Source organism: Scomber japonicus, chromosome 11 (genome assembly GCF_027409825.1).
Source record: "Scomber japonicus isolate fScoJap1 chromosome 11, fScoJap1.pri, whole genome shotgun sequence".
Lineage (NCBI taxonomy): Eukaryota > Metazoa > Chordata > Actinopteri > Scombriformes > Scombridae > Scomber > Scomber japonicus.
In genome coordinates this window covers 12,223,135-12,295,223 of record NC_070588.1, presented here as the reverse complement: position 1 = coordinate 12,295,223, position 72,089 = coordinate 12,223,135, and the positions used below count along the sequence as shown (strand labels likewise).

The window sequence follows — 72,089 nt, the reverse complement described above, 5'->3', positions numbered from 1 at the left end:
ACCAGTTAAACATAATAATGGTAAAATGGTTTAGTGGATATTAATCATAACAGAATAATATCCTTAAAACAAGAGTCAGGTGATGAAGTAAATGAACATAGAGTACAGGTGGTGATGAACGGAAGTCTAATGGTGCATTAAGATGGAACGATAGCACGAGAGAGTTTGCACGAATACATACAAACTCACAGTTTACTGTAACAACACATCATGTTGTTACAGTAAACTGCAGCATCCGTTCTGTCATGTTTTTCAGTGGAACCACCTGCTGGTCCTGCAGACTTTAAGCTTGCTGCAGATACAGTAGTTGATCTAAATTAAGGCCATTTATTTATTTTGTTTTGTTTAATACAAGATCATCATGTGTTACTGCAGCTGTGAGTCTCTGCTGGTGTCTTTGTCACTGAGTAGCGTGATGCTATTACTTCATGATGAACTCCATTTCTAAAGCTAAAATATTGAGTCTAAATTGTGGTGAAACCTGCTGCCAAAGAATCAACATTCACAGGTTTTAGTTCCTAATTTCCATTTCTAATTTGTATCACCAACTGCTTTGCTTTAAAAACTACAAAAAGGTTTTGTCTCCAGATAAGCACTGTATTTCTTGATATACTGTATATGGCTACATCTACAAGTTGTTCAAATTCTTGACACACAGAAACTCATATTTGAATGCCTTTTGGCCAACAAAATGAGAGATAAATGTGGCCACTTGCCAAATTGTCTGTCTAAAATTTTAACTGAAAGAAGTCTGTTGCGTGTCATATTTTTTTATTTCATGTTTGTAAAGTAAAGACTTAAAGTCTAAAATTGACTTCAACAGCACATTAAATGATTAGGCTGCCACTATTTACAATATCTAGGTCTCATCAACAAATCCCATGAAAAGACCAAAACCAACTATGTGCCTCTCAATACTATCTGACCTTGTTGATGCACTTAGCCCCAAGCTCCTACTAAACATGTCAAACTTTAAAAATATGTGTCAAATGTAGGAGAAAAAAAGGCTTGTAAACTGTGCATTTTTAGGGACTACTATCATCTACTGCAGTAATGATCTTCCAGCAGCAGGATGATGTGTGTGGGATTAAAATTAACTACTGTACAGTGTCCTTGTTGAAAATGTCACCCAGAACAACACTGTGCCCCAATAAAATGTTTGTTTAAATAGTTTTGGGACAACAATGGAGCTCTATGGAGAGGGAGAAATAAGCTGTATCAGCCCTTATCTACACAGACAATACTTGTTCATTGTTAGTTTTTATCTTTTTTGGGGGGATCAGATGGTAACAAAGATAAAGAAAGTTAAAAGAACTGATGAAAACTTGTAATATGCTTCAATGGGGCTAAAACATGTAAAACAGTGTCCTTCCGTAGCGATCACCAAGACACAGACAGACACAGACAGACAGACAGAGCTCTGCAGGACCAGCACAGTCTAAGTTTATCTTACATGAGTTGCTTTTGGGTGCTTTGGTTTCACTTGCACAGACAAAGAGCCATTGTGGCTGCAGACTGTCACGTAGATGACACCGCTCACGAACCTGGCTCTTATCCAACAGCTCATATGGCTGTGGGCTGTGTGTGTGTGTGTGCGCGTGCGTGTGTGTTTGCATGTGTGTGTCCTTTAGGGAGTGATACACGACACCTCTAGTGATCTATGAAAGTAGCGGTAATGAGTACATGGCGTGGGAACGGCTAATTAATGCACATTGGCCAGATGACAAAAGTCATGTCTTTGTATCTCTTTCCTTCTTCCTTTTAGTTACCATCGCCTGACTGCTGATGAGAACTACAATAGAGCAAATATTTGGATTTTAATTGACTCCTTACATGCTGTTCATATTCTGGCCTTTCACAGTATCCTTTCATTAGTCTCTCTACCACATTTCTGAACTACAAATCTTATTTTTCATTCATAAAGACATCACCAGTCATTGATAATTAGGTGATTAAGCCTTAATTAAGCTTTAAGAGAGCAGAAGTATATTTATCCATTTTTGTATATTCTAGGTCACTTAAGAAAGAGTGATACAATTATAAGGTTAAAAGAAAACCATGTTCAGAGTGTTTTTACTGCTTTCAAATATAAAAATGACTCAAATTTGACCTTAACTGTATGTAAGGGTTAAATTATTAGCAACAAACAGCTTCAAGCCAAAATGATCAATATCAATCTTCTCCTCTCTCTCCCCTCTGTCTCTTTCACACATTTAATACAATACCTGTGTAATGGTGCGTATTTAAACGGGATTTTAATGTTCTTTTCTGATCTTTTCATTGTGTTGAACCAAACACGGAGATACATTGCATGGCTTGTAGTTTCAAACTCTGCACCAAATACAGTAAAATCTTCATTTTCAGATGAATTAGTCTCTCTCGCTGTATTCAGACTGCGGGTGTAATTTTATCTCCCTAATCCAAACATGATTTGTATTCACTGGAAACATTTTGTTCTAATACAGGAAGTAGAATCACATCCTCGTACTGCAGGGAAAGTCACAGTTTGACGTACAAACCACAGGACTCGTGTGTGCCATTTGTTTCAAATCAGCAGCATCTGTTACTTTTTTTAAATATATACGACCATGATGTTGCACAAACAACTGCGTCCCATGACGAACACACAGCTGCTCTTATGTAACTGATCATTTCACCTTTAATCTGGACTTCCCCTGCAAGGTGACCCAATATTAATATTTATGTTATTCTTGAGTTTTAACCTTCGAGCTATCTTACATAACCTGCTTATATACTGTGTATACTATACTGAGTCCCTTTCATTGCAAAGATTACTGATGGTTCCTATTCAGATGACAATAAAGCTTGAACTTTAAAGCCTCCCTCCAGTCACAAATGTTTCCCCTTCTTGTTCTTTCAGCTGAACGTTTGAGCTTCTCTGTGCTGAATGATGCATGTGTAGAGTTTGGCACTAGAAGGCTGTTTTCACATTTATCTGTTGGAAGTGGAAAGTTTCTCTGAGCCTACGAGCAGGATTGGTGATATCACAGAGAGTTTGGAGCCAGTCGTGGTTCAGTACTCAACTTACACAAGTGTGATGTGGAAACTTGACGCCTCCAGTTAACAAATAATGAGAAATGACTTTTCAGTGATGTAGGAAACATCTTATGTTCAACATTTAAACTTCGGAAAAGACAAATATTTGCATTTTTATACATTGTAGATTTTTCCAATGAGGAGTAAATCATTTTATGTGGAAAAAAAGAACAGCCCCTATGGCCCCCCTAAGGTATGTTTGGTAACTATATATAAACCAGCTTTTTACATTTTCCTTTTAATTTAGGTGCATAAACGTACATGTACATACATTTTATATCATTTAATATAACATAACAGCTCAAACTAAGGCTCCAACTAACAATTATATTTTCCATTAATTGAGTAATTGTTTTGAATGTAAAATGCCAGAAAATAGTAAAAAAAAATTCCTCCTATAATTTCGTGACATCTTTAAATGTCTTGTTTTGTCCGATCAACCGTCCAAAATACAAAGATATTCAGTTTATTATCATGTATAATTAAGAAAAATATTTAAATCCTCGCATTTGAGAAGCTGCAAACAGCAAAGGTTTCTCATTTTTTCTTTAAAAAGTACAATTATTCAATTTTCTGTTGATGGACTCATTGTTGCAGTTCAAACAGGTTCATATGAGTCCACGCTCCTCTTAAACCCTCATTCCTTCAGACCACTTATATGACACAGAGGATGTGTGTACACAGAAACACAAGATGCACCAGTAGATTAAAGCTCAGGTTTACACTCAGGAGATGACTCAGGAATGTAGTCATTATTAAAAAAAAATAAAAACATCGATTCCCAACAGGATTCAGGTGTGAATTTTTCTGTTGACTGAAAATCTTGGTGAAGGTCGAGAGCTCAGCTGTGCTCTGAAGAAATGTCAGTTTGCAGTTCAATGCAGTCCAGACTAAAGACTGTTTCTACCCAGATGGAAAATGTTTCAAGAAGTGTCATTACAGCAGAAATTCTCCCATCTTTGTGACCAAAACAAACTGGATGTATTTGTGTATATATTTCACTGTACATGTGATAAATAAGCTCAAAACTGAGTTTTTATTAAGTTTAATTTTGGGAAGGAAGGAGAAGGAAACTCGTCCACTTCTGATGACTGATGCATTTTTTATGACTTAGACAAACTCAGATTGTTTATGGACTATAAGTTAAATTAAAAATATTGAATAGCTGCACAAAACAGTGGCATGATGCAAAAAAGGGAAATTTTGTACAGTACTAAAAGAAACTTATACTGCTGAAGCCTCATGCAGTAAATACTTTTTGTGAATATTTGGCTGTTGCCTTATGCACATCCGCGTCATCTCTTATCAACAAATCATGATCATAACCACCACCCATGAGGATAATTGCGCAAACTTTAAGACAGTCACTCCTTAAAAGCATTTTATGGTGTCGTGAGCTAAAAGTGACAAAATAGTTGAGTGAAAACTGAAAAAGAAATCTCTGCACACCCGGTTCGGTCTGTCTGTTTTAAAAAGTTACATAAATTGTCAGATGAAGAAAACAACTTAAAGGAAATAATATACAACACATCTAAATTTACTTTATATTAAAATATGTAAGATTTGCTCCATCAGTATTTGTGATGTTTTTGTGCTAAATTCACTCACACTATTTGTAATCCAGATAATCTATAATCTATGAATTTGGTGACATCAAATATTAAACAGACAGTTAAAAATGGACTCCTAGACTTTATAGCTAACAATTGTTCTCAACAAACATAAATGAGGCTTTTATAGTTTGTTCTAACAGCCACCTCTTATTCATGTTCCCTTTACAGACGATACAAAATAATCCAATTAAGATATGATTACGTTACCAGCATTAGGTTTGCTAGTAATGAGGAACACATGGCTGTCTCAGGGGATATCAGTTACTATTTCAGATCATTTAGCAGTAGCTGCAAAGTTGTGGAATAATGAGAAACTTCACTGAAGAGTGTAGTGTTTTATTATCTTTTTATCCAAATATTTATCCAGTTTGAATGTGGCTGCATGCTCTCTTCATCTGCCTAAGATAAAGGAAACACAAAAAGGCATTAAAGCCTGAACGATGTGTTTCTACTATCTCCTCATTTCATGGGGGAAAGTTGGATTTTTGATTGTTTGTGCACATTTTGCCATAATTAACCTAATTTGCAGCTTCAATCCAAAATATATTCTGTTCTTCTTCATAAACACACACTGATTTGCCTCAGAGTAAATCCACATGAGCTCAGTGGAAAGAAAATGACTTTTCTTTGGCAGTTTTTTCTTCTTCTTTCACCTTGTAATTTATGTCCCCGGCACACCATTAATCTCTACTTATTTCTGCAAGTTGGAAAATGTTTATAGGTGAATGAATGGTGAGTTACTGTATGTAGTGAAAGTCGGCCAGCTCGGCCAAGCCAGCGCAGGTAACTGGGTCAATAACTCATAAACCTGTGTGTCCTCCTTCAACACCTTCCTTCATTTATTCTGTGTTACTGGATGTGTATAAGAGGATGAGAGAAAGGGGGAAAAACTAATAAAGATAGACAAAGAGGACAAATTACTACTTTTTGTGTTTGAGGCAACTCTTTGTTGTTGTCTTTCTTGTTTATGGACTTTCCTTCCTTTCAAACCGGTTTCCTTCCTGAGTACCGTAACACTTTTTTCTCTTTCATAGAAAACAGTTTTTAAAGTTTTCCAACATATTAACCTCTGCTGATGTGTGAAGTTGTTTATGTTCGACTTTTTCTTTTTAAAACAGGTGTTAAAGTTTATTTGGGGTTTGAGTTTGAATCAGGGATTATCTATTGCTGGATTACAGTTACACCTGGTCTGTAATCTTTCAATCATATGGATCCACACACACACATCACATATTCTGTTCCCCTCTTAGTGCCTGCAGCATTTTGCTAATAGGAGGATTTTAAGCAAGAGAAATAAGAAGATGAATGTGATGAGAATTGATATATCATTCTTCTTTTCTATACCTTCCCCTTCTTGCTTTGTATTCTCTCCTCTTCTCTCCCTGTCTGTCTTCATCCGCCTCACTTTCCTTCATCCTCTCTGCAGACAAACGCAGCTAAGATATGGGCATACGACCAAAATGTGAATGTGTTTTATGAATTGTGCCAACCTGAACCTGCTGACCTGCAGCTTGGACAGGCTCTGTCTCTGCAGATGAGTTAAAAGTCGTTGCACAAAACAGCCAGAAATGCAAACACCTCTGCTTGTATCATTAGCATTTCCTTATTTGATCTACTCTATGTAAACATGCAGGTTTTAATTTACTGATCAAACCTGACCTGTTTTGGCACAAGATCCATATGTCCCTAGTAAAGGATGTCTTCCTGTTTGTCAAATGCAGACAGAATGTTTCAAAAATATTTCAAAATTAGAGTCAAATGTTTTGCATTTCCTTAAAACTAAAAAACAACTTTTATTCCTCCCATTAAAAAAAAAGAAAAATTGCTCAGTGCCCCTTTCCAGGCTCTCTAAAGGTTGCTATTAGCACCAGTATAATAATAATTTGTATCAGTTGATCATTGATGTAGATTTAATGAAAAACAGAGAGAAAGTAACTGGGTTCATGTTTGTCTTGAATCTTAAAGGTCATCCTGCCTGTTTCCACTTCTACTTAAAACAGCTTCCAATGTCTCTTTTCTTTCAGCCTTTCCAAAACAGAAGCCAGCAGGTTTTATATTTTTTAAACACTCTGCAGTGCCCGTGTTTCCCCTTAACAACCTCTGCTTCTGACAACAAGTCACTGAGTCTGCAAAAAAAATAAAAGGATGTGTATGAACAAATAATATAGCACTGTTTGTTATAGCACTATGAGATTCATTAGTTCATTTCCTGTCTGTCAAATAAACGGAAATTACTGTTGCACGTTCAATTTCAGCAGTCCTCAGTCATTATGTCCTCTTGACTAAATGAGGACTTAAAAGGAAACGTCACTGCTGTGAATGTGTTGGTGTCTTAAAAACTGGGTGGATGGAGCAGGAATTTGCAGTTGTTTTTGAAATTGGTGCCTTATGACTAAAAATTAAGCTGAGAAAAAGACTGTAAATTACCCATTATCACTTTTGAGGGGGAATCCTACAACAACCAAAACAGCAGGCGGCGAGTATGTTTACTTGCATTATATCTTATTATTATCTATATTATCATTATTATTATCTCTTTATTGAGACTTATTTTCATTAACAAAGCATTTTTTCCTCCTTATGTCTGGATACATCGTACCAGTGTGCAAGGATCATAACACAAGCTGGAGTCAGTTATGTGGATCAACACAAACTTATAGACACACAAGCCAAAAGTCCTGCCAGAGCTGCCAGTGGACAGTCTAAAAACTTTCCAGTCTACTGTGCCCATTTCAGCTCAGTTTGGAAAACAATTGTGGATAAAGGGGTGAAAAACTGCAACTGCTCTGTTTCCTTCATCGTTTTGGAAAATGAGGAGCCCAGACCAGATCAGTATTTTAAACAGGATCCAGACGCAAAAGTAACAAAGTCGCTGTTGTGCTATTTTGTATTCAGAGTTAAAATCCAATATAAAACAAAGTCAGGTTGACCAAAGCACCACAAAGTTTGTTGAAGTGCAGTCAGATCACCAGTTAATGCTCCAGTGCCTCTATTTCAGCTGACACTGTGATGTAGCTCTGGTGGTCTGGCTGTTATCTATTAAACTCCACATCACTGAATTCAGCCTCATAAGTTTGTAATAGCAGCACTATATTTCTGCTTACATAATATTGCTGTCTTTTTGTGTTAAATTAAGCTTCTCTGTCCATCTGAGGCTCAAAATGCTCTGGTTCGTTGTCGGTCACAAAGAAACTCAGCAGCTGAAGTTTGTGTGTCAGGCCTCAGTTGTAATGTCACTCTGGTGGTCGTTTCCTTCTTCAAACTCTGTTGTCTCTCATTCTACAGCCACATGTCATGAAACTAGTTTTCTGCAAAATATTTTAAAAGTATTTAGTCATATAATATTTTAGTGGTTGCTTTTTCCTTTCACTAGCATAACATGGAAGATGGATTATTTTGGGAGACCTGCCTTTGATCGTCCTTGAAGGCCTGTAGTTCTTCCAACTATATCACTGTACACATTAAATGACGGCACAGGTGCCCAAAGAACAACAGATTTTGCAGCTGTGCCCCAGAAACACAGAAAACATCAGCAACAACATCCCACTGTATCCCTAATTCAGATAGCTTGAAGTAAGGTTGGTGAAATGGTCCTTTAAGTTTATTAGCAAGGTATACAAATGTATGAAAGTTTGCATTAAGTCACATCTCACATGCAAATTATTCCGTATGTGTTTTACCAAATAAGGATTTGTGATCAAGGGCAGGTCTCAGACATTCTTAGGAAAGGACTTTGTAGGCTTTATGGCGCCATAGATATTGGGTGTGTACATATAAGTGTGTGTGTGTGTGGGTGTGTGTGTGTAGGTTTGTATGAGTAATATCACAAGATATTAATCATAAAATACTTTCTTCTCAAGTCTGTCAGCGCCAGCTGCCCAAATTAAATCCTCATCCTTGTATAATCGATATTAGGACATTTTCTCGATGCAGAAAGTGATGAGTTAAAATTTCAGAGGAAAATACAGCGTCAGCATCTAACTCAATGTTCCTTCATTGGCCATTTTAATCAAATCAAACCACCGGGAAAGACCCAGAAACTCCTGACCTCATATTGAAATGTACAGTCCATCACATATACTGCTCAGACAGGCACTAAATTGATGTGAATATGCTTTTAGGGAGCTGGATGTAATGAAACAAGGACACACACACACACACACACACACACACACACACACACACACACACACACACACACACACACACACATATACATAATCACACACGCACAAGCACTGTCTTTGCCACACACATTGGAGTTATGTCATTAAGTGAGTAACTACAGTGTAAATGAATAATGAAAAAAGAGGCATGCTCTTGTTACAGCACAGGTGTGACAAACAGGTGTGACATCAGCTTGTTTCGGTAACACACTGCAGGTTAACTTTTACATCTACTGTACAATCATCCATGAACCTTTAGAGAGCTTTGCTTCGGTATTTTTATAGCAGTTTGTGTCATATTAAGTTTTAATGTGAAACAGTCATACAAGGTGATGTAATGTTTCATTATGTGTGTTCATGCATGTTACTGTGCAACCTGTAGGTAAGGGGTTAGCATTTAGGTTGAACTATGGGTCAGTCTTTTTTATTGTTGTGGGGGGGGGGGGCTGTTAACCAGCACAGTAGAAATGCAGACCTACATGCTTTATTTATTTAAATTAATTTAAGGGGGAAAAGTGGTTAGGTTTGTATTTGAGGGCAGATGTTATTTTGAGTTACTGCTCATTTTAATTCTAACTTTCTTGGTTAAAAATTACTAATACTTGAATACATGTGTATCTGTGTTGTACTTTGATACTGGAGTCTACTTTATTGGTGACATCCACACATGATAAACAGTGAGGTGCTTCATTTATGGTTGATGTACTGTTGTCTTTGCATAAACACACGATTCTGTTAGACTGCCACCTGTCTGTGGTTGTGAAGAACACATCTGTTATAGGTCACATAGACTTAAATTGTGGGATTAAAAACAATAATTCACCCATTAAAATGTAATGTCTGTGGGGACACAAGCTGGTCTGGCATGAACTTGATACATTGGAAGAGAGGAAGGTGGCACGAACTGGAATACTTGCTGAGGGGATGGTGCGAATGTGATCCTTTGACCTATTTACTGTTTTTTTTTGTTGGTTTGTTTGTTTGTTTGTTTTTGGGTTTTTTTTAAGGTGTGTCTGTGCTTTTCCCATATGTGTATTATATTTTAAACATTCAATAAAAATTAAGTATTAAAAAAAATAAAATAATGTAATGTCTGTTAGTTTCAGCACTACGGGGCAACCACGACTTTACTGCCTCTCCTGGTGTGAAGGCAGTATTAGATGTAACAGGGTTACTGAGTTGTGACAGATTATGGAAAAGTTTTGAGTAAACAGTGAAAGTAAAAATTCAAGCTTTCATCAGGGGGCCAAATATGTTTTGCTGGAGGCCAGATTTGGCCTTCGGGCTGATATTTGCCGACCCTTGCTGTTGGTTGTCAGCATTTAGGTTAAGACTACTCCTATTTTCTCAGTCAGGGCCAAGCAGGATGACAAATGTTCCTGAACTGTACATAAATATCTCAGGAAGCCATCAAAGAAATTCACTTACTGCACCATTTCACACTTTCAGGAACATGTTTGTGGTAGAGAGCTTTTACTCAGGACCTGTAGTTAAATCTAGACTAGCAAATACTTTCAATTCCTTTTAAGTTTATTTATTATAGACAGATATAATATACAGAGAACTGCATGGTAATTTTCCAATGCCATCCATCTAAGCATTTCTCACTATTGCTAATTTCCAACGACCGTCCCCAGAAGAGCCTTTAAAATGACATGAAACGTGTTAGCAGACATCAGAATTAAACTATGTAGTATATTTTGTTGACCTCATAGTAACAGCAGTACGAGTTTGCCAGCATACACATGCAGACACATACACACACATATATGTATGTATGTATATAAGGACATACATACATACCCCCACACCGCTAGATGATAGTTTAGCTTTCAAAGAATTCTTCAATTTAGTTTCAATGTTGGCAATTTTGGTTTGTTCTGAGTTCAGTAGGCAGAACATTTGATGTGTTGGTTCCCTTTTATATTAAAAAAAGGATGTTCATAGGAAGTATTTCGGTACGTTACCTTAGAGTTCCCTGTAGTAGTATTTTTAGTGGACTGAGGAGACCGGCCATGTAAACACTTGCAGATAAATGAGCATTTGCATATCAATGTAGATAACTTAGCAGGTTCAGGTCTCCCGGGATGTGACAGTGGTTTGATCTTATTGGCCTTTGGTTCAATATTTTTACTGCACAGTTGTATAACATCACTAGGGGTTTAGTCAGTGATGAACTTGCCTGTAACTACGAGGTAACACAGTAACTCATTGAGCCCGTAAATATTTTGGCTTCATCAAATGTTTTTAGTCTGTTGAGTCTAAATGTGTACTGACCTACTTTTACAGTTCTACTAATTCTTTTTAACATGTTTGTCAAACATTAGATCTTCTGTAGATATTTGACCTGAGGAACTTGATTGATTTACTGACTGTTGATCTTAACATCAGTGTGGCGTGTGCCGTTGTCGAGAAGAAAAAACGTACAGATGCTGTTTTCACAAGTTTTCAACAGGCTAATTTTTCCAGGTGCTTTAACAAAAACTCCAAAAAGTAACATTTTAAATTCAGGACATGTAATTGAGTATTTTGTGATGACAGCATTTCTGCTTTTCCTTAAGTAAAGGCTCTTCGTCCACCACTGATTGGGCTGTTACCTATTAGTGTATTGATTTAGTTTTGGGGCCAAAACATTTATTGTACAGGTGAGGTTAGGTTTTAGGGTTAGGCATATTCTCATTTATCTTGTTTCCAGCACACAGACAAAGTTACTGAGTAGATGGCCTGGTGAATACCGTACTTTCCTCAACTTTATATGGTGATAATATTTCGGGGCCTCATGTGTTTCTGCTTGTTTTGGGATCGTCTGCCCTGCTGGAAAGAATGAATGTATAAACAGTCTACCGAAGAGCTCAGCAGGGGGAAGTTGGCTGCTGTTAACCTGATTTCTTCATCCACATGTTATTGTTGTCCCAACCATCTTTGAGGATACTGTTCCATCATAAACCAGTTAGTACCATGTTCAACCCCAATACAGGTAAATGGTTCCCCCTTGTGTCCATTTTGTGCCACTGCCGAACCTCCAGCATCTACACTGAGCTGCGTTCCAGTTGTGTCACTCGGTGTTTATCTTACCTGTTTGCCACCCACTCTCTTGACAAGATAATTGGCTCTTCTACTTTTTTCCCAGCTGAAGGATGAACCTGAAAGGCCTCAGATGGAGGATCAGTTCCCTGTTAACAGAGCATAAAAAAGGGAGAGGTAGAAATGGAGGAGGAATAATGAATAGAGGAAGACAGAAGCTATGCAAAGGAAAAGGAAATGCAGAACAGAAAATTGGGTTCAGTGGTAGAATTTAAAACAATGTTTTTCTATTTTTGTCAGCATAAAATATTTCCAAATAACAAAAATCTTAATAAAATATATAATAGTAATGTTTTGAACTGCTTTACTGGGGAGACCAAAGGGGACCACAGGGTAAATTAACATCATGTGGTAAGACATAAGGCTATTTACTGTGTGAGGGACATGAAATGACTCACTTTGGCAGGATAAGTACGAACATCCCTGAGCATGACAATAACAATGATACTCCAGCTGGGTCTCCTGAAAGAAGAAAACAGCAAAAACAACATTGATTTCATGTTTTTAATAGATGTTAACAAGTTTGTAGAACATCAAATCAGAGCCTTCTGGCATCAGATCCAGGGTAAAGTTAATTAGGTCCTCCTTTCTAATATCTGCACACATCTAACACAGTAAAGACATGGTTCAAAAGATTCAAAATAGAGCTTGTGATAAGATATCCTGCTTAAGAGGCTCTGTAGCATAACTGAACATTATCACAAAAACTGAAAAAAGTTTTTTAATACAAAAACCTTTTTTTGGCGACAAAATGTTACAATTAACTTTCATGAACTAAAAACACAGTGAAATAGCAGCTACTCCTGTATACTCTGTGAATCTATACCACGTTCATGTTTCCTAACCAACGCTGTCACTGTGGTGCCGACTTGTCAATCACAATATAGTCACACCCTAAAGCATACCCTGCTTTAAAGTCACATTTAAATTAAATGGAACCATAATTTACACAATGAAAATCATGTTGAATTGAAGAAGTCTTGAAACTAGCGATTAAGACCATAAACTCAAAAGTAAAATGTTTATTGAGGTAATAAATTAAGTGAGAATTGGAGTCATTTTCTCAAAGACTTCCATTCAATCAGACTTCTTTTTGGAGTCGGTGGAGTCGCCCCCTGCTGGATGATTGGTTTCACAAACTACCCGCTTGATCACCATGTATCATAATTATAATCATAACATCCAATCAAGAAATAACATCAGGAGACATTTTCAGAATTTCATCACATTTATTGCCCCATTTTTTATATATAGTAAACACACTTTTATTAATTTTCTGCATCAATCCATTCATCAATCAAAACTATTTTACATTCTATACAATCAGTTCCCTTGATCATCATTCTCTATAAAAAAGTAAGAAGTTACAAAAATATAGACTTGGTTAGAAAAATAATCAACTTAAGTGATAAATTCAGTGGGGTTAAAAGCCTTCTACAGTGTGAAACCTCCACTTTATAATGTAAAGTGAGAGGCACTCAATATCACTACTGACCATTTTAGAAATCATGAGAGCTGTTCAGTGGCTTTTGTTTCTCCAAGGCAGCCATTGATTTTAGTTCATTTCAGCTCATTTCAGCTCATTTCAGCACCCTAATACACCAGCAGGGATTAACTACAATTTCATGTGATGATAATGTAACTAATAATCTTTTTTTTAAAATGGTAACAATATTCAGTATGAAGGGAAACAACCTTAGGCAGTTAAAGGCTGATTTATCTGCTGTGCTGAATGATCTCAAACCAATTGCTGCCAAACAAGTGGGAAATAAATCTAACAGTGAGCTGTAAGATGTGATAAAAATGGTTGTTTGTGTTGATATTACAGATGCCCCGTGGATAAGATGTGCATTGTTCTCTAAACTGGTGTTAATGGAGGCAGAGACACAGCTGTACTAAACAACACTGCAGTGGTTTTACTAGTAAAACTAAATCAAAAACCTTTGTTTGACAGCACAGACACATACAGATTCTGAAGAGTGACAATAAATACAGTACAAATATTTCAGGTAACTTAAAATGGCAGAAATTCAAAAGAGAGAAAAGAGTCAGAAACCAACAGCTGTTTTTCAGTCATTTTGGCAAATAGTATGTTTCTCTTTTGATGTTTGACCTGAGTGATTGACAGACTGTTTTTATCCCTGACATCAACACAACAAGTTCATCAAGTCAGTAACATAACCACAGTGCTGCAAAGAAAGTAAAAGTGTCTTCTTCTTCTTTTTAAATTGTGTCTTTATATTAAAACACATTGTGGCAATGACCGTGTCAGTCATAGTGGATTATATGAAAAGAGTCACTGCTGGAAGGATTTTAGAGGGACTCTGAAAATGTGAGGTTTTGTTCCTCTTTTTTACAGGTTCTTTGATACAGGTTAAAAATCTGATTTATATCTTTATATAAATTTATATCTCTAATAAATTATCTTAAATTACATTCGAATAATAAATTAAGTAATACAATTCCTTTATAAATGATTTGAGGTACTAAGACATTGCACTAAAACATACATGAGAACTGCAGGAGTCGTTTCAGGGGCCTAAAGACCAGAAAACAATCATTAAGTCTTACTTTTGCCAGAACATGTGTGTTGTTAATTTGTGTGTCCCTAAATGATCTAAATCCAAAAATGTGGAATGGTTTTAAGTAATCAAAGGAAATTTATAAAATAAAAGGTAAATAAAGTAGACTACTGTGGCTATTTGCATCACACTGACGAGTTTCATTTTGTTAGAAATGAAGAAACTCACGTTCAGTCTGCTCTCCTGCTGCTGCTGCACATTGATTACTGATGACATCTACTCAGGAGACTCAGTGTGACACTAAACTTCCTCTCTGTCTCTTGTGGTTTCTCTGGCACTACTGAAATGTATTAAAAACAACAAAAAATCTCACTCTGTAAAATGCTATTAGTGCTAAAAACATGTCCAAGTGCAAGATTAAAAAGCCTTCACCAACCAAAACAAAGCATGTTTCTGTCAGTTTGTCTCAACTGTTCTTGTTTTTTTTCAACCAAACTTAAGCTATACACTCAACTACTGTGTTCAGTTTCAACTTACCCGTATGTGACTGTATGTTAGTAACAGTAAAACATTGAGGTTGGAGTTGATCTCCCATAACCTTCTGTTAAAATGAATACCTGGTTTCACTGTTAAAATTCAGTGACACGTGGAAACTTTGGATCTGTTACTTTAAAATCATGAAGTTCCCTTTAAGAGTGCTTGGTTATTATAAAATATTTAAATAATCAAAATATCTTATCTATCTTTAAACCCTTTTCATTTGCACAACTTCCCTTTGAAATGTGTATTTCAGATTTTATCAAAGACGTGGTTAGTCTCTTCTCTCTAGAGTGTTCTTGATAGAAAGCAGAAGAAAAAGGGAAAATATACAGTGCAGCTCCTCACTAGGAACTTATCTTCTAGTGAATTAACTTGTTGGAAAACACTGTAAAATAAATATTGTAAGTACTTCATGTTATTACAATTTTGCAGCCAAACTGTCTGAGACTTCTACACTTTTTTGATAAATATTTCTGAACTCAGAGATGAAAATCAAGTTAACGTATTTCTGAAAATGTTACACAGGGACCAAACCCTTGTAGGTAAAGTGTAATAAAGTGTATTTCTAAACTAATCTTTTTTTAGATTCAGTGGTTTTCAGAGTGACTCAGTAGTTAAACAGACTGCATCAGCAATGGTGTCACTGACCAAAACTCTGAAACCCAACCCGGCGCTCTGGAAGAGAGCAAGAAGTCTAATATACACTGTGACGATTAGTATTTCTGAACTGCACCATCACCCTTATCAGATGTTTTTCTGATTGTAGATGTTCATGTTTGAGCTACATATAATCTTTATATACTGTCAGATAATCTGGATAAAAAATCTAGTGAGATGAATGAAGTTCAGATGGAGATGATAATGCAGTTTTGTAATATTTCCAGAACATACCGACGGGATCAAAAGTCAAGGAAGTATGAGACATTTCTCCCTCCTCTGCCGTCTGTCTGCTCAGCCTCTGTGCAGTTTTCCAACGGCCACCAGTGGAAAACTGGTGGTTTGACTGGTTTTGTTCTGGCAGCTCGTGTGTGTAAAGTGCCGCGCTACTGTTTCCACTTCCTTCTTCAGCCTCCTGCTATGTGGTCGACTCCTGTTGGATCTGAATGTAGCAGGCCTGCAGCACAAACACAGACATGTTTAAAAAAAACCTGCACAGAGCTGAAAGCATGTATGAAGGAAAGAAGGTCCTTCACTTGTTTAGGAATTAAAGCATGAATGAAAAGAAACAGAAACTGAATGAAGAACCCAGTAAATGAATGAATGAATCAAACAACTGGTGGTTATGACAACATCAATGATTGTTTTTAGACATTTTTTTAATTCAAACATGGATCCAGATTTGTACCAAAATACAAAGTGAAAGACAGTGATCCTCTTTGAAGAATACTGTACCTGAATTCGGGGACTATATGAGCAAAATGTAAAGTGTGTTCTCTTGCTCATCACTAGATCTTGAAAGACTGTGCATGTTTCATCTAAATTTGGATGGAGTTGCTTATCAAGTAAAAGCAATATGTGTTTTAGTCACTGTTGGTCCCACCTTCAGTGTGGTGAACATCAGTCCCATCTCTCCATGCTGAATGTTGGGATCCATCAAATCTTCTATCAGGCTCACCTCCGCTCCCAGGTTCCTGATCCTGGTCAACAGAGCAGTCACAACACAACATGTTCAGTCACTGGCCCGCAGAGTCCTGCAAACGAAGACAACCAGACGTCTTCCTACAAAGTTTGTGTGTGTGTATTTGGTGACGCACCTCGCCCTGAGCACCACATAAAGGAAGAGAGGGAGCAAGTCATCCATGCACCACAGGAAGTCACCCTTCAGCATAGGCTTCACTTCCTGCGTCAACTCCTCAAACGTCTTCTGGATGACCAGCAGTTTGTCTGATGGAGTGAAGGTGGTGCTGCACGTGTAGAGGAAGTTCATTGTTTAATCACACACATAAATCATGAATGCACTCAGCTTCAGCTTCGGTCATGTACTGAGATCTGATGTAGAAATAATCTTCCTCATCCTGTCAGGGATGGGCACTGCTTGGTGATAAAACTTATTTAAAATGAGACGTCCGTATAAATAGTGCCTGAAACTTCTTCAGTTCAATTCTCACTCACAACTGTCAAATGTAAAGACTGTGTACACATTTTACCACCCATTTCCAAATGAAGTCCTAGTGCAGAATAATTTTCACGAGCCCAGGTCAAATTTAATCAAACGTTGACCTCAATAATCCAATATCATGTATTATTTGCTTTTGTGATTTTCTGCTATTTTTATACTCTTATGATGTCTATATCAAACATGATCAAAGTTCTTAAACTTGTCAAATATGCTCTGTCTTCAGCTTGCAGTTAACGCTTTATTTACGCTGTTTTGTGCAGATCATCTACAGATGTATTTGAGAAGTTGACATTTTGGGTAAAGAACGAGAAAAGGAAGTGAAATCCTACAGTGACTGTTTGTTTACATAGCATTCAAAGCTGGTGGAAACTAAACAGTCAGAACAGAGACAGGAGCTAAAACAGCCTGCTTCACACAGAGGCTGAAGAGAGTGGCTGCATAAAGAGCCAGTATAAGATAAATAAAGTTTTTTTAACTGTAAATCATGCAAAGATTTTCCAGGAGAGGCCATGAACAAATATACATAAATATAAAAATAACTAAATATGGACCTGGAAATGTGTATGATACGTCCTCCTGAATCTTCTTCCCTGAAAGCCATCATTTGAGGCCCGACTGATTCAGCAAACTGTTTCACATATTGTACCTTAACCAGCTGTTACCAAACACTACCTAGCACTCACTAACAGGGTAAAATACATAAGAAAAGAGATCTGAGGTTACAGCAGGTCACACTGCAGCTACCTGATTTGTTGGAGTGTCTCTACAGCGGAAACAAAGCAGGCATCCTTACTGCTGGATACGATCTGTGATAGAGGAACAGATAAAGAGGATATTACAAAGGATACAACAGGAAATAAAAACAGCATTGTTCAAATTTACACTGTTATCATAGATAATCAGTGATGTGTGTCGATGACATTGACAGGGATAAGAAAAAAAAAAATACTACATGTAGAGAAAACACTGATAATAACTGACCTGTTTTTTCTCTCCCAAAATCGACATCCACACCGGCCAGAACTTCCTACAAGAGAAAAACAAAACTAACTTAACAAAACTACATAAAATACCAGCAATATGTAAAGCTGTGTGTCACTTGTCAGGTTGTTTGTTAGATTTTAATACACACTCTTTGTGAGCATACAGCTCTGTGTGAGTGGGACAGCATTAGAGGCGAGTGTTACAGTGTGACAGTTAAAACAGATGTGTATTATGAATTACTTTATTTCTTTACTGTACGATTACACTAAGAAGTCTCCACTGTTAACCTCTTTTTCCTTCCTTCCCTTCCTTTCTGATTAATTTAATTATAATTGAATCTTCTTTAAAAGGATGCCTTTTGTTATATGCTTGTTACTGAGCTCTCAGGAATGGGCTGAGCTGTAATTTTGGTGTAGTGGACTAAGTCTGAACGTTATGACATTAAACTCTGAATAAAATAATCTCAGTATGTCAGAGCTGATGTGAAATACACAGAGTACTTTAAGACTCTTAAATGTTATTTTCTATGGAAGGAAACTTCTTGAGTCAGAACTTCTTATTAACAACCAGAACGACATTGCTGAGCCACCATTCAGTTTATTTATGGGTATATAAGTTTATAATGTGTGTTTGTGTTTGTGAATGTGCACACTCACTCGTGCACTCCCAGGAAGCTGAGCAGTGACTGATCGGGCTGTTTGTTGAGGCGGAGGATGCGATCCCAGTACTGGGTCTCCTCCGGCTCCTCCTGCAGGCAGTACAGGGTAAAGAGAGGAGGGTAGAGTCGAGGAAGCAGCAGAGGGAGGAGCAGAGAGGAGCAGCACACCACCACGACATAACTGGAGAAGAAGGTGGAGGAGGAGGAGAGAACGAGAAAGGAAGTTTTAACATACAGTGTTTCTGTTTCATCAGCACAGAGACGGATGATGTCAGCTTCTAAGAAATCTGCTGAATTAATCGCATGGTCGTTAACACACCAGCTAGACTGATTTTATTTTGACTGTAAGGATTATAATGGAAACATTTTAATTCAAATATATTCTCTTTAACTTCATATTGATTGTAATTTCTATTTACAATGTTTAACACTTTGATTGTGATGAAATGAACATTGTTTTTGATTAATAAAGTCTTTCAAAATAAAAACTACACACTATAACCAGACCTGGGACTCAAGTCTGGACCAGTATTCCCAGTTCACATCCTGTCCAACTTAACCTGATTCTTGTCTTAAGTCGGTGTAATTGCAAGCTTAATTTATGACTTGTTTTTTCAGCCAATGAACACATGGTAAAATCACTAGTTCAAGGAATAATGATAACCAGAAATATAAAAAAGCAAAGACAGGTCAGATTTCTCCCAAATCCAGAAGTTCTGAGAGCAATAAACACTCTTGAGTGCCGTCAGAGACAAACTTAAAGTGCTGAAATGTATGAAACCCGACCAGTTTGCTTTCCTGATTGTTTAACCAGATGCAGAGTTTCTTTCATGTTCCCTGTTCACTGATAAACCTCTTCTTTGTTGGGAGCAACGAGAGGTGTTGTGAGAAGGATGGAGAGATAACAACTGAAACCCTGAGTGACCCCATACTCATATATCTATATATCTTTATATCTGCATGCATGTGTTGTTGACACTCACCCTTGCTCTGATGTGTCCGAGTCATGTTTGCTTTTGGATGGAGAGACGGGGGCGTTTGGAATGACGCCGCCATCATCTGGTAACCCAGGAAACAGAAACCTACAAGCAAAAACATATGTGATTAAGGTGGGCTATAAATATCTAAATTTAACTGTGTAAGACGTTTGTGTTTCATTTCTGTTATGGGTTTGCTTGGAGATAATCAGTTATATACTGTCATAACCTGCTAAAATATTTATACATCAGTGCTGTAACTCTGCATCTATCTACATAAGTAATGTGTCATGTAGGAAAAAAAAACAAATCTAAAAATCTGCCATGCACTCCATGTGTGTGTGTAGTAAAGCCCATGTTTCACTCTGTGGACATGTATGAGTCTGAGTACTCATGAGCTGACTATAATTCAAATGTATACCAGATATATAGATCAATTATGTGATTATAGCCACAGCTATGTAAGAGACTAAATATTCATTGACACACACCTGAGTCACTTTGATACCTCTGTGCCTCATGAAGAGCCAAGCTGGTCTCGTAAGTTGTTCAAATAAAGAAAAAAAATAAAAAATAAATAAAACTTTGAAGACACAACTGTAGAAAAAAAGCTAGGATTTTAGAGAAAAGGCGTCCTTGGAGTTGTTGTTTTCGTCAGTGCAGTATTTTGAAGCATTTGTATTTTTCTCCCACCGACCTCTCTAAACAGACCTCATAGATGAGAACACTGCAGCTCTGTGCAACACCTGAATGACTTTCTCCAGTTTTTCAACCGGAGCTGATGAAACATTGAGTCTAAAATGCAACATCAACCTATGGGACCTCTACAGGCTGAGCAGTAAAAAGCTGAATGAAGAGTGCGACGTCAGAACTTGAATCTACCTCACAATGCTGTAGAAATGTGTGAGGTAGGCCTGGACCTCCTGAACAGCCTGCCTGAGTAGCCTGCGGTTGGATCCAACACCGACATATGTCATCCTGTAGACTGTCACCAACGTCTCGACCAGCCAGCCTAGAGGATGGTGGGGCGTCTCACAGGCCTAACACACACACACACACACACACACACACACACACACACACACACACACACACACACACACACACACACACACACACACACACACACACACACACACACACACACACACACACAGTAATGTGTTACTTCAACTTTATAGTCATTTTGGAAGCCATAGTTTGTGGTGTATACTGAAAATAGGTTTTGATATTTTGTCCAAATAATAACAATAATGGTGGAGAAAATAAACCATCAAACTGGCAACCAACCACTCTTATTTCTCTGTCTGTATACCACCACAAAACAATGCACTGATTATTAGAAAGACAAAGTCAGAGAGAGCCAGTTTCTCACACACACACCAACAGCTTCCCTCAGAGTCACATGTACCTTGGTAAGGTATCTTCGTATGTTGTCATAGTTCGAGGTGGTAACTGGTTCTCCGTGCTGAGGAATAAACTCCAAACTCTCCAATATTTTGGTCTGAGACCTGCTGAGGTTAGAGCTGAACACACACAGACATACAGCTTTGATATACAGCTGTGTATCTCGGGTACAGTCAAGTTTATCAATGCCTCTGTGTGGTTATTTCAGTGTGTGTACATGCAGTAAACTAACCAGGAAACTAACACTACAGTAAGTAGAAGGTTGAAGTCTAAATTGGTCAGTTTCAACAACTGGACATTTAAGCATTTGTTTAATTTCATACCCACTGTCTGACATACTTGCACTAAAACAACAACAAACAAAAAAAAGGCAGTCAGAAAGTAGGGTGATTGATCACTTTTAAATGTTAAAATGAGTCAGCTACAATTTCAAAATAAGATCAGAGTCTGCAGCATGTATATGTGGATTTAAAGTAACCAGGTTGATTAAGTTTGTGCACTGACTGTGTGTACCTACCTGTAACGGCGTGCACTTGTAATAGTAACAGCGATGTTCTCCCAGGCTGTCGTCCGCTCTCCTCTGCCGGCACCATCGCAGCCCAGTCGACTCCAACATTCATCAAAAACGCAGCTCCACCTCTGATCTGCAGGCACCACATACTGACCCAACCTGCTGCACATGCACACATTTTAACATGTTTAAATACCAAAAAGATATAAACAAACTGACTTATCCTGTCACGTCTTCAGACTTCAACACTTCACAATCACTGCAGCTCTAGTAAAATATCAAATGCATAGAAATATACATAAAATCATGCAAATAAAAGAATATTTTCTGGTAAACATAAGTGCGTTCACATGGTGTGTAGAAAAATCAGCTGAAGTGAATTCCATGTTTCAAAACTCACAGCAGGTTGTTTCTGTCTTTGTTTTCTGGTCCTTCGACAGCTGGTTTGTAATATGTTCCAACCACCTTCAGACCTGCAGTCCACTCTCCACTGAACATGCCCTCTAAATAGTCACTGTTTGCCAGTGTCAAAACACCCTGGAAGAAGAGAGGAGGAGTTATACATGTGTATAAAACAGTATTTGAAGTCCACATTTAATCATTTTGTAATAAGCTGGAATAAAGTACACAATGACAAAAATATAATGAATTTATGCTTTGACTCAGTGGGTAAGCCCCCAGTCTGAAAAATGACTTAAACTTGCATTCTCTCTAATGGCCAGCAGGGGGAGACACCACTGGGTACAAAAAAGACATCCAATTATAGAGAAGTCTATGAGAAAATGACCCTACTTCTCACTTGATTTATTACCTCAGTAAACACTTTCCTAACATGTTTAAGGTCTAAATCACTAGTTTCAAGTCTTATTTAAGACAGCATGATATTTATTCAGGAAATTATGGTCCCACTTGGAGGAAAATATACATTAAAGCAGGGCGTGCTTTAGGGCGTGGCTACCTAATGACTGACAAGTCACTACCACAGTGACAATATTGATTATATAAAACGTAACCATGACGTAAAACCAGGTTCACAGAGAATGAGCTCATTTGTTGTCATTTCATGAACGTTAACTGTAACATTTGGTAACCTAAAAAAGTCTTGATCAGTGATTAGTGTTCCTAAAAAGACTCTCTGAGGAGTTCAGTTTTTCCAGTAGCATTAGACAAGGACAAATATGAGACATCTTGTACCTTCCCGTTGACAGTCCAGTCATCAGAAAACTCCCCGTGGAAAGCTGTGTTGTCCTCAGACACCAGAAGTCCTGAACCCTGAAAGAAAATACAAACTGCGTCAAACTCCATAAAGTCATATTATGGATCTACAGTAACTGGGACTGTCTCCACAGATTATTTTGTTTTGATCGCAGAACATCTGTTTACTCTTACTGTGCTCTATATTTTTTTCCCAATTTTAGATTTCTGGCTGCAGGTGATTCATTCACCACAATTGGTTACAAATCAAGTTTGGATTTCCACGTTTCATCTAATGTAGGAGGAGCAGCAGATGACATCTCCATCAAACTGACTGAAGATTGGTTAAGACGTTGAAAGTAACAGCACTGGAAAATATGTAATAATACAGCTGCATTCTCTGGATCCCAATATAATTATACAGGCACTTTTTCTTTTGTGTTACTGGCAGTGGCAGATGTGACGTGAAAATCCTGCTTTTTTAAATTTGAATTAGTATATTTGTATTTTTATAGCACATCTCAAACACTAAAAAAGGGGAAACAAACATACAAACATTCAAATTCTAATTAAAATAAAGAAACCATTTAAATGAAACATTTTAACAAACTGGTGCTTCTCCATGTTTCGATTGCACGCTGGGAGATTTATAGACAGGCAGCAGTAATTTAGACTCTATTTTCTGACACACTGGGAACCAGTGCAGAGACCTGAGAACTGGTTTGATGTGTTCAGTTTTCTTGGTCTTTACAGTAATCATTACAGTAATCTAACCTATTGGGAATGAAAGCAGAGGCTAGTTTATCTGGGCCCTGTCTGGACATGATTCCTCTGTTTATACACTTACACTCATCTTGTTCTCTTTGAAAGTCCCTTCATAGTACAGACAGTGCTGAGTAACAACCACAGCACTCCCGTGTCTCTGGTCGTCCACCCACAGTCCCATGTACTTCTCACCTCTGGAAAAACAAAAAGGACAGCAGTGATCAGTGTTCAGTGCTCATATTTAAAATTCACTCACTGTACATATTCAGTGCAGCCATGATAACAAAAAACGTATCGTCTCATATAATCTCGTACCACACATGAAACAGCTAGAGTGCACAAAAGATTTTAAGGAATATTATTCACCTGCCAAAAAACAATATTGAAAGGTATATTAATGAAGTGAACTGTAGATTTTCTCATATTTTTTCATTTAAGAGTTATAATTGCTCAGCTAGAGCGTCATAATGTGCTGTTTGATGACAGTTAAAAATAACTGAATAAATGTAGTGACACGTTCTTTTCTTGTTTTTTTTCAACATTTATTACCTCGTTAGGAATATTGAGAAGTAAGAAAAAAGATTTAATATCTAAGTTTTACATACAACACTATGCTACAATTGCATTTACAGATCAGATAACTCGCTGCATGTTTACTCCCAAAACTAAAATAAAGACTCTTTTCTGGAAATATCCAGCTGAGCGTTTAAATGCTGTTTACATGAGAAGCTTTCCTGTGTTTAAGACAGAGCCATTAATCAGACCTGGTGATGTCATCATGGACGCCGTATCCTGTCTTCCTGTCGTGGACCCACTGGCCAATGAAAACGCTGGAGGAAGTCCTAGCCAGCTTACCGGAGCTCAGCATGCCGTAACCGTGACGCTGGCCATCACAGAAACAGCCCTCGTACACCTCACCACTGGCGTATCTGGGAAAGACCAAAACAGACATGAACACACACACATTTTTACATAAATATAAAGTCATACAGTGTTTCATATATAGGTCATGTGTCATTCACTACTCTTCACTTTACTGAAAGGTCAATAAGTAAATAGCGTTCTGACTTGTATTTGCCGAAGCCGTGGATCTTGCCCTCTTTCCAGTGTCCTTGGTAAGTGTCTGGCTTACTCAGTGATTTGTTGGGCATTATACATTCTCCATAGCTGGAAGAAAAAGCAACATTTAAATGAAGAAATGTCAAGACAACAGTTTTCACAACTTAGCACCAGGTTAATGTACCGACCCGTTTTCCTGTCCGTTCTTGAAGCTCCCGCTGTAGGTCCGACCGTCTGCCCATTCCATGTTTCCTCTGTAAAAGCAAATCTATGTTACAATCCAGTGATTACTTTACATTTAATTAACCACCAATAGGTAGAGTCAACTTACACTAACTTTGACTAAATTTATATTCAACAATTCTCGAAATGGTGGGTTCACAGTCCACACTGACTTCACTGCTTCACTGCAGGTACTTTAATTTCTCCTTCATTTACATTCACTCATCATCCCACAAGTCTCCGATACTTTGAACTAAAGACGCTGTCATCATCCTGAAACCATCTTAACACCCCACCGTTAGAGCTGCAATGATTAGCCAATTAATTGGCAATTTTTTTTTTTTTTTTCCAATTAATTGTTTTGAGTCCATTTTAAAGAATAAAGAAAATATTTGACAGATAATAACCGTAAGTTGCAGCCCAACCCACCAGTAGCTTTAACTAATTAATAATTATGTAACAGTAACACACACACACACACTCTCTAACCTGCCATGAACTTGTCCTGCCAACCAGCCCCCCCTGTACCGGGCATCTTTGAATCTTCCTTCTCCTGTGAACCTGTACGAGGCCGTCCGAGACATGGCAGTCTGTCCTGGTGACGACCCCTGACCTCCACCGCCCAGCACTCGATCTATCTCCTGGTTCAGAGAGTGCAGCCACTTGTTCTGCAGAGAGAAGGAGAAAACAAAAAAGAAGTTACTGAGGGAGATATGGCCACATGAGGCAGAAAAGACTGAAATATGAATCAACAGCAGATACTGGAGAGGGAATCTTTGAACCAGTGGAGCAGGAGTTGGTGTAATTACTGAAGCTACACAATGTGTTGATCCCAAAGTTATGTGTTCCTCCTCATCCAGCCTGATTCACAGATTGCACTGCACTATACCAAATTACAAAAATGTAATGGTCACAATTGCTCCCTGAATTTGCACTTCCAAAAGTGCCAGTTTCAAAAAAGAAGTTCAGAAGGATTTTAACTAATGTAAATCAGATGTGAAGAGAACTGATCTCAAAAAAACCTTTGAGAAAAACTGAAGAACTGAGCAATAAAAAAGTTCATATTTAATTTATGTTTTAATTTGAGCTGGGCTGAATACGACATTTGCTTCCTGTTTAGATAGAAAATCTTCAAGGTGGATTAACGGAAAGTCTTCATTAGCGTATTGTAAAGTAGTTTTTTTTTGTAGTAGTTGTTTGATAATTTCAGCTGATGGCCACAAGTTATAAAGTTGTTAGTAATTCAGTACATCATATAAACATATGTCACTCTTTTTCTATTTAGTAATGAACCATAAATATCAAAAACACTTGACTCCTTCACAAATTTCATACTGATTTTGTTTCTAAATTTGCAGCTGCCATTCAGATTCACATTCTCTACTGTACTGCTTTATGTGCATTAAACTCCTTGGATGAAGCGCTGATAAGTGTGTAGTGAGTGTATAAACCATAAATGTACCTTCTCTTGTGGTGTTGAGGCCACCAGGGTGAAACTCTCCTCTGGACATTTTATTTTGATGGCGTAGCTGAAGACACACAACACAATGACAATCATTCACTAAATCTGTATGAAAGTGTCCGAAACAAACAGTACAAAGTGTTTTATAAGATTTTTACAAAATTAGAAGTATTTAGTTGATATGAGGGCACAGACTCCCAGGTCTGTCTCGGGCTTAAATTAGAGCCAAATGAAAGAAATGTTAAGTCTTTATCTATTTGTGGGACATAAAACAATCCCTTCATCACCATATTTGATCTATTTCCAGAGCAGACACAAGTACCAACCAAGCAAGGCTGAATGTTCAACAGTGCTGAAGTGTCTTAAAATACATCTACTGGTCACTAGATGCTTAGTCAAAAAAAAAACACTTAGTCAATTAAAAGTCAATGAAAAGAAGAAGTTTGGATTTCACAAGGAGTAATTTCACTTCTTCTAATGTGAGTTTATGGGAAAAATGACAGATATCTGTACTTTCACTGTCAGCTGTAGCGTTTGCTGCTTGTTAATTGAGCTCATCCTTATTGCCCAAATAGGGATTTTCTGACAAGACAATTTCCATCACTAGGATTCAAAAACACCTTTAAAGGCCCACGGGCAACACAAGAGACACTGTGTCCATGTTTTTGTATAGTTATGTGTTAGTAGTAAGTCAGTAAACCAGGCTGAAGCAATAACATTATATTGCTGTATGTGTGAGGGTGACTGAGATGTGTCATCATTATTCATCATCATAAACAGGTCACTGATTATAAGTTAATATCAACAACTTTTTATTTACAACCTGTGTTCGTTACTTTTGACAATTATAGTTTGTCTTTTCAAAAACAAGTGAGTCCATCAAACACAAACTCACAGTCCGCTGCCGTTTTCCGTGATGGGTTTTGCCCACAGACAGGTCAGAGGATAGATGTGATGAGTGGAGAACTGAAGAGACACAGAGCAGCAGAGATTAATGTATTTCTTCACGTAATTTCTGCATAAATGGGATGTTGATACTTTTCATATCAGTCATAACTTCAGAGATGACCACATCCATGTGAAGTAATGTGAACTCCACAGAGAACCACCAGTGTAGTTTCAGTTTTAGTATGTGTCAATGAAACGAAAGAATGTTGAATGAAATGTCACTGTGCACAACTTCCTGTTTCTATTACAAAATCACATATTCATCAGTTACTTTTCTCCAGAGTTTTGACCCTGTTGTTTATTTAACTGTACCAATCAGTATTGCCTTATTATTGCCTTATTATTGTACAAAGCATACATCAAACTCTAAAATGAATATCTATTGTATGTTCCAGGCAGCAATTACTTTACTGTCCTTTCAGTATCAGTTTATGAGAATCAACTTGTAGACTGTTGCTTGAGGTATCAGATTTCAAGTTTATTGTATTAATAATTGCACTTCAAAAAGCAGATTTTAGATTTCAGATTTTTAGACTTTGGTGCTTTAGAAAGGCACGCACATTGTATGAACATATGTATGTAGTTAATCTGTCACAGTGACACGTTTACTTTTCATCCCAGTGTTTTTTTCCAAGTTACATTTTCGTGCAGTGCTACTGCTGCATGTAAAAAGATTCCCACAGCCAACATCTGTGTTTGATTGAGAAGCAACACTTGAAATGTGAGCAACTGTCACTTTCATGTCATCATTTTTATTAAATCCAAGTTTTCTTCATATTTTGTCTTTAAAGTTTAATTTTTCAGAGCTTTCTCGAATGCACCACAAAGCGTTTTGAAAATATTCCCTTCTAGCAACTTCTACATGCTGATAGTGAAAACTGATATATTTAACTAAATAATAAGCTGTTGTGTAATGTATTAGCTATCTCATGTAAGGTTGAACTCTCTGCAAGTTCATTTTCACTAAATATTAAAATTAATGGAAAAACAAATGCTGCCTGGCAGGTAGAAAGAGAATCTAAAAAGTGACTTCAAAGAAGTCATAATGGTAAATTGCTATATATGTGATTTATAGTTAAAGGCCAAAAAAACAAAGTCTCTAATATGCTCCTTTCAGATTAGTGTAATTTGTGTGGTTTAATTCTGAAATGTTTAACAAGTAATGTTTGTAACCTGCAGTGTCAACAGTGTTTTTTTAAGGTCTAATTAACAACACAGGACATGAACCCAAAACCAGAGAGAGTGAAAGGAGAAGGACAGGTTTAAAACACCACCGCACACCAACAAGAGACACACAGAAACTATGAGACCTTAGCTAGGGTTCAGCAGCAAATTCCCTAAAAACAAACACAAAGTGGAGAGGGAGAGACACACAGGACAAGGCAACAGTAAATATTTTATCCTCGAAGAATGAGGATTTTTCGTCATCTGAGTGAATCAGTGACATTTACTTTTTCAGAGCTGGTGATACTGTCAACTCTCCTGGTGCAGATGCGTTTGACAGCCACTATGCAGCGGTGAATTGCATGTTTTTACAGACTTTGTGCTACTGCAACTATGACCCTCTTATTGTTGCACTTACACACACTTACACACACACACACACACACACACACACACACACACACACACACACACACACACACACACACACACACACACACACACACACACACACACACACACACACACACACACACACACACACACACACACACACACACACACACACAGCAGCCTGTTTGGCAGTGGCTGAAGCTCAGTGTGGGCAGAATCTGTTATCAGGACAACATGCATAAAATAAATATTACCACAGGACACCTGTAATATTAATGGGCTGCAGTTTTATTCAATCAGGCTGCACAATACACAGCTTTCTTTATAGCTTTAGCAAAACCTATTGCCACAATGTACATATTAAACAATGCAAATATTGCAATTCTGAATATTCATTAACTTTGACTAACTTTATTGATATACATCTTTGTGTTAACAGCCTGTTGAGCATTACATAAAGTCCTGTTTGAATATTCATTTTATTTGCTTACGGATCCCATGTGAACCTGTCAAAAGTGTCAGCACTGAGCAAATGCCAGCCCACCCATGCTGCCGCAGCACAAAGCTTACTTAGGGTGTGTTTAACTGGTTGGTTGAAGGTGAAGGGGGGTTAACTGGTGTCACATATACTTACAAGGCTCTGAGAGGGAATGGCACCCTGAGTGAATGAAAGACACACATATAAACTTCATCTGCAAAACATGTTAGCGGACCATGAAGAAGACAGAGACGAACACACAACGTTGTCTAATCTGAATGACATTGGGGGGATCTTCTTTATTGTCTCCTACAGCAACATCATCACTGTCAGCATGAAGTTCAAAAGTCACTGAATATACATATTCTTTGTGGAACCGGAAGAAGCCCACATTATTAAAAGAAGTTTATTTAAGTATCGGCATGAGTCACCCCAGACTTATGGTGTACCACCTGCAACTATCCGTTAAAAACTACCATCATTTAGTTAATTTTGTACTGATTCTGTGTGTGTGTGTGTTGGTGTGTGTACCTGTGTGTGCACCAATGCGTCGTTGAACAGTATGAACCAGTGATTGGAAAATCGGCCAGCATTCTGCAGAGTCAGCGACCTGTTGTTGCTTTCACATACCACGCGACGCTTTGGGAGACGCAGAACCTCCTGACAGACACACACAGACACACACGTTAAGAAGCTGAATAGATTCAGCAGACACAAGTAATGCATGTTCTTATTACTACCTTAACACTTTTATACCTCTTTCAGATGCATGTGTGGTCTGGTTTATTGAGTATGTGTCCGACCTGCCTTTGACCCATTCATGAGATGTTCTGGTTCTTAATGTTAGCTAAGACTCAGGTCTACACTGTAAATCACACACTTACCAATAAACTGAAAATTACATAGAATAATTACCAGATCGTTAAGTTTTAGTTTAGTCTCTATTTCTTATCTTTTGTTTCTTATCTCTCTCTCTTGTCAGCCAGCTGGTTAAATGACATTTAAACATCACTTCTTCTGTATCATTGAATTAATATCGACCAATATTGATACCCCACTACCCCCTCCCTGACATGCCACTGTGTTGGTCTGAATGAAGTATTACTGCTCCACTGTAGAAAAAGGTCAATGAAGAAAAATAATGCTTATATTTGCAATTTAAAAGTCAAACTTCTTAGCTTTCATCTAAATATCCCTGCTGTCAGCTCCAGTCCTCCGATCGTGGTGACCCTATACTGATGTTTCACCAAAGGTGAAGATTTTGGGAATACATGGTTTCCATCTGAGTATTGACATACTCAAGACCACTCTGTGGCCTGTGGTCATTTAACTGGCATAGCTAAATGACTACAGAGTGTTAAATGAATAGTTTTTTGCCCACAGTTTTGAATTCTGCGTGGTGAACATGCAGGCCAGACTCTCAAACTTCCTTTAACCTCAGTTATGCAAATGTAATTGTACTGTTGCTATACTGTAGATATGTAACAGAGGATTTGACTGAAAAAGCTTGTTGTTTCTGTTTCTGGCCAGGGCAAACAACTTTTTATAAATAATGTGCGATTAAAAAAAAGCATGGAGAAAGCAGGATTGCCAATATCTCTAATTTGGGAACTACAAGCACAGTAGCTTAAGAGGTTTAAGAGCTCAGAAATGATTTAGAAGAGCCTACTGTCTACTGCGTATTCATCATAATTTGACAATATAAATCTCTAAAAAGATTTACAAATGTACAAATGTGTGCGTGTTAAGATAACTAAACACAGAGTTGTTCTCACAGTAGTTTTTCCAGAGTGGGTCTTCCAGAAGAGGAAGGTGGTTTCAGCCTCCTTCTTCTTCCTCATCAGGGACAAAGACAGAGACTCATACTGATTGCTGCTCTGATGGAGGGACTGATACTCTGTAGTTAACTGGAGGAGAGAAAGACAACATGAAAGAGAGGAGACACACATTTTAAACTAGTACGTATCAGACTACCCGACCACTGCAACAACTCCAAAAATAAGAGAAATATTAATGAGTTCACACTCAGTGATGACAAATTCTGTCTGTATGGAGACCAATGGAGGCAAACCTGGCTGCCTCAAAGAAATTCAGCCCACAAAATTAGGAGGAGATTTAGGAACATTTTCTACTCCACAAAGTAAATATAATGACGACCAAGTTCTTAATTTAAAGGACTCAAGAGAGCATATCTCTGCCAAGGCTGTATAATCCTCTGATTTTGTAATTATAACAGCAGAAAAAGTGATGATATGTTTGTTCAATGACTAATTCTCAATCTAAGAACAGATGTCGCAGTTTTACACTGACGGTAATACTTATAACAGCCAAAATTACTCAATAACGGGAAATACAGAAAGTTGGGAGAAAGTGAAAGAAAGATGGAAAAAGAAAGAAGAATTAAAGAGTGTTTGAGTGAAAAAAGTCAGAAAAGTGTGAAGAGAGAGTTAAGTGTTTCACCCTCACCACATCATAGCACGCTGCCAATTTGAGCAGAACTCGGCCGTACTGGTGAAGCTGCTGCAAAGGCCGGTACAACAACGAAACCAGGTCAACATTTTCGCTGGCAGACTGGTCAGAAACACACAGCTGAGCGAGCTTGGTCTGCTGAGAACCTAAACACTCGCTGTACAGAGACGGAGAGAGAAAGACAGAGACTTTAAACACTCTTGGGACTCAATTATCTTCAGTATTTTCATCTAAATATTTTAGTTCAAGCTGTGTATTTAATTATTTCCTGCTGCAAAGGAAGTTGTTAACGCTGAATCTTTTCCTGCTAACGTTAAATCTTAGTTCAGACTCTCAGATCAGTAGTGTTGTCAGAGCCCTTTGTGGTGGCACTTAAAGAGGACTCATTAATGTCTCAAACTTTTTGGGGAGCAGCGGAAAAATGAGGCAAACAGGACTCCTCAAGTGAGCATGTAAAATTAAGAAATAAAAAAGGAGCTTACAGTGAAAGTTTATGGAGTGACTGAAATCCACCCATCACCTGGAAGTCACCTACTGAAGAACAATACCTGGACAGAGAGAAAGAGAGATTACAGTTAACTACTACGTCTTGGTCCCGTCTATCTCACAGCAATAGTATTCTTCTATCGTTGACATGTTCAAAGTAATCAGTCCTTCACAGTCTAATGTTTTATTTGCGATGAAATCATGGTACCACCTTACTGGTTTGTTTAAGGGCGTTTTCAAACCTGCCTTGTTTAGTCTGCTTGAATTGGACTCTAATTAGTTTCCCTCTTTGATGTAATTTGTCCTACTGCAGTTTTTTTCCGTTAATCATAGACTGTAAATGCACTGTGCTAACCAAGCTAGCAGCTAGTGTTATGGTCAGCTCCACCCTCTCATCCATAATTCCAAGATGGCAACGGTCAAAATGCAAACTCAAGGCTTCAAAACGGGAGTCCACAAACCAACGGGTGATGTCACAGTGGTTACGTCCATTATTTTTACAGTCTATGGTTTGAAACTGCCCTAAAAACCCATGTGACATATTTCTCAAATTGTTCCAAACGACAAAACTTAACATTCAAACAGACACATGCAGTCATATGCAGTATAAGTACATTAGACATGAAAGAATATGAGCTAATATTTAATCAAAGTCGTTTTTGACTGTTGAATCATATGTAGAATAATAATTAGAGCTATAATATTTGCTTTTGAACTGCTTTGTGTTGTATGAGAGAATGAGCAGCTATTTAACCTGCATAAATAAAGTGAGAAGAGTCACAAAGTTAAAAAGGAAAACTAAAGAGACACTGGGAATAAAACAAACTATAATAATTGAAAACTGTATCAGCAAGGAATCTAAAAACAAAAGAAAACTGCAATTAAACATAAATATAAGGATGTGGACTGAACTTATTTGAGAATATACAGTAGCATCAAAAGTTTGGACACACTTTCCCATTCACCTTACTGAGAAAGTGTGTTCAAACTGTTGATAACTTTTTCATAGTGTACAGTACAGATTATACCTTACTTACTCTTTATAAATGTCCAGGAAGTGATCTGTGTGCGTCAGCAGGTAAAGGGAAGTGATGTCACGGCCCTGCACATCATTCAGGAAGTAGCTGAGTGACGTGGAGTGTCGACCAATCAGGACACTCAGACGAACAAGACTCTCACAGAGAGAGAAGAAGAGCTGGGTGCATGGCTCACCTAATGACGGACACACACTCTCTGTGGGGTAGAGTGTAAACACACACACACATACATCTTATAATGTGTTCAAATCTTGCATGTATTATATCTGACAGTTTTGGACAGTGTTTCTTCATGATGATTAAATATTTTGAGAACAAAATTCCTTCTATAATTACATTAATTTGTTGTTTTATGTGCACTGTTTGTATCATTTTCCAGAGTTTCATAGGTTTTCATTTATATTTAAGAAGAACAAGGCAGAAAGAGGGCTGTCACAATAACTGCATTGTTGCAATAGACAAGCCAGCTGCAGTAGATGGTAAGCAACCAACACAACCTTGTTATGTCCCTCCTTTTTTGGGGCTGGGTCCTTTGTGTTTTACACATGCATTGAATGTTCTGCGGCTCCCACGGTCTGGTATGGGGGCTCCTGAGGATCCCGCTGCACGCAACACCTCAGTCAGTGCTGATTGTCAGTAGTTATACGTCTGTATGAATATTTTGTCTTATGTGTTTAAACTCTCCCAGGTCACAGCGTGGCCAAGCAGGTGGTCATTTATTATGTGAGGTAAAGTAGGTAGTTTAAGGGACTCGGCTGTAGGCCAACATTGTTTTCGCTGCCATAACACATTTTAAAGTGTTTTCTCTCTTTATCAGATGTTGCTGCTTCATTCAGCCAACACATCATCAAACTAACATACCTTGATTTTCACAAAATAAATAAATAAATTAAAGGCATATGAGCCACCCTGAATCACCACAGGGGATATTCCATGATCACAACAGCCCCAGGTAAAATACATCCAGTACATACTATTTATAAACTATTTATTATTGTGAACTGCTGTCTGATTTACTCTTCCCAATAGTTAACACTCAAAGGGTAAACAAGAACAGAATATTGGAATTTCAAAAAGTTTTATTATTATCCTATGATAGTAAAATAACTTCCTGGAGTTGTATAATGGTATAAACCTGCTGGTGTCTGCTAAGCCTTGAAGGGAACATATCATGCTTTTAGTGATTTTTTGTTATTTTTTTACTTTTTTTTTTTTTTTTGTTTATGTTAAACACATGTAAAACTTCCAAAACGTGCTGCCTGCAAGTCAAAAGCTGCTGTGAATGCTTCCTTTGTAATGTTTCCTCTACTTCCTCATTATGGTGACATCAGATTGTAGCAACAACCTTTGTTGCTAAGTTCATTTAATAAGGAGATTTTTGAACTGTCATGTAAAGATATTCCATGAGCCTCAGAATAAAACATAAACCTGCAAATCTGCATGAAACATCCCCCTTTAATACGTCCCCTTTCATCTGTAAATCCAAACGGACATCCTGGATTGTAATTCCATTGTCTCACCTGTGACCTAAACAACACACAGCCCTTTGTAATGTTTTATCACAGGCCTGGTTTTCAGTCTGAACACCTACCTAACACTTTAAATATGTATCTTAGTGACATTTTTCTCAACTGACATCACAGTAATTAGTGGAAATCATCAAAGAAGGAGCAACTCAGTCGCTGTCTCACCTCTGTTACACAGCGGGGTGAGAAGCAATTTCCTGACGCTGCTCAACCAGCAGTAAAACTCTCTCTCTCTGGAAGCCAGCTCATGGATGGCAGAGATGAAACCCATGACGTTGTGGTCTGCCAGCACGGCACAGCTCTGACCGCCGCTGCACACACTGCTAATATAACCCATCTACACACACACACACACACACACAAGTCATTCATACAGTGACAGCATGGAAATGTTTTAGTTAAGATAACGATGATAAATGCTTAAATGTTTCTTTGTTTATTTTTTGATGGTCTATTTATTAATGAAACTGTACTGGATGTGTTTTGGCTTTGTTTTCTTTGATCCACGCCACTCAGCAGCTAATTTTTACATTATACACCCACAAATAGACATTGTTCTTGTACTTTTTTAGGATTTCATCATAGCCAACATTTCAGAACTTGGATTCAAAACATTTTTCTGCTGTGCACTTCTGACTGCTGTGACTTCTTTTCTTCATCCATAATGTTACACAATTCCAGTTATTTGTTGTTATATATATTCTCTCTGTCTCTCCCTCTCTCCCTCTCTAAACGTTTTTTAATTAACTTTCTCTGACTTTCCATCTTTGATCTTTTTTTTTTTTCCATTACTCTGAAAATTTAAACGTATCTGTGTCTGTTGTAATGACAGATTCCTCCAGCACCAGATGTAACACCCCTTAAAAAGCACATTTTTGCTGTCAGCCTTGTTGAAAGATAACAAACAGTCATGCTTTGGACCCACAAACCTCCATGCAGAAAGGCAGCAGCGCTGGTCTGACTGTGTAACTCTCCGCCCTGCTGGGTGACCTCTGATTCGACTTTGAGTTTGTCTCTTGCTGCTGGCCGCAGTACAACAGTACAGGCTGGACACAGTCTCCGTCAGCCAAGAGGAGGGAGTGACTCTGACCGGCTGACACGTCCCACGCCCGAAGACTGTCAGACAGCTGCAGTGGTCATCCAGAGACAAAACAAGAGTACTATTAGGACATTTACCAACTTTCTGCTGCTGCTAATTAATGAACTAAAGCCAGTAAATAATAAATAAAGAAATAAGGGTGTGATAGAATTAATTCATTTATGACTGAACACGTGAAACAAATGTAGTGAATGTGAATGACTGAATGAAAAGAAGAATAAACATTTCTGTACCTTAGTCTGTTGTGGGACAGTGACCGGACTGTTGACATGACCGAGCTGTCCAGACATGTTGCTGCCCCACGAGTACACCTATAACACACGAGAGCAGTTAGTGTGTATGTGTGCGTGTGTCTAAGCATGTTTATGCTTGCAAGGACCAACTTGAATTTTGAAGACATTTTAAGCTCTCAATATGTGTGTGTGTGTGTGTGTGTGCGTGTCTTACCTGGCATTGAGCGGTGAGAGCCAATGAATGGTGTGACCCTGCGGCAATTTTTATCACTTCCTCGCCTGTCAGAGAATTAATACACAGAGGCTGGAGTCTGGACACACACATACGCACAGATAATACACACACACACACACACACACACACACACACACACACACACACACACACACACACACACACACACACACACACACACACACATTCTGATTAATACAAAAAGTATATGATAAAATGGTCACAAGACAATTTTCAGAGGTTTTCTGGATTGGTAATTTAAATGTCACATATGCAATATTTAATTGGGATTTTCATTATTTGATGTAAAATAGAATCCAAAATCTATTTATCATCACTACTTATTTTCTGTCTGAATATAAAATAATATGGAAATACAAATGGGATAATATATGTGTCTGTATGTATATGTGTGTGTGTCTAAACAGACCGGGCAAGTTGATCTCCGTGGCCCAGTTGCCCCTCAGACCCGCGTCCCCAGCTCCACACTTCTGTCTCCAGAGACGGCATCATGTCTCCCACCTCCTCTGAGGCTGCAGACTGACTCCGACCAGCAGTGGGTGTCCTGCAGGCACAAGGGCGCCGTCGTCGTGGAGACCCTGAAAGAAAAATACATTATCTAACGGAAAAATCCTGGTTGCAGTGTTGTTTCAAACAACTGAACCATCACCTACTGGTTAAATTTGAGCATCTGTCAAGACTGGAAATGCACTTCATGTGTTAGGAGGAAAAACAGCCTCAATAAACAGAGAAAAGAGATGAAGTGTCTCATGCTGCAGCATGATGAAGGAAACAGCAGACATGCTTATATAACCAACACACACCCTAACGACTTCTGTAAGCTCCTTAAAAGAGGCCTCCGTTATCTGCAACAGACAACACTATTCATTCCCATAAAGGCAATCGTATGGAGTAGCTCGCCACCAAGATGAACAGATACACACAGTTGATAAGAAAGAAAGAAAAGATACTATTAATGATAAAGCTCAAACAGTGAGCAGGGTGAAGCTCTAAAAGGTGATGTAAGCATGTACAGAGCAAGAAATGACAGCATCAACAACATCAGAGGAATGCAGGAAGACATTAAAAAACAAACAAACACTGAAGCTTAATGTAATGAACATTAAAAAATAACAGCATTAGATGAGTTTTGTAAAATTCTCACTACCTAGAACTACTTAAACTGAAATAAAAGTCTGTATGCTGAGTGGTTTTATGTCGACTGAAGTGACGCTTTCGTTGCGATAATTCTGAAAGTTGTGGCAGACCAGAGAAGGAGAAGTCAGTCTGCTGCGTCTGCTATAATCACTGATTTCCCTGAAGGTTAAAACGTGTCTGTCTGCAGTTTTGTGCCACTATAACTACTTCTCCCGTGGATGTAAAAAGAGTAAATGGTTAGTTGAGTCATGAGAATATTTGTGTCATGGCTTCTGCAATACAAGTAATATCTGTATATGTTGTTTTCATTGTCTCCTGATTGAAGTTAATTGTCACCTTATCTCAAAAAGGCTAATATTGAATCTCAAGACATCAAATATAGTTTCATCATGTGAGCATGTGCGTTCAACTGATTTGGGACGATAACATCAGGTCACGGAGAACCCATTACAGTTCCTTGCGTCAAAGTGAAAGGCAAACAAACAGAAATTGCATTGTGTGTTCTGTTGCAGATAACATTAAAATGAGTCACCCTGCTGCATTTCAGTGGAGTGACTCCTCTGATGTTGCTAATTTGACTGGTGCCAGACTTTGGGCCTCATCAGGAGCCACTTGTGCAAACAGATTTGTCCTAATTATCATCATCATGGATTTTCAATTTGCTGAGAGGTTTTTTAGATTTTATGATATTTATTGGAATTTCATCACAGCAACTTCTGCATTTCAGTATCTGTTGGAAAATTCTCTCAGTCAGACAAAAGCCTCAGTGACAGCAGGTCTCTGTCAGTATCATCTTTTGCACCTGACATACTGTATAACAATCACCTTCTGCAGGTTATATAATACTTTAACGACGGTCACATCCTCCTTTACTGCCTCTCAAATTAATCATGGATGTTTTTCCATGTGGTATATTCCCTCTTTATTTCTGTCACAGTTTGGCACTGTTCTGATGACACATTTTTAACTACTCTATTATTCATATTTTCTAATCGTTTTGGGAACTCTAATGCCTCTACTGGCACTGCTAAATTTGTTATGTTTTTTTCTGCTGATTTCTAACAGCATGACATAAAACTCTGCAGTATGAAATTCTTCTTTTTACTCCTTGGTAACACATTTGTGAGCGAGACACAGAAACGGAGCAGGACAGGTCATCTCATATGGTGGCATGGATTATGCTAATGATCAAAATCCCATGAACACGCACCTACTCATGAACACGTGGCATTTATCAGGCTGAAACAAACAGTTAACATCAGGTTTGTCCAGTTAGGAGAGTTTGATGAATCTGACTTGGAACAATCGATAATAATAATAATAATACAGTAATGTTCTGGCATGAGGCCTAATGTGTGAGAGGTGCAGATTATCTAGATTATAAAGTATGTTACACCTCTCATGTACTTATTTCATATTTTAAAGCAAAGATGCATCATGCCTTAGTAACCTTGACTCAATCTGCTTTCCTACATCAATATCTTATATTAACACTGATGTAGAAGAGAAGAACCACTGATGAAATCATAACATCATTGGTTAACCTATTAAATAATCAAAACTACTCCCAACTATCTACACCTGAGCAAAATAGTGCAAACAACAGAATGGCCAAACGTCACTGAAAAGCCCCTTTAAATGAGGTATTCAGATCCTGAGAGACATAATGGAGAACATATCTGCTGTACTTACTTACTTATTTTGATTAAACAGTATATTAGAATTAGAACTTCAACCAAAGTAATCTAAAAAGGGAAACTAAGGTAATCATTGTATTTACATCTACAAATTAGGGCTGCAGTGTTTAATTTTGGAACTGAAAGGTCTAAAATGAGGACATTTTATAAAACAGATTTTTCACACTTCCTATTATTATTATTTTCCTACCATGGGTGGGTGTTCCAGGCAGGGAGCGTCTCCTGTTTGCCCCTGTTTGCCCCCTCTGGCTAATATCTGTGAGACTGGAGCTCTTCTGGCCCTGAAGCGCCTGCCTCTCCTTCTCCAGACAAAGCCGAACCTCTTCCGAACACACAGGGAAGGAGGTGGAGTACACCCCGCCCACTCCACTGGTACTGTAGAGGAGAAGGTCAAGAATCAGGTGGTACTGTAAATACAGCGTAGGTGAGAGTCAATTTGGCATGTGGATATTGCGCTAAAATTGACTTTCAGGGTGTGTTCCTATTTGACGATTGAACATAGATGAAGTTGATGAAGAGTCTTTTCTTTTAATGTTTCCTCCAGTGTATTGCAAGCCTGGTGACCTGCTGGGCCTAAGCATCTGGAAATTGAAATGTATTTTTCTTAACTAAAATGTGTTATAGAAGTAGTAGTATAGCTTTAAGGAATAGCTCAGTGTGTAGCGAGTGTGCGGTCAAGAGATAGAGAGAGAATGTGTGGCTGCAGCATACACAGATAAAGGGGTGAGCCAGAGGACGGAGGGAGGACAGATGTCTTACTCTGCTACTCTGTGCTGCTGCAGACAGTCATGGAGCAGACACTTTTAGCTTATAATTAAGAATCTGTCATCTACCTAAGTATTGATAACATGCTTAGTATTTTACAAATTGGAGTTAGCCCCCATGCAGGATCTGACAACTTTTATCACAACAACATGACAACTTTCTTAACCAAATAAAAGTGCTTTATTGTCGATAAAACTTGGTCTTACTTGTTAGTTTGACTCCTCATTGGCGAGTCTTCTTTGTAACTGGAGGTGAAAAGATCCGTGGAAGTAGTTGAAGAGACATAGCTGTCATCTGGACAGAAAGATAGATGGAGAGAAGAGAAGAGAAGAAAAGAAAAAATTAATTAAATACTGAATCTGCAAGGAACGGAATAACAAGCAAACAGCTGAGGTGAATAAATGATTGAACTACTATTAACAAATAGCATGGACAACAAGGAGAACAGATTTCATAGATTTTAGAGCAAAAAAAACGAAAGAACACTCAGATTAAGAGGTGAAAGATATATAAATGTAAAACAACAAACACGTAAAGGAACAAACATCAGAGCAGAGGAAAAGAGAACGAATACATCACTAACCTGAAGTCTGACTGCTCAGTGAGTCGGTATCTCCAAGCCCACTGGCTTGTCGTGTCTCTAATGAGTGACCAGAGAGCTTCTGGAGGAGATTCTGAAGTTCCACCTGATCAGGAAAGGTTGAGCTTTTAGTGGCAGCCAAGCCATCGGTCTCAGCCGTCAGAGGGTCAGCGTCAAGCTTGGTGCCAGTTGAAAGATTTTTCCTGTTTTGCAATGGAGGAAAGGAACAGAGATAAAGAAAATAAGAGAAAGACATGAAATGTGAAAATGTTTAAAATAAGAAATAAAACGGAGAACCATAATGTTTATAATACTGTACTGTTTAGTGTTGGATTTGTCGTCTTCAAAATATGGACATAAACTGGCTCCAGAGCCAGGGCTGCTGCCAGCTGACCTTCCCCTAGATTGGAGCCTTTTTCTGGGGCTTCTTTTTCTGCGAGAGGTCTGGGAATGGAAATCAAAGCGGGGAATTAACCAATGTTGGAAACACTCAGTATTGTTTTAATGAGCACCGACACATGCAGAAAGGAACTGTATAATATAGTTCTACAGCTCATGAAACAAATCTCAAAGACCCCATGGCACCAAATCATAACTACGACTTTTCTTTTTTTCTTTTTTTTTTTTTAACGTCTCGATTCTGTAATTTCACATCTGGAAATTACAGAATCTAAGATGTTGAATTAAGACATGATGTAAAGTGACTATTTAATATTGGTAATTGTGTCCATTTCTTGAGTGCAGTGTTCATCAGTGATCAGATTTCTCCAGTTCCTTCATCTCACTGTATATTTACCTCTGCTGTCATGACTTCACTTAGCTCCACCCCCAGTGGACAGTAGTGAGCATCATCAACTGCAAGGGGCTCCTCTCTCTCCGTCAGTGAGTAGCGAGGTGACTGACCCCGCTCCTTCTTCTCAGGGGGTTTCTGGGTAGTGTAGTTCTGTTGAGGTAAACTGCGAACAAGAGCCAAGCTGTGGTAGGCACCACAAGCCACCTGTGGAAAATAAATAGAGACAGTAATAATGGAAATAGAACATTTTATTTCTGCATTTCTAATGTAGCGATGAAGATATCAGGAAGAGAAACTACCTGGATCACATGTCTGCCTGCCAAATGCTCCACCTGGACCAGAGATGGAAAATGATGAGAAAATATAGCACATGTAGAAAGTTTAAAAAATCTAAAATCATACTGTTTTATCTATTCATTTAGTGTTACACAAACTTACCTTCTGTGGTCTCCATACAGGGAAAGTGTTTGTGACCAGGCCGAGCTGGCAGCCACTGCCCCAGGCCCACAGCTCATTCTGGGCTGACAAGGCCAGACTGTGCTCCCGTCCACAGGCCAGATCCACAACCCGGACCATCGCTGGAGGAACGACCTCATTGTCCACCACAGTGACAGGACACGGTTCTGAAACTAACACAAAGCCATGAATCAAACACATACACATAAAAAGGTCTAAAGGCTGATTGAGGGGGTGTTACAATGAAAGCAGTCATGATGCTTTTTATAATCTGATTGGGACTAGTTCCACATCTTCTGTTACCACAGCTGCACCCGATACAATCTTATTTCAATTGTCATGAAGTTAAGAGTATGCAGTCTTTAATCTGCTCTATGTCGACCTCGCCATCAACAACAAGCTCTACAAGCTCCAAAAACTTGCAGCAATAAACGCCTGAGCTCACCAGTCAAAGCTCTTGTGGTTTCTTGAAAGCTTATGTTGCCCAACATGTATTAACATCTTTTGATGAGATCAGGTACAACAACACACTTTACACAGCTGCAGGGCACCACAACACTTTGACACAGAAGCATTATACAGCTTTAAATGACACAATAACAGACAAACATTTAAGATAAATAAGTGAAAGGAAAAGTAAAATTTAAAGAAGGATCATGTATTTAGAAGAAAATACTTTCTTTTTTTAATGGATTTGGAGAAAGAAAGAAGGACAGAAGTGAGAAAAGACTGACAGATAGAAATAAGTGAGACAGTAAAGGAGAAAGGAGGAAAAAAGGAGCTGTGGAGGGAAGATGACTCAAGGTAATAAAGGAATAAAGTGGGAAATAAAAGAAAGGTGCTGCCTAACCTGTGATGTTTGAGGTTGTGCCCCTCTCAGTCAGCCCGCACTGTCCGGCAGTGTTCTCCCCCCACATGTAGACATTGCCCTGCTCGCTCAGCGCTCCGCAGTGGAAACCACCAGCAGCCACACGGACCACCATTCTCTCCAGTAGGGACCTCTCAAGCACCGGAGCAGAAACTGGAACGCTCAGACCTCTCCACAACAGCTCACCAAAAGAAAACACTTGACCACCTGGAAGACGGCAATGACTGAGTGGAAATGGCTCATTTTGATATTGTAATATCTTTGATACTATGTTCTTGTGATGTTGTTCTTGGAAATAAATTGTTTATCTGGGGAAGAGAACTCTGAAATCCAAATACCATGAATACCTAGATAAGGGGAATTTCATTTTCTCTCCCTCGCTCTCTCTCACCTTGTGCCAGCAGGAGTCCATGATGTTCTCCGAGGGCGATCTGCAAGACGCACCTAGACAGCAGCACTCTCTCTGGGCAAAGCTGCTCTTTGGGGCCCCCCGACATCCAGATGTGGAGCAGTCCTCGCTCTGGAGGTGTGGGGGCCCGCTCATCAGCAGGGCTGCAATAAGGCACACAAATTGTATTATTAACACTGAATAAGGCCTCAAATTTAGACATTTTATGCCAGTTGACTAAACGATTTATTTACTCATCTTGCAGCTTTACTTAACTAATACTATAATTATAACTTAACTAATACTAACTAATTATATACTGAGAGACCTCAGACATCAATCTAATCTCACATCTTGTGCAGACGACAGATAAAGAAAAATTACATGGCATCCTGCTTTCGTATTCAACATGTTTCCAGTGAAAACAGGTCAGTGGGGAGATGAAAATCAGGACAGGGATAGCACAAAACTGTGTGTATGTTTACCTTTCCTCTCTATTCTCCATCACTTCAGATTATCCGTTCCACAGGTCAGTGAGGGCATCATCGTTAACATTTTTTCCAAAGCTCTCCACTTCAGTTTACAGGAAACAACTGAATCATCTTTTCTGTTTTGATGCCTCTGTGGTTGTTGTTTTTTCTAATCACCTGTTTGTCAAAATAACAGCAAATATAATGTTTATTACTTGACAAACAGTCTGACATGTACAATAATAACTAGCATTATTCAGCTCACTTAATTATGACATCTTACAAAAAGCAGTGTGTAGTCAGGGTCACATTTCAAATGTCTATGAGTTAACAGCTCCACCAAATACTGATTTCCCCTTTAAACTTCTCACATGGTTTCATTTCAATAAATGTTCAAATGATCCAATATTTCACCAACAAATCAAAGATTAGACAAAAAGTCCAAAGACCTCAGACCTTTGTTTTTTCTTCTTTCCTCTCCCATTAATTATCTCAGGACCCTTCAGATTTATCTGGTGACTCTTTGAAAGAGCCTGACCCCTAGGTTGGGAACCACTCGACTAAACTAGCTAACTGTGTCTAAAGTAGTTGAAACTAGCTCCACCTCCAGCAGCTACAACAGAAACATGCTGCTCTAACACTGATGCTTCACTATTAATAATCTAATGATGTCATGTATAATAATATATCAGTCAGAGGGACCAAACCACTACTTTTACTCCATTTTGCTCCTAATACTTATGTACTTTCACTTAAGTAGGATTTATAGTATCTGAACCACAAGGTGCAGAGTGGTTTCTTTTTATCTTAACTGGATTATTTTGATATCTATGATGGCACCACTGACATGTCACAACAACCACTCAATGCCCAGTAAAACAAAACCTACAGAGTTTTGTGTTACTACATGTTTCTTACGAGCTGTCACTGACACTGAGTGGAAAGCTTGTCCCCGCAGTGCTTTCACCTGTGTCTGTATCTATGGCAACACGCACCCAGTAATCTGTATCTATGGCAACACGCAGCCACAACCACTAATCATTAAAACACATTAAAGCACACACACGCGCACACACACAGAGACACACACACACACACAGCTGATAGATTAGCTAATAATACACTGACAGGCGTGATCTGTTATCGAGTGCGCTTACAGACATTATTATAACTTTACACATTCGTTTTTCCTGCTTCGTTTTTTAGCGTTATTTAGCGTGTTATTGATCATTTAATTAAAGCTTTAAGCCTCGTGTTTGTTTACATATCGCCACAGCTAGCTGAAGTTGGCTAGCTCTCATGCTAGTCCAGCTAAATGCGCTAAACTAAACTAAACTTACCGACAGCCACTTTGACCTTCAACTTTAGCAAGTCGAGAAAGGAGATTTTTGCGATACAGGAAAACCCTTTAACAAGTCCGGGCAGTTGTGTGAAACTGTCACGGCAGCAGTCCTGAGGTATGTGATCTTTTTATATTCAAATCAGTGCAGCACAAGTTCCCTCTGGCAGCGACGGCAGCCGGGCAAGGACAAAAAATGACGGCGGTGCCACACCTGTTGCAGCTGCAGTGTGTTGCCAGAGTAGTGTAGTCTCAGATGATGTGTGGCTGTAAGTAACAAACGTGAACTTTGTTTTATATATTTTTTAACGAGGAAGGACCTTAACATCTATCTTATGATTCTTAGTGTCATGACCACTCCTGTTTTTGCCCTGTTTGGCTTGTCTGCTTGTTTTTTTCTTCCTCTACATTCAGGAAACTACCATTCAGAGTCAAGGACAGCAGGCTGAAGCAGTTCACCTGGGGTGTGGGCTGGGCCACCTATTAAAGGCTGGTCTGCTTAGTCCCTCTTGCTATCTCTCTCTTCCACCAGCAACATCCCTTTTGCTCCCAAATGCTCTATTTTAGTCTAGCTAGCTTTATTTTCTTTCTCTATTTCTATTTTTCTGTACTTTGTTTGGGTTCTCTTTTTTAATTGTATGTTTTAATGTTTCCAATTATTACTGTTAAATGTTTGTTGATGTAAAGCACATTTAGTTGCCCCTGGGTATGAAATGATACAAATAAAGCTGCCTTGCCTTTTTTCTTGTTTCACTTGATTACTTTCTAGCACACAACATTTCCCCCTCATCCATGCACTGCTGATTCTACAGGTTCAACATGTAATTTTCAATTAGTTATGTAAATAAATTACCTTAATACATTACTTCAAACATGTGCATTTTCTCCTCCCTTGTCTGAACTGTGAGCCAGTTTGTGACACTTAGTATACATCAGGAATCTGGGGGAAAAAGAGGATTTTGACACTGAAACATGCAAGGCTCAATAAGGCCCCTGGACACTGAAACTCATGACAACTGTGACAACAATGATAATTATCAACATAAAGAGAATGGGTCACGCCTTGTGTTGTATTTCTGTGGAGCCAAACGAAAATTCATTGGGGGTCCCTTTCTGCTCAAGAGCCCTTGGGCACTTGCCCAGATTTCTCGTCAATCATTTTACTGGGAAAATCTTGCATCCAATAATCTAAGTGCTACAGTTCTTGCACATTGTTTGAACTTTGAGTCAATTCAGCTTATAAACAATGAAGGAATGTGCCCAATGCCCATACAGTTGAAATATGATTTTCATTGCCTTCCTCTTCTGTAAAGTTATTTTTTCTATCTATTTAAGGGAGACTGGGGATGGTTATAACATTTTGACTTTTCTGTCTGTAGATAGGAGCTCTTTCAAAATAGTGCATTCAAAATTTGATGCAAACTAGTGACACGTGTCTGCCATTAAATGGCATAGCTGTTATCTCTACAACTCAAACAGAAAATGTGCAGTGTGCAAAAACAAGGAGTGAAATGTTTCAACTAACCGCATAGTCTGTGTTGTAACATACCTTGGAGTGAAATGTAACATCATCATCATGTAATCATGAAATAAGGATTATAACAAAAACATTTTATTCAGCACTTAAATTACTTTTCAACATAATTGGGATGGATCTGTTTGTGTGTGTGTTACACTTTAATTCAAAAATAATATTAAAACTGAACAAAAAGTGTAAATGTGCATCAGTCTAAACAATTCAATATTAGTGTGTTTGTGTGTGCCAATTACATTCAATATATCCTTTCTCTTTTAACTTCTTTCTCTCTTTACATAATCTGTTCACTGTCACTGCCACTGATCTGATGAACTTTCCTTTCTTTTTGATGCTCTCTTCAATATGTCAGTCTTTCTCTTCTCTTTCTCTTATATGAAATATTTGCTTGGAGTAGGTTGTAACAACTAACCCAGACTCTTGTAGCCATGAACTAACTTATCTTACAGCTAACAACTAAAACTATCATAAAAATTTTGTCTACCACAGGGTGCTGCTTCCTTATATATGGAACAAGAACTAAATTATGCATGTTTAGAGTGAATCAGGTGATTGGTAACTTGTTCCTGATTGGAGAGAGTTACAACTAACCCCGGTTTCCCCTACTCATTATTATTATTATTTTCCAGGATCCACTCTCTCTGTGTTTCCAGGGTCTGACTGTCAGCAGATCTTTCACAGGTTCACTTATATCCTCACCTTCTTTTCTCATTTGTTTTGACTGTATACGAAACAGCATCTGTCAACATTTCTTTACACAATGAGTCCAATAATTGGATAAAAGTCAGTTAATAAATAAACTGACAACACTTTGGTTTCATGTTTTTGTGTTCACTACTTCACCCATCTCACATATTCTGTATAACTATAGCTCCACCTACCTAAAGTTTTTTTAAATTTATTTTCACAATCCACGTGTCAGGTGATGTATGTAGCCTATGTATTGTAATATTCATAGTGTATATAGTTTGAATTCCATTTATTGGACTTCTTATTTTGTTTGCATTTATTAGTACTAGTTCTTATCTGTGTTCCTTGTTTTCCGCACTGCTGTAACATGCAAATTTCCCCTCTGGGGATCAGTAAAGTCTTATCTTAAATGATATAACAGGGTTTTTTTGTATGATTGGTTACATGCATAGTTCAATACTTAGCCCACCTCTTCAGAACTCTCACACAGTCAATTCTACCAAAATGCTGGTGGGCTCAGCAGTTAATTTTTTCCCGCAGATTTGTACTTTTCTACAAATTGATATTCTAAACAAATGAATCACAGGAATGCAACAGTAAAGGTTTCAATGAGCTTCAGTTTTGACATTTTTTCAGTGGTTAAAGTTAGGGTTTAAAATAAGTCTCGAGGAAATTAATGTAAGTCTATATAATGTGACCTAGTACAAGGTGTGTGTGTGTGTGTGTGTGTGTGCGTGCGTGCGTGCGTGCGTGCGTGCATGCGTGCATGCGTGTGTGTGTGTGTGTGTGTGTGTGTGTGTGTGTGTTGAATCAGCAGAGGTCTCCTTAGAGCAGCAGCAGTTACACCCACCATGTTCAGGCTCACATCACCAGATGTTTAGCACCAGAGTACAACTACACTGTGAGACACATTTACACTTACTGTGGTTTGAAACATCGGCTGCACATATTAACCATGTATACAATAACATTTACCGATAACATTTGATTTGATTTCACTTTATTATGAGATCATTTTTCTTTCACTTGTCTCTTGCCCCAAAGTGCACGCTGTTTCAATTGTACACACACATAATATTTAACCAAACAACAAAACAAGTGCTACAAACATTACATCAGACATTACAGATAAGTATTTGCAGTACAAATGAATTTTAGTGCTCACTTTCACATTCAGTGTCTCCACAGGAGCTATGAAGCCCAAACTCATTTAACAGTTGAGAAACCAAGGAACACAGAGTCCCAAAATCCGCTCAGTCTGGCCTTTGAGACAAAATCTTCTGTTTGAGTGCAAAAGCGACTTTCTCCAAATATAACATGAGAAGGGTTTAGTACGTTTAGAGTAAGGTCACAAAGTACTTCACAAAGGTAGAAATTGGTAAAGAAATATGACCATAAAAATAGTGTACGATGTTATAAAAGAATCATAAGCACCAACATACTTTAAAAACACAAAATACAAACACTAGACAGTATGAGGTGAAACAATGTTCTTTCTTTTAGAATATGTCATTTGAAATCAATCTTTGACAATATTAAGCGGTCTAGCAAGTCCTACTCTAAGGTGGACCAAGCGTCATCTATGGACTGATTTCTTACTGCATGATAGTAGTTTAACTTAGGTCAAAACTGGAATTTTTGTTCACGATGTTCATTCAAACTTGAAGTCTCTCGAGCAAGATGTCTCTCTGTTTCTATTTGAACTTTCCCTTTACTGTGTAGATGCGTGCGGTCGTTTAGATAGAAGAACTTTATCAACTTTTGCCTCGATCTGATGTCTGGAGGATCAGTGAGATACCTGAAGGTTAGTGGAGCGTCGCAGGTTAGTGGAGCGTCGCAGGTTAGTGGAGCGTTGCTGATTTACTCAGATTGTGATCATCTGATACTCACATCCCACCGACGATGCTCGAGGAGGGCTGTGTGAGTGTTTGTGAATACGTTACGGTTATATTTGGCAAAGAACGACTGCCAATGTGACATTTTGTGTACATCACAAATGACCTAATGCCTCACCACAATGTTCACTAATGGTTCGCTGACCCCCTTTTGGTCACTACTGAAGAGCAGATTTCTAACAAGAGATACAACATCTCAGTGAGTTTGAACTTTTCATGTCCAGTTTTTTCACACAATCAAGTCATTTTACTCCTCTCCACCACTCCGCTATATAATTTATACTACACTTAAACAGTGACTCTATACATATCCTCCACAGCTACATCCTCCTTTTCCAGTGTTTTTTTCCTTTCCATTCCCTTCCTCTAACCCATGTTCGTGATCAGCTCTCGTTTGCTGTTTTAGTGTTTTCTATATAAAAGTATCCAGCAGGTTTTGGCTCCGGTTTTAACTGCCTGCAGTAAAACAGAAGAAAAAAACAAATGTAACGAGGGCAGGGAATCCAGTGAGAGAAAGAGAGTCCGATAGATTTTCCCTCTCGGAGCTAGACAGGAAGACATCAAAGGATCACAGCTGCTGGCAGAAGCTTCTGGAGTCTTACGTGTAGCATTACCTCTTTTTTTTTCTCAATTATCAAATATTCATCCCACAAACATTTCAGTGTTGTAAAGTTTATCTCATATTTTTTATTGACTTGAAAGATATGATGTTGATGTCACCTTGTTGCCACGTTTTTTATGTTCTCATGTGCATGTATTTTTTAGTAGTTTGGTGGTCAAGATTGAAGAGTCAGCCCCCAGCGCCTTATTTACGAGCTGCAGTGTCAGGAAACACAGAATTAGCAAACACAGATATCATCCAAATTATAATGTAAATATGGAAGCTTTTCACATGTATAAAAAAACTGCTGTTTGTAGATCACTCTCTCATAACAAATGTCAGGCCTCTCACAAGAACTTTAACTTTTAAAAACTATATAGCAACAGTAATGTAACTGTGACAAGCAAATTAAAGGGATTAGTTAATTAAAGATTAAATGCAGACAGTTAAATCTGAAGAAGAAATACATGCAAACAAAAGCTATAGCAGCATGCATTACTAGGCCACTACACTAAAGCAGGAAGTATGTAATATATAGAAATTGTATAACTGTATTTTATGACTTGAATCTGGAAAAAGATGGCTGTGTTTCTGCTGGTTCTGCTTGAAGTTTTCTTTCCATTAAAGGGGAGTTTTTCCTTGCTGATGTCGCCAAGTCCTGTTCATGGGGGAATGTTGGGTCTCTGTAAATTAAAGAGTACAATCTAGACCTGCTCTATGTGAAAGGTGCCCAGAGATAACTCCTATTGTAATTTGGTGTGTTTACTACGAGTTGTACTTAGAAACATCATGATGGTTGCAGTTCATATCTCATGCAAAATCAGATTTAACCTGCTATTTCAGAATTATATTTTCCAAACATAAAAACATAGCTCCTATTCTTCCTTTGTCCATTTTACCTCCCACCCCATCATTCCCACGTGCACGCACCCACACACACACACACACACACACATGCACGCGCTAAGCCCATGTCGTGACCTGAACAGCCAGTCCAAACCCTCATAAACTTCTACTGCTGCTGGAAACAACATAACCTGGATTTATAAGAGGCTGTTTGAGTGTGTGTGTGTGTGTGTGTGTGTGTGTGTGTGTGTGTGTGTGTGTGTGTGTGTGTGTGTGTGTGTGTGTGTGTGTGTGTGTGTGTGTGTGTGTGTGTGTGAGAGAGAGAGAGAGAGAGAGAGAGAGAGAGAGAGAGAGAGAGGGAGAGGGTAAAACCATGCAGCCTTGCAGCCAGGCCACAGGGACACACAGCAAGTCTAAGAGGGCGGTTTGAACGACCACAGTGTCGTGAGGAGACGGTCCCACACACAAACACTTACACAGGTTTATACTTCTACTCTTGTGAGGACATAATGCATTCCCCTTACCCAAACCTTAATCATCACATATAAGTGCCAACTAACCCTTAACTTTAAAACCAAGACTCTTCTTAAAAACTTCCCTCCAAAGTTATGTAAGAAAGTGAGGACCAGCCAGAATGTCTTCACTCCCAAGATCTATGACTCAAACTGATCTTCACAAAGGAAGACTTATTCGTTTTTCTGCATATTCTGCATTTTTGCACCTTCTCTGGTAATGTGTTTTCCTCAAAAGTACATTGCTTAATCAAACAGAATATACACTCAATAAGAGCTTTATTAGGAACACCTGTGCAATCTAATGCGATCCAATAAGCTTTGTAAAAGTAGAATTTAGGGCAGAGCTGTTATATTGGATTACGTTAGATTGCACAGGTGTTCCTAATAAAGTGTTCAGTGAGTGTTTATCTCAGAATTATGACTTGTAAGAGAAGTGACTCATAATTAATACTTTGGATATCTTGATCAAACGAGAGCTAAATATCAGAAACAATCTTTGGATTGATCTGTGTGTAAGTGATCCAGCATGTGTGGAAAAAATATATTTTAATCCAAAAGGGAAACCACTTGGGTCCAACTTCATGAGAGCTGCCTATTAAGTTAATTACAGACATAAAGACGAGCCATAATCGGTTTTGACATTCTCTAATTGTATCTAATCTATGCTCCAGTTTAGATCTAAAAGTTCTCACGTTGCTCAGACGTTTATAGAAGACAGCTGCCCATAACGTAACAAACAAACAAAAACAAGCTTAATTATTCATTTCCAGTCAACTGGGGATAGTGCAAAACATATCTCAGCATAAACAGACATTACTGCAGCTCTGTGTCCTGATCATGGCACAGATAGTGTGGGTAAATGTTTTGTTGATAGGGGATTTAATTACTGCTGATTTTTATGGCTGCAGCAGGTACCAACAGGCCCAACATACACTAAATGCCTTCAGCAGTCAACAACAAGGATGGAGGCCTTACCTGAACACCAATGAGCTCAAGTACATTCAGACAGGAACTGAACCAAAATATTTCAGGGATGAGGGTTGTTATTGACTTTCCATCACGATCTCCACAAAAAGTTTCTCCTTGCTGTCCTCTGCAGTACCCGACCCTCATGTGTTCATATCTCTCTCCTGGAGTCTGTCCTCTCCGTGCTTGAAGTTTGGTAACCAACCTGTGAACATTACATTTCTCAACAGAGCCATCCATAATGATCTCAATTAATGTTGCTGAATGTGAAGAATTTAACAATAAAAGATTTTAAAGATTTTTCAAATTCTTTAATAATTATGTGTAAAATTTAACCATCAATCTACAAAAATGTGCATCAGCTGCAGAAAAAAGAAAATTGAGTCTTTGTACATTCTGGGCCGCTTTAGAAAAGTCATAAAATTTCAGACTCAAAGAATGGTGTCAATGGCGCTCTGTCACGGACGTGGTCGTGTCCAAGAATATTCCCCAGTGTCTCATGTGTCTCCCTCTCCACTGTGTTTCCAGCACTCCCATTTGTCTCTCGCTGTCTGTGTCTGAATGTTGGCATGGGTGTGGCTTTCCCCAATTCAACTCTCCTGGCTCCAGATTCCCAGCTTCTAGCTCCAGCTCCAGCTCCCGCTCCAGGTTCCTGGGTCAGGCTCCAGCTCCAGCTCCGGGTTCCTGGCTCCAGCTATAGGTTCCCGGCTTTCAGCTTTAGCTCCAGCTCCAGCTCCAGCTCCAGCTCCAGGTTCTCAGCTTCCAGTCCAAACTTCCCTAGGGCTGCATTCCCTTTTCCTCTACTTAAAATAAATACTTTATTCCCAACATATCTCTGTCTCCTCACCACTGTCTGAATTTGGGTTCACCTGCTCTGCCCCCCATACGACACAAATGTAAAAATGGGTCAGATTTGACATGAACAGTGTGGGTTCATAACTGGCTGTGGTTGGTTTGACAGTACCTGAAAGCACACTGTAGGCTCATGAATTTGCTATTTTGAGAAAATGACAGAAATCTTATGGTTTCTATCAACTTTATATTACTGTTTTATTAGTATCACTTTATCAGTTTTTTAATCACATGCATTCTGAAGCCAAAAGAGGAAACGTGAATTTTTGTCTTTGAGACAACAAGGGAGGGGTTTAATTTTAACTATCTGGCACTGGAAGTACTGTGCATGTGCAAGTGTGTGTGTGTTGGCAGTGCATTTAAGGAACATTGAAAACACGTGTCTGTAGCCTTATAAAAAACATTTTAGGCACTGCTGTAATTTGGCATCATCTTCAGACATACACACACGCATAGACACAAGCACATGATCACACCCCCTTGGATTGAGGGAGTCTGACCTTCTAGAAAGGAAAACATTCATGCATTAAATAACTGGAACACTGAGAAACTTCAAATGAAACTAGTTTAATATGAAACTTCACCAATATTAACCACTTTAAAACAGTTGGTCGCTTTAAAACGAAATGTGCTACACTATACTTATCACTAAACCCAGCTCAATTCAACTAAATCATGATTAGTGGGCAGCGATGGCTAAAGATTAGAAAAGTGGGCTGACAGGAAGGTTGGTGGTCTCTCAGGATAAATCTGAGTGCAGTGAAGTGAAAGAGTGGCGCTTGTCCCTTCTTCAAAGTACTTATCCCTGGATAAATTAAGCTCAATAACAAAAAATATAAAAGTAAAATGAAGTAAACTAAATTAAAATGATCAAACTAAGCAGACCTCAGTTTGTAGATGTTCCAAAAACTAACAGAGAGGGCAGCATCAGTGCACAGTTTCATATAGAGACAAGCTTATAAATTTCTGTTTCCTCTTTTGGTTTGGAGCATTCATATTTTGTGGACATATGTAATGATAAGACAATTATCACTACAGGAAAGCTACAGTCAAGTTCAGATGCAGAAAAGTTCACCCAGTACTTTGTGTGTGAGCCAAAGCAGCTTTCATTTTGAAAGCATATTCCACACCCTTAATATTGCAAGCTTTGAAGATCAAGATCTTTATTAGGAAAGTATCCATGTCAGAAAAAAATCGGCCATGACAGCTTCATCTACAGTCAGGACATCATGTGAATCAGTAACTAATCAGGTTTCCTATAATAAACTGTAGTCTGTGCAGGACATAAAGTACATAATGCACATATGAGACAAAACTGATGTACAATTTTGTAATTATACACAGCAAAATATGTTATATATAAATTTAAGTTAATTATCAAGGTTTTTTAGGGGGATTACGACTTTATTCAACAGCGACAGTAGAAAGATGACAGGAAACGAGGGGAGGGAAAGATGTGGGATCAACATGCAATAAAGGTTTTAATCAGCAGACTACTGTGGTGCATTGGTTTGGAGCTATTTTGTTTTCACATAACTTTAATTAAACCAATACAAGCACTTCATGGATATGAAGACACCACAGAGATCTGGAGACCCGGAGGAAGTTTGAGTTCAGACTAAAACAAACATTCATGCATAGTTGCTTTTTAAGATAAACATGTTTCATGATGAACAAATGTTGCTTCTGCATCCTTTTTTCTGCCAACATCTTAAGTCTATTGTCTGTTACTCCTTTAGGAAATGTTCCTCATTTAAACGGTCAGCATTTCATGTGTTTACAATACATCAGAGGAACATACTGGTCAGCATGTGATATGTTTTTGTTTGTCATTTGTTTCTCAGAGTTTGTTTTTCCAGTCTTGATTTTGACCGTTTTAAATCATCCTTTCCATTATTGAACATTCACCAAACATTTCAGACAGATTTAGTGTCATCGAATATGATGAAACTGTGACATTTTTTTTCCTGATGATGGCAAAAAAAACCTTTTATCTTTTTTTTTTTTTACTTCTAACATGAGGATGGGTTGTCTGAAAGTCTTTTATGAAGAAATTCAAATGCAACAATTAAAAAATCTCTCTTATTTCCCATCATGACCATTATCCACATTGCTGTTTGCAGTTATACTGGCTTTTGTTCTTGTTACATGATAATCAAGACAAAAAGTAAGTCATGCTGCACTACTGGGATCTCTGTCCTTTTTTTCACGATATAAACTTGAATGCAAGTCAATGACAGCACCTACATTGTGTTGTAGGTGTTGTCGCCTGTTGGCATCCAAAATGTGCCATCACAGAGAGATTGAACTGAAAGAAATGTATTTTCTTGGCACACAGCTCCCAGTGGAGGTGTGTTATTGATGCAGCATTGATTTGGTTTTAGTTGCCACATTCACGCTAAAATTCAAGACTGGTGTTTTAAAACGTATCCACTGTGGAGAGCCTATTAGAAATGCTCAGATTTTAGGTGTGGGCAAAGAGAAGGCAGACAGAAAAAGAGTCATAAAAAGAGAGTGGTGACCATCTGGCTCAGGTCAAACTCCCACGGAGAGTGATGATCACATTAGTGTGTGTGTGTGTGTGAGTCCCCTGCAGTGAAAGGTGATGACCACAGCTGTGTGTTTGACCTCAACACCGCAGGAGGCCTCCCCCCATCCCCCGCTACCCCCGCCTAATCCTCTTCCTTCTCCATGTTCCCCTTCTTCCTCCCTCTGTTCCTTCTCTTAATGTCTCTCTTTTTCTCTGTCTGCTTTATTTCAATTCTCAATCAAATAAACACGTCAGAAATCATTTTAGTTTATTCAATGTGAGTCTTTCAAACACAAAGACTCTGTAAAACTTAGCAAAGCAACTATTATGACTTCACCTCCTCCATTACTTTGCATCAATTAGCACATCACCTCCAAGACTGGTGTGTGTGTGTGTGTGTGTGTGTGTGTGTGCTGTGGGGGAGGGTAAATGCAAAGGAGTAGGACTATTGTGTGTGGTAAAGAAAACACCAAAGATTTACCATGCTGCATAGCTTCATCTGTCAAACACCCTCTATCCAAGTTGTTATGTACATCATCGGTAGTGTTGCTATGGTTACGTGCAGTATTTTCTTCTGGTGTTTCGTACATAAGATAAATGCACAGAGTCTCCCCAACTAATTGTGTTTTTCCACCGCTGTGTTTTATCACCAGCATGCTAACTAACATACCTGCCAGAGGTGAACGCACATTGGACCACAGCTGTGAAACCTTCCCCCACCTCGCCTTTAGGAAAGCAGATCATATCTCCATTCTGCTCCTCCAAGCATAAAAACAAAGACTTTAACAGGAAAAACCAGCTCTGCAAACTGTCCATCAGTGGAGTGACCCCACTCTCCAGGACTATTTTGAGACTACAGACTAACATATGTCAGGCACTCATCTGATAACACACCCACTGACTTTACACCGCCGAGTGTGCTGACGACACTATTACCAAAATGAATTTACAGTCACTCCCAGCCCAAAAAAAAACATATATTAATGTTAAAGTTTGATCACAGTACACTGTCCACATTTCTGGTGACATAGACCTGGGACTTGACACCTTCCTCTACAGCTGGGTCTTTCACTTCCTGACGAATAGGCCTCAAGTGGTGACAATTGCCAACTTAACCCAAAGCACAGGTGTCCTACAGGGCTGTATGTTCAGCCCTCTCATCAAATCTGCAGAAGACACAACTCTCCTATAGGCTTCGTCACTGATGGATGATAAGTGAGCTTACTGGCAAGAAATCAAACTCCTGATGAGTTAAGGCTGATTTATGCTTCTACGTAAACCTCCACGCCCTAACTACGCCGGTGCCCCAACGCCGATGTGCACCTTTCAAAGTTCTGCGTCTCTCCATCGCGTCGTGTTTTGTCGTGGTGCAATTAACCTGAATGGTTATCTGTGTGTCTAGTCCCTTCCCAGGTATGACACAAACAATTTCACACTTTATTTTCTGTATAATGGCCACTTCTTATTTTTTAGATTGAGCTACTTATTTCAAGTGAAAATGTGCTTGAAACAATTGAAAGTTGTTTAAAAACAAGTTACATTTTTGGTGATGAGTCTTATTTTAAGTGTAATGAGATTTATTTTGACTAGAAGATTTTGAGTTTCTGTAGTGTTTTGTTGTAATGCACATGATTGTCACAGAACATTGTTCTATTTATTATTACTCTGTATATTTTTTGCTACCAAGCAAATCAATCATAGCCCTTGCGGTCTGCGTTGCGTCAACGTGTAGTTACATTTCTGGGGAGGTGCACGTCAGGGGACGGCGTAGGGGTTCACGGCGATGCAAATAGCGCTGCATAGGAACGCCTTTAGTGTCATGGCAGCCTCAAGAAGCCATCACCAGAAGGGCAACTACGCCTCCACACCCATTAACAGAAGTGAGGTTACGAGTGTCAACAGTTCCGAGTAATTTCTGCCGCATTCAAGTCATACCAGTTATTGTAATGACAATATTCCCAGTTGTAAATAGCATTCACACCACACTTCCATGTTGTAATTATGACTGGAGGGTTCTGACTTCTCTGAAAGCTTAACACATGCAACTTTCTATTACATTGTTCAAGGTGGTAAAACCTAAAATTGAGTCATGTTGTACTCAATTTGTACAACTGTCTGATGATGGTAAGGCTTAACATGCGAATCGTGCTCATCTTTTTCATCCAACCGATGAGAGATGAATGTGGCATTGGGTAGACATCACTAACCTCTACTGGACAGCTCACACAGAAATGTTGGCTCAAACCGCCCACTTCTTCTTTCTGAAGAGACATAAGAAGTTTGGCTTGAAGCCGGCGATCTTCACAAACCTTTATAGGCGCACCATCTTTGAGAGCAGTCAGAGCTCTGTATCTCTGGTTTGTATTAAATGATGGGTGCACACTGAGCTCCTATGGTTTTATATATAACCAACGTTTCAAGTGTGACCCCTTACATATGACACCAAACAAGCACATACTTTTTGGAGTATATCCCTAAATGTTCAGATGCCTTCTTAACCCAGGTTTAAGTACTATACCACATGCGATGTGCATATATAAAGCTGTACTTGTGTTTAACTTGCCTTTGGATGAAATTTAAGAGATATAATACAGTCATTGGAACTTACTGTGCAGCCATCTTCCCTTCCATATACCACTGCCATGACCAGCACTTACTTCTGTTACTGCTCACAACCACAAGGCTGTCCAGAGATCGGTAAGAACATTCATTAGTCATAGTCTCTTGCCACCCAGCACACAAACTGTTTACCCTGCTGCCACTTGGCAAATGGTGTTAAGATTCCCAGCTCAAACCTGCAGGCTGAAAGAGTTTTCCACCTTCAGGCCCTTAAGGCTCCTTAACATTTAAGGTCTGAACTGAACTCAATGCATACTCATCTGACACTGAGTACATCTGTGCTGCTGCTGCTGCTACTTATTCACCATATGCAATAATATTTACGTACCACATGTTATTAGTGTTAATTACTGCTCTGTCATCAATTAAAATATTACTTACTGTTTTGTGCAGTACTGACTCACATGTTAATCAACACTTCACTCATGTTCAAATTTCATGTCAATCATTACCCCATTCATGCTCATCTTAGAGCAATATATTTGTTTAATATATTAGTCAATATTACCAGTACGCAGTCTTGGATTGCAGCATTTCAAAACACATTATACTTGTCTGAGCATGTAAAGGACAAGAAAAGAAAAAAACCCAAAAACGATTTGTTTAATTTTATACATAAATATGCATGTTAAAACGTGATAGTGTACCTCTACACTTCCCTCTATCATCATTCTACATTTTTGTTGTATCTATAGACTCTAAATTGTTGTAAAATGACTTACTTACTGTTGTGTTCATTGACCAGAAGAAGACAACTAATAAATTAGCAGGGATGATACTAGCTTACCACACATAGACATATATGTTAGCCAATAAGTAACAGGAAATTGTAATACAACAACAGAAATGCCAAGGATCAAATCAAATCCAATGTGCTGCAGTATGGATCAAAAACAATGAAAAATAACGTTTAATAGCGGCATATACATTTTTGAGTGTTTCCAGCCGTTGGTTTGCAGGAAATTGAGGTTAGTAATTAGTTTCAGAACGCAGAGCAGTATTTGATATGATTTAATTTTTTAAATTATGTCTACTTCATCCAATATTATGTGTTTGAATGTACTACATGGACTTTTCGGGCAGCACGCTCACAGACTGTATAGAGTTTTTGTCCAAGTTGTTGAGATGTCAGCCAGTGAGCTTCCTGCTGCCCGCCACCGGACCGAACACACACTCTGTTGGTCCAAATAAATCGTTCTTTCATCACTATGTGTATGTGAGTGTGTGAGTGAGAGAGAGTATGTGCATGTGTGTGTGAGTAGTCCAGCACTGTAGGCTCTCTGTGTTGCACTGACAGACACAAACCAGCTGCCTGCATTCCTCTCTCTCTCTCTCTCTCTCTCTCTCTCTCTCTCTCTCTCTCTCTCTCTCTCTCTCTTTCCCTCTCTCTCTCTGTGCTTCTTAAGGTTGATCTCCCCTCCCCCCATTCAGACGAGTGTCCCCCATACACAGAAGAGTGTGTGGGACTGCTGCTAAATATATATACCCCAACCCATAACACAGACACACACGCAACCGAGGAAAGCTTAATGTAGCAAGTCATTGTTGGAGCATATGGAACAAGACAGAAATAGGTTGTATAATTTGGGTGTTACACCTTTTACAGATGCCTTTAAAGCTTCAATATTATGCTATTCATCCAAATGCGCTGTCATTCATCTTGTGTCAAACTGACATCCTTTAATCCTCAAAAAGTCAATTAGAGGCCTTTCTCCACCACATTTCACAACATTAGTTTCACAAGAACAAGAACTGCTTGTCGGATAGTTGAACTTCTTGGGAAACTCCCTCTCCCCGCATCTGTCTAACACTGAAATTGTGGGGGCTGCGTCCAAAAAGTATTACATTTAAGGACTTTAGGGGCTCGTACTTTTTTGATTTGTGACACAACTGTTTCTGGCACTTGTACAAATGAGCGCAACACGAAGAAGATTAACACTTTTACCTTGAAGTGACTGGACAACATGTCTTGTTCTTTTCAAGTACTACGCGGCTCTCATTCATCTTTTCTTCCTGCTTTTCTCTGTTATTGTTTCCATGACTACCTTCTCTGTCGGTATTAATGTCTCCTTGATAGTAAGCTCTGGTCGTAGCCAACTTATAATAGCTTGCTTTTTTAACATGATGTTTTTTTTAAATGCTATCCCTATTTTGTAAATTCTATGTTGTTTCTATCTTGCGTATTTGACATGAAAAGTGCTACATAAATAAATAAATACTTACTTTCTTACTTACTTTCTTTCTTGCCTTTGGCTTGCAGAATAAAGTGGTCCAGAGTCTTCTGTAGTGTGTTCAAGAGCTGTCTCCTTTGAGCAGAAATGCTCAAAGAAGATATTGAACATTGTGTTTATTGGAACAGTGTGCAGCAGACACTTCTAATAACACAGTAAACAGTTAGAAAGAGGCTGTAGGATGGTTCAGTGGTTTCATATGGTGGGGACAAGGCCTCAAAAAAATGGTGTTGCTTTGTAGTAAACTGTAAGCACCACAGTCACAGACTATTCATATCAATTTACACATTTACAAGAAAACCCACCATTACTTGAAATGCAACCAGACCTTCGTGTCCTCAAAGAAAATCTACTGATTGTAACAAATTAGTCTGAAAACATCATTGTATGCTTTGGATAATGATCAATAGCCAAATAATACAGTATGTAGGTAAGTTTATGACATCAAAGTACTATATTAGATACAAATGAAGTATATGCATTTTCAAGTGTTACTGTAAAAAGTTCAGAAATAAAAATGTATGTACTTTACACAGTAACCACATGATTTAAATAATCTCACTTATACATGGATTAAAGCATGAATAAACACCAGCAAGATGCCTCCAACTTTCTAATTCATTCCTCCAAAACACTTAGCATGCTGGTTAGACCATCCTGGCCAGCCAACATGTCCTGTAAGCCGTCCTCAAATTGGAAAACCTCCTCAAACCAAACTACAAGGTTCGCGTTTTTCCACCTCGAGGCCATATCTAAATAGTTGCTCAGTGTTGGTTTTCACACGGTAGCTCAAATGCTACGCATGGTGGCCACGCGTCTGGCAAACCTTGAACTGAGCAAGCACAGTCTGAACCATCAGTATCTGTTTTGTTTTGTTTATTTCACCTTCGTCTACTGTAAATCTAGTTGTTTGTGTAACACTTTTTTCTCTCCAGCAGATGTCCAGCTGCAGCGAACCGCAGCCCAAACAGTGACTGACTGTCTGGAAAACCTGCTGGACGGCCTCCATCTGTTTGACCACTGCAGACACCGTCCACATACATACACAAACACTAACAAACAGCCACAGTTGCATGAGCCAAAGTGCATCCATTTGACCTGGTGTGGCCACTAAACGCTGTGTTTTACACCACAGAGAGAAACCAGGAGTGTGAGTGAGTGAGTGAGGGGCAGGGAGAGAGATCAGAGTCATTTCAATACTGTTTAAAACACTGTCATCTTTGCTAGTACTTGTAAATTTATACAAAGTCTATGTTTTTACATCTGTGTGTCTATGTGTAGGTGAAAGTTTAAGAATATGCAAAAACTATGGTCCAACTGGTTTAATAGCTTTATCAAACTTTGACAAAGTACCTGTAAATCAGACTCAAATGATCATCAGTTATCCTCCAAATGACCTGCAGTCTTTAACCAAAAACCTGACGCTCCCAAGTAAAGTTTAAATATTTCTATATGTTCAGTCTTGTGTAAATATTGCAATCTTGTTCATGTAAATCCTAAATTTACACAGACCTCCTCCCAGTCTTTTTTTATCCACCCCCAACTGTGCTATCACCTGCAATTTCCATGTGATGAGATGTGTGGTCATAATTTTAACATATATTATAATGTATAATATTTTAGCAGAATTGTATTGTTATATGCTTTGACTTTGTCATGTGTCTGAGCAGTATATTAATTTTATACACAGCCTGTTTGACACAAAAAAATTCCCTCCGGATAAATGAAGTAAGATATTATCTTAATTTTTTGTTTTTTAACATGAATAGTTTGATCTCAGATAATTCATGTGTTATTTTTACATACATTTACCATATTACTATATGATATAATGTTTGTTTGCTTACTCTTATGCTTACCCTTACTGCAGTCTTCTTTATAACATTAATCCTTTATGAAATGGCTCTAACTTATATGTCCTGAATTATTTCCTATGTATAAAATAAAGAATACAGACAGTGAAGCAATGCAGCAAACATGCAGAAACATGTAAAGCAATGATGACAACTGATAAAGACACCAGGTTCATTATTCTGTGATTGTTTAATGACTAGTTCATACATCAGAATCCTACTTATCAATACATCCAATCATCCATCCATCTATCAATCCCTACTTCAGTCTATCAGTACATCTAACATCATTGGTTCAGTCTGCTGTGACACTCAGATGGTGGTCTGTCAAATAGCCTATTCTCCTGGGAAATCACTGTGTACTAACAACATTATCAATCAATAGCTTTAATAGCCATTGTCTTTAATTATTACAAAGCTGTTCGTCAACCCGGCCAGTGAAACCAGTCTACTAATAAAATGATTGATTGAATGGTCTCAGTGTTTCTTTCTGTCAGCTGATTTTCTGTCACCAGCAGCAGGTTTGAGTTTAACATTTTGTTGCTAATAGGAACCGCTACTGGACATCTTTTATACTCTCCCTAAATGTCCCTGTTTTATATACAGTATGTACAGTATTATCTGTACACACTCTTTCATTACAGGTGTTTTGTGATTGTGGATTTCCGAATTTGTTGACTTTTCTATGACTTGATTTTCTATGATCGGCTTACTGATAACTTAGCTAGCCACTTAAACGCTATCTTGAGCTATTGATTGGGCTAAAAGTTAAGGATCATACTTTACTTTTACATGTATGTTTCGTATGTTTACTAGAGCAGCTACAGTGCTTCCTACAGGGGACTGAATATTGATCTTTACACATCATACTGTGTTTCCTCCCAGCATGAACTGTCTAGCTTATTTGACAGCTAGCTTATACTTTTGTGAATCCAGTTTCCTTTTTATTGCCCTCATTAATTTTTACAATAACTTTAGTCTGACTGTAGCTCAGTATATTATTTTCCTGATTTGTGATTGCCATCATTGAATTTGTTGTCCAATACTGTTTTCACAGTTTTTATAATTGCTTCCAGTAAAAACCTCAAAGGCAACCCGCTGTCTTCAACCTTTATTGGAAGAGTGTTTACTTTAACGCAGAGGTTACAGATGTGACCCTCATGGCGTCTGAATGTCTCTGAACGACTCCAAACCCAGATGAGGTCATTTCATTTATGCGCAAAAGAAGAAGCCTCCTGGAAAAGCTTACAGTCTGGAAAATGAACAAACTGTTAATAACCAGATGCCACTTTGAATGTAGTTCAGCTGGAGCAACTTCCTCCTCCTCCTCTTTTTTCTCATCAATATAATCTGCTCTTCAGTAATCAGTGTATTGATGGGTGAAATGTGATTGAGGTCAGCGCATATTGATCATATTAGTAACACAGGTTGGATCGATAGATGGAAAAATAACTACCAATGAGGTCATCCTGCCTGCTGCATTTTGCCAATAAGGTTTTTAGATGGATTTCATCTACAAAAATGACTCAGTTAGGATAAAAGGCTGTATCAAATTCTTTGGTCTGTCTACATTTTTAAACTGTGAAAAAGTTGGCAACAGTGAGCTGACTAACTGGAAGAATTGCTTTTATTTCACAGACATATTTCGGCACAGGGCGTTCATCAAGGTGATTTTATGATGCTCTTTGAAACTGGCTGCGTGAATATAACACAAGGTTGTTATATTCAGTCTTACAAGTAAGATACTTGTGAATAGATAGTATATGATGATGGTAAATTATAGTAATATAATAAAAAAAAGCCCTTCCTTTTTAAAAAGCAGATAAATAAACGGAAGAGAGTGCCACTTTGAACCCTTTTTATGCCTGTCTAGAGACCTGTGATTTGGGGAGGTGTGTTCAGTCATCTAGACCTTCATTATAACTCTGGCTGCAGCAGTGCTCTGAATGAGCTGAAGCTGAGGATTGAAACTCCAGTCCAACAACACGCTGGGAGGAAAAAGCAAAGTCATCCCTCGACATGAACCATCTGTTTGTTGCTACATTTAAAGTAGTAATCGTCTGTGACTAAAATATGAGAGTTGCAATGATTTCTGAGTGCAGTCTTTTGTTCTTTTGTACCGAAAAAGCTAAAGGACAGTTCGGCACACGCAGTCACTTATTTGTTCAATGCACTTGTGAAGACATATAGTAGTTGCTCGGTGACAAAGCTAAACTTTCATAATTTAGTGAGTTTATTATGTTTGGCTTGTTAGAAGCTTGTAAATGTTGTAAATGTTGTAAATGTTGTAAGTGAAACAGACCTAGGGATTGAGCCTTTGGGAAATCTGCATGTCATGATGCATTGCTGCTGAATGACTCAAAGTAGGAGAGAGGACTTAAACCAATGTAGGATTGTGTTAGAAAATCCTTCTGGTGGTATTGTGGTCAGCTCTGAAAACAGGCGGCACAGATATCCCGGATGTTTCATCTAAATAAATCTGTGGTGGATCACAAATTGAGCAACTGGTTTGTTTTCATCTAACTCTGCTTCTCATTTAGAGGCCAGCTGACAGCGGGTAACTCTACTGACTTTTCCTTTAGTTTCCAGCCCCCCACCCCTGCCCTTTTCTCGCTCTCCTTCTCCCCCTGCCCTCCTCGACCTTCTCTCTTCTTCCTGTCCCTTCCCCCATCCCCCTCTTTCATCCCACTCAGGGTAGAAACACACCAAATGCAGAAGGGCCACCAGGAACCGCCTACACCTCCCACAGTTGGTCGCCTGTAGGCAGATCAGTCGTGCTGTAAATTCACTTTACTGCCGCTCTGACTGTCGTTGCTGCTGTTTGTTCTCACAATAATACAGATCCACTGAGGTGCTCGTGTCTAATTGATTGCAATTAAACTCTCTCTGCAGTAAACACCAACAGGTACTCGCTGTGGTCGAGTGGTTAAGATGTTAGTATCCATTGGGGTTTTTCTTGAGCTTGTTTTTTGGTGATGTGTTTGCTGTGCTTGAGTGTGTTTACATGCCCTAAAGTGACTGGCTGTTTGTGTGTGTGTGTGTGTGTGTGTGTGTGTGTGCAGAGATTCTGTGAGGAAATGGAGAAAACTCAACTTCACAGCTGCACACGGAGATAAAAGAGTGGACGGGAGAAGGCTTGAATCTAAACCGACGTGAACTACACAAAGAAATGATCTTTTTCTGTTGTGAGCACGCCATTTAACCAAGAGGAACTAACACTAATATTAGGTGTGATTGCTGATATGAAAGATATAAGATGTTAAAATGAAATTGGTGATAAAATGATGAGTGATAACTATACTTTTGAGAGTTTTGTCTACAGGTAGTACTTCAGCTACTGCTGATTGGGGACTAACTGAACAATGGAGAATAACTGGAAGAAGGTCTGTTCCCCTTTGAGCATTTCCAGTGTTTGTCTGCACCTAAAAAGGGGGGTGGGGGGTTAATAATGCTGATCACTTCACAGTCGCTGGCAGTGTTGTACTTTATGCCATCTGAAATCACATCGTTATATCAAAGAGATTTTGCGTGTGCACAGTCAGTCATGCAAAATTGTCTGTTTGCACTGTAAATATTTATACTCTGACATCACTGTATTTGCGGCCTGATAATGAGACTGAACTGCTCGTTAATTTTAATGAACATTAACTCTTTGAATCAATATAAAAAAGTGTAATATGGGTCTGAATCCACACTGCTGTATTTATGCACTTTATATATATATATATATAATTCCCAATGTTTTCAGTTGTAAGAAGCTCTGATCTCTTCAATATAATACAAAAATCACTCAGTAACTTTTAGTATACTTGTTTTATTTTAAATGTAAACACTGAACTTTCAGCTGTATTAAAATAAAAAGTTACTTTGTTTTTTAGAATATGAGCAATGTACAGTTTTGTTAATTTGATACAAATTGGTAAAGTTATGATGTACAAATCAGAAAGAAAGAATAGAAATAATAAAGAGAATTTAGGAGGGACAGAAAAAGTTGATGTTTTTCTAATGGAAATATTTTTTTTTCTTTTTCATATATGCAAAGAAAAAACACAATTAATGTATTATGTATTATTGAATTATTTATTATAATTACGTATTTACTAAAGACATCGACTGTACCTATATATATTTATATATTTTGTATTTATTTGAATACGGTGTTCATTTTATACAGAACCACTTACTGTATGTATATAAAGTAATTTATCCAATCAATATTTATTTAAGTGCTCCTTACATTCTTCACTTTTTCACTATTTGTATCCTGTTTACAGAAACAGTATCATGTGTATAAAGATGTCTGTATGTTGTTTCTGTATGTATTTTTTCACCATTTTGCTCATACACAATACGGAAATGTGTATGTTTAATGATCTTTCTTTGGCTTGTTATCTTTCTAAAGATTGTTGTGAACACACTAAAAATCACTGTGGTTAAAAATGTACCCAGTTTGGGTATATATAGCACCAGTCCAACACTGTGTCAACTTATATTATTTTAACCTTTGTTTCCACTTAACAAGCTTTAGCTAAAAATGGTCACAAATTAATTATTTCTTGTGCAAAACAGTGTGCCTATGACATTCAAACCACCCACATGTTATTAAGAATCATTAACAAGCTGTGATATGTAAGTTAAAAAAGAGGAGTCGATTAAGAAGTTTTGAGTAAATAACTCAACAGTAAAATAAAAAATAAAAACACTAAAACTGGGCCAAACAACCCCCTGCCTTGAGTGGCTTTCTGAGCAACAGCAAGTCAAAATTGTGTCAGTGCTATATTGACCCAAACTGTGTAAAATTTTAACCAAGTGACTTTTAGTGTGTAAGTAACTGAGAGCCAGAACGGAGTCAAATTCCTTGTAAGCCTACTTGGCCAATAAAGCGGATTCCCATTCAATATTCTAAAAAAAGCTCCAATTAAGTTGAGTAGTAAACAACGTTGCGTAAACTCTTGCCTAAACTTTGCCTTAATAATGAATATTTTAGTTTAAAAAATCTCTTGTGTAATGTAATTACTATAACATATTTCTCCTTCGATGGGGAGTAAAAAGGCCAATCGGGAGCGAGTCCTGAAGGAAAACAAACGCTGGGATTGGCTGAGACGCAGCATCGGTTTCCAGGCGCCCTGCGTTGTGTCAGGGGGTCCATGAATGGAGGGGGCGCCTGGAAACCGGTGGCATCTGCACCAGTGAGGAGAGAGAGAGAGAGAGAGGCGAGGGACTCCCGACCGCCTGCGAACCGACACTCTGCGAGAAGTCAAGGCGAAAAACGATGGGAATATAACCGTGCTTTTAAAAGTTTTATGTTACGCGTTTTGCGCAAAAGTCGTAACTCTGAGTAGTTAAAGTGCTGGAAGAGTTTTGGTTCGCGTTATTACTGTTTTTCTAGGGGGAAAAGGGGGACTATTTTTCACTGGAGCAGAAGTGGAGAGTGGACTGCATGGAGTCACTTACAAAGACCATCAAGAAGTCATGACACGACGGACGTTTCATTTGGATTTATTTGCGTAAAAACGCGCGTAAAAAGTCGATTGAGACTCTCTCCATTCGACTAACTCGGACTACAAGCTAAATGTTGGTGCATTTCATGTAGATTTGCTTCGCTTTTCGTCCGTTTTTAAGTCGCCCTACTTGGTTCAAAGTTTTTCCTTCCCTCCCCCCCTCCTCCTCTTTCTCAACTATGGCGGCGGCGGCCAGGTCCACCGCTGGCTCCGTGCTGCTGCGGATCATGTGGCTGGTGTGCGGGCTTTCCTTCTCACCCGCTTCTGCTCAACACTACAACAGTGACACCGGGATATCCGTCCCGGAACACGGTTTTTGCCAGCCCATCTCCATCCCGCTGTGTACCGACATCGCCTACAACCAGACCATCATGCCGAACCTCCTGGGCCACACCAACCAGGAGGACGCTGGGCTTGAGGTACACCAGTTTTACCCTCTGGTAAAGGTCCAGTGCTCTGCGGATCTAAAGTTCTTCCTCTGCTCCATGTACGCGCCGGTCTGCACCGTGCTGGAGCAGGCCATCCCCCCGTGCCGGTCCCTGTGTGAGCGGGCACGGCAGGGATGCGAAGCCTTGATGAACAAGTTCGGCTTCCAGTGGCCGGAGCGGCTCCGGTGCGAGGCTTTCCCGGTGCACGGAGCCGGAGAAATCTGCGTGGGTCAGAACACATCCGAGCCCAATGGACCGGCTTCCCCATCGTCCCCCTTTTCACCCGACCTTGTGACCCTTCCCCCAAACATGGGCCGACCCAACGAGCGCCCTCACCAGCACAGCCCGTACCACGACTTCTCCTGCCCGCTGCAGCTGAATGTGCCCCCCTACCTGGGCTACAAATTCATGGGGGTGAAGGACTGCGGGGCTCCGTGTGAGCCCACCAAGACCGCCGGCATCATGTATTTCAGGGAGGATGAGGTGAAATTCGGGCGGCTTTGGGTCGGGATCTGGTCCATCCTGTGCTGTGTGAGCACCTTGTTCACAGTGCTCACATATCTGGTGGACATGCGCCGGTTCAGGTACCCGGAGCGACCCATCATCTTCTTATCCGGGTGTTACTTCATGGTGGCGGTGGCTTACGCCGCGGGGTTTTTCCTGGAGGACAAAGTTGTTTGTGTGGATAAATTCAAGGATGACGGCTACCGGACAGTGGCTCAGGGCACCAAAAAGGAGGGGTGCACCATCCTCTTCATGGTGCTGTACTTTTTCGGGATGGCCAGCTCCATCTGGTGGGTGATTTTGTCCCTGACGTGGTTCCTCTCAGCCGGGATGAAATGGGGCCACGAAGCCATTGAAGCCAACTCCCAGTACTTCCACTTGGCAGCCTGGGCCGTGCCAGCCGTCAAAACCATCACCATCCTCGCCATGGGCCAGGTGGACGGGGACGTGCTGACCGGGGTTTGCTTCGTGGGGATCTTTAACGTGGATGCTCTCCGTGGTTTCGTCCTGGCTCCACTATTCGTCTACCTGTTCATCGGCACGTCCTTCCTCCTGGCCGGCTTCGTGTCCCTGTTCCGGATCCGTACCATCATGAAGCACGACGGCACCAAGACGGAGAAGTTGGAGAAGCTGATGGTGCGCATCGGGGTGTTCAGCGTCCTGTACACGGTGCCAGCCACCATCGTGATCGCCTGTTACTTCTACGAGCAGGCCTTCAGGGAGCACTGGCAGCGCACCTGGCACATGCACACCTGTAAGCGCTTCGCCGTGCCATGCCCAGAGCACAACTTCGCCCCCATGAGCCCCGACTTCACCGTGTTCATGATCAAATACCTGATGACGATGATAGTGGGGATCACCTCGGGTTTCTGGGTCTGGTCCGGGAAAACCCTTCAATCATGGCGGAGGTTTTACAAGCGCCTTAGCAATGGTAATCATGGAGAAACAACGGTGTAAGGATTGAAAAAACCAACCACAACAAACAAAAAAAACACAAAGTTTTGGATATAATTACCATGAAAAATGAGGTCAAATAGCTTTCAATGTTTTTAAAATACTATTTTTGGACACATTTTGTCATTGAATTTTTGTGTTTTTTTTCTATTTGTCTTGGAACACACATCCAAACTTTTATCTTAAATATATTTGATAGAAGATGGAAAATTCTGCATAATCTTTTGTTGTCTGTTTTTTTGTTCATCAGACAAACCCACGCAGCTTTCTTTTCTTTTCTTTTTTTTCTTTTTTTGCATTTTTGGATTATGAACTGGTTTATAAATGGCCATACTGGTACCTGGACTGAAAAGCCGGACTTGTGAAGTTACTTTTTTTGATAAGAGACTCCCTACCTATTACTGGTTACATCCTTTTTATATTACAGGTTGAATGTACTTTCTGTCTACTCTGATGAGGTTTTCCTGTGGGAAAACTTTATAACAGAAAAGACTGGTCAAGCAGTGTGGACTTCTGTCCATACTGCTACAAAAAAAGGTCAAAGGTTTGATCCCTTCAGCAGCCACACCCTCTGACTGTGAATGCATGAATTAGGCATGCCTGGATTATACACATTTAATTTACTCTGCCTTTAGCTGAAGACTGAAATGCTTTAATTTGTGTGTTAGATGTTGCAGAGAACAATCTCACTTGTTTTTAATCTGAAGCATAGTGCAACAACTCATGACTCCACCATTACGTGCTAAGCGGCTGCCCAGGAATCTTGCAGTAAACTCTTTATATTATTTTACATTTTTTCTTTTCCCACACTGTTGGATATTTGCTCCTGCGTTGAATGTTCACTCCGAAGGTGATTGAAGTTACTGTATGTATTGGTTTGCACAGCTATTTCTAAAGGTTAAAAGTGTTATATAAAACGACTGAAACACCACAGGACGACCTGGATCTAACAGTTTACAGAGACCACACACACATACACATACAGAGGCCTCTATTCTCTGTAATGGAGACGCAACAGCTCTTTGTCTCTGTGTGTGGTCTCTGAACTGTTGGATCCCTCATCAAAAAAGACTAAAGCTTTTAAGACACCCAAAGCACCATTTCAAGGATCCAGATTTAATCTGTGGGCAGTGGAAATGGTTGTTTAGGATTTTTAACGTTATTTTATCCTGGATTAAGATGTACAATCTGTAGCGGAAGTCTGCCGTACTCCCTTTTATAATTTCAGTTGAAGTGTTAAACGGTTTTTCTAAACCTGTTGTTTGTTTTTTGAAGATCATACGAGGGTTTTCATGCAAGCAAGACTGAACATTTTCAGAGTTTTTAATGAATCATTGTTTTAGGGTCTGGGCTACTTTAAACACAAGAGAAACTGCATTTATTTTCTGTGCTTCTGGAAACAGGAGCCACTTGTACTACAGAAACCGATGTTTCTGTTCCTGTGCCTGATGTTCTAAGTAATGGAAACACTAGTACGAAGGTTAAAGGTCACAGCCTTGTTATTTGCGCAGCGGAGACAAACGGTGGTGTTCAGCCGAGGTGGAGTGTTTAGTTTGGGACACAATCACTGGAGTTAATGTGGCAGGTTATTACAACAAAATTAATTGTGTTTGTTGGTGGAATTTAACATTCACATGACCTCAACCGGTTAACCAGTTCACAACTATTATGAAAACAATTAACATCCTTTTTAAAGCAGTAGGAAAGAAACTGTTAGCCAAATACCTCCATTGCTAAAACAAATACAGGATAGAGAACTGTTAATTTATGTTATGAAGCCTGAATAGTTTTTGAACTTAAAGTGGATACTTTGAATTCAAATGAAAACACACTTTTAGAATGTCTTCATTTAACCATGTTGAACACTATGGCATTGATAGCACAATAAAAAGGTAGCCAGCAGGGATATAAAGGTGTTGATAAACCAATGTTTAACTGGCCATAAATTCTCAGACCAATTAAGGAAATCATGGCAGGCATGTGGACAAACCAGAGCAGAAAAACATGTTTTGATCCCAACAGAGTCAGCTGTAGGGCAGCATATAATTGTCAGAAGCTTTCTTGTCATATAGCACATTTCTGCATGTCTTGTGTGTAATCCATGAATGAAAAACAACCCTGGAATAAGATCTGTGGATTCTGGTTACTTTCATCACTAAAAAGCTGTGTCCCAAATCCAAATATACTAACACTAGAGAATACACACTAAATCATCACAGTGTATTATTTAAACAAGAAATGTCCGGAGCGGAATGTACTGCATACCTCAGAACCTGGTTTAAGTTAGTATGTAGGAATGAGTCAGGAGACAGCTCAACACTCCACCACACCAGAGTCAACTCTCATCCATCATGTTTTTACCTAACAAGGCAAAAATATTCTGTGTATTTGTCTTCAGGCAGCTGCGATCTGCCAGAGTAAATGAAACGAGACTCATCTGTTTGTTTTGTATCAGTCTGTTTTCAGAAGGAATATGCGTGTGTATGTGTGTGTGTGTATTTTTATTGGAACATATGCAAGCCACCAAGTAAACACAGACTCTGTTTTTTTTTGTTTTTTTTTAAAGTCATATTGTATTTATGGGGTTACTCATTTTTTTTGTCTTTTTTACTTGTTTTTTTTTAATGAGGTAAGCCTGTTGTATCTGT

General features: G+C 38.8%; 2 protein-coding genes across 2 annotated transcripts; one reads left to right on the top strand and one right to left on the bottom strand.

The window, feature by feature from the left end:
• Positions 1–14,945: 14,945 nt before the first annotated feature.
• LOC128367610 (alsin-like) lies at positions 14,946–45,058 on the bottom strand. The gene is made up of 40 exons (XM_053328225.1): positions 44,924–45,058; positions 43,599–43,760; positions 43,117–43,277; positions 42,708–42,932; positions 41,840–42,030; positions 41,701–41,733; positions 41,405–41,605; positions 40,928–41,052; positions 40,612–40,811; positions 40,235–40,322; positions 39,454–39,638; positions 36,839–37,007; positions 36,388–36,484; positions 36,174–36,251; positions 35,771–35,968; positions 35,007–35,178; positions 33,316–33,511; positions 32,275–32,340; positions 31,790–31,949; positions 31,099–31,230; positions 29,855–29,983; positions 27,236–27,306; positions 26,341–26,407; positions 25,368–25,546; positions 24,845–24,910; positions 24,666–24,764; positions 24,362–24,526; positions 23,680–23,791; positions 22,833–22,910; positions 22,039–22,175; positions 21,645–21,800; positions 21,132–21,246; positions 20,603–20,760; positions 19,727–19,825; positions 18,742–18,924; positions 18,083–18,128; positions 17,846–17,907; positions 16,737–16,886; positions 16,523–16,619; positions 14,946–16,096 (listed from the first exon to the last, which is right to left on the bottom strand). The coding sequence occupies exons 2-40, from the start codon at positions 43,616–43,618 to the stop codon at positions 16,058–16,060; spliced, it is 4,905 nt and encodes a 1,634-aa protein (XP_053184200.1). The 5' UTR covers positions 43,619–43,760; positions 44,924–45,058; the 3' UTR covers positions 14,946–16,057.
• A 22,676-nt stretch (positions 45,059–67,734) lies between these two features.
• On the top strand, positions 67,735–69,616 carry LOC128367746 (frizzled-7-A-like). Its single transcript, XM_053328375.1, has one exon. The coding sequence runs from the start codon at positions 67,735–67,737 to the stop codon at positions 69,442–69,444; it is 1,710 nt and encodes a 569-aa protein (XP_053184350.1). The 3' UTR covers positions 69,445–69,616.
• Positions 69,617–72,089: the final 2,473 nt, after the last annotated feature.

Coding starts and splice junctions, on each gene's coding strand:
- LOC128367610 (XM_053328225.1), bottom strand. CDS start 43,618: ATGGAGAATAGAGAGGAAAG. Junction 29,984..31,098: donor CCCACTCTGGAAAAACTACT/GTGAGAACAACT, acceptor TGTGTCTGTCAG/GAGGTTCTGCGTCTCCCAAA. Junction 21,247..21,644: donor ACAAGTGCACGCCGTTACAG/GTAGGTACACAC, acceptor GTGTGTGTTCAG/CTCTAACCTCAGCAGGTCTC.
- LOC128367746 (XM_053328375.1), top strand. CDS start 67,735: ATGGCGGCGGCGGCCAGGTCCACCGCTGGCTCCGTGCTGCTGCGGATC.